The sequence below is a fragment of the Mus musculus genome, chromosome 19 (assembly GCF_000001635.26).
Source record: "Mus musculus strain C57BL/6J chromosome 19, GRCm38.p6 C57BL/6J".
Lineage (NCBI taxonomy): Eukaryota > Metazoa > Chordata > Mammalia > Rodentia > Muridae > Mus > Mus musculus.
The window spans coordinates 5,819,999-5,890,016 of NC_000085.6; the positions used below are offsets into that span (position 1 = coordinate 5,819,999).

The window sequence follows — 70,018 nt, forward strand, 5'->3', positions numbered from 1 at the left end:
ACAGCCAGGACTACACAGAGAAACCCTGTCTCAAAAAACCAAAACAAAAAACAAAAACAAAAAACACTCGTTGCTCTTTCAGAGGATCCAGGTTCAAGTCCCAGTATCTACATGGCAACTCACAACCCTCTGCAACTCTGCTCCAGGGACTCTGAAGCCCTCTCTGACCTTCTCATGTACCAGGTACACACATGGTGTACATACTTACATGCAGGCAAAACAAAATACACATAAAATAACAAGTAATTAAATCTAAATACAAACCCCAGCATTGTGTTGCACACCTTTAATTCTAGTACTGGGGAAGCAGGCCAATCTCTTGTGAGTTTGAGGCCACTGTGGTCTACATAGTGAGTTCCAGACCAATCAGAACTACATTGTGAGACCCTGTCTGAAAACAACAATAGCAAAACAAACCAAACAAACAAAAACAAAAAAAGAAAGAAGGACAAATTTTAAATAACAAGGAGGCTGGAGAAATATTTCCATGGTCAGGAGCCCTGCCAGAGCCAGGCACACACCTTTAATCCCAACACTTGGGAGGCAGGGGCCAACCTTGTTTAACTGAGCAAGTTCCAGGACAGTCAGGATTGTGTACAGAGAAACCATCTTAAAAAAATAAATAGCCGGGCGGTGGTGGCACATGCCTTTAATCCCAGCACTTGGGAGGCAGAGGCAGGCGGATTTCTGAGTTCAAGGTCTGGTCTACAGAGTGAGTTCCAGGACAGCCAGAGAAACCCTGTCTCGAAAAACTAACTAACTAACTAACTAACTAACTAAATTAATTAATTCATTAAAAAAAAAGCCATGGCGACTCACTCCTTTAATCCCAGCACCTGGGAGGCAGTGGCAGGTGATCTATGTGAGTTCGTCTACAGAGTGAGCTCCAGGACAGCCAGGGCTACACAGAGAAACCCTATCGGTGGCTGCTCTTTAGAGGATCGAAGTTCCAGTCCTAGCACCCATATAGTAGCTCACATTGTCTATAACTCTAGTCCGAGGGACCTGATGCTTGTTTGTGCCTCAGGATCTTGCATGCACATGGGGCACATAAGCTTACATAGTCACATACACATTAAAAAATAAAGGAGCAGGATTTTTTTTTTTTTTTTTTAGTATAGAATAGAGTTTATTTGGGGCATAGGGAGGGGAATTAAGAGTGTAGTAGAGGGGCTGGTGAGATGGCTCAGTGGGTAAGAGCACCCGACTGCTCTTCCAAAGGTCCAGAGTTCAAATCCCAGCAACCACATGGTGGCTCACAACCATCCGTAACGAGATCTGACTCCCTCTTCTGGAGTGTCTGAAGACAGCTACAGTGTACTTACATATAATAAATAAATAAATCTTTAAAAAAAAAAAAAAAAAAAAAAGAGTGTAGTAGAGGCAGAGAAAGGCAGAGAGAGGGAGAGAGTAGAGAAGTAGAGGCCGGGCATGACCACATGGGATGGGGGAGGGGATGGGGGAAGGGGAGGCAAGAGTAAGAGAGATAAGAGAGTAAGAGCAAGGAGCAGGATTTTTAAAAATAAAGACTTGCCTGGCATGGTGGATCACACCTTTACTCTTAGCACTAGGGAGGCAAAGGGCAGCAGATCTCTGAGTTTGATGTCAGCCTAGTCTACAGAGCAAGTTCTAAAACACCCAAGGCTACACAGAGAGACCTTGTTTCAAAAAAAGGGGAAAAAAAGTAAATAAAAAGAAAAAAAGTAATTTGGTTTTTAAAATGTGGTTGTTATAGGAGGGCATGATGGTGCCAGCTTCTCCTCTCAGCTACACAAGAAACTGAGGCAGTTGGCTTGTGCTCAAAGTCAGTCAAGCTAGTAGGCCCGATCTCAAGGCAGTAAAAGCTGACGAGAATATAATATAATATATAATAGAATATAATATACAAGGCCCTGGATTGAATTTCCAATATAGCAAAAAATAAATTTAAAAGATGAGCACAACAGGCTTGTATTTAAAACACTCTGACAACTGGTAAATTTTATAAGTAATGAAAGTGTGGGGGTGGGGCTCGAAGTCCAGCCACACTGCCCAAGCAGCCGAGTTCCCAGGAGTGTGCCCAAGCAGCCGAGTTCCCAGGAGTGTGCCCAAGCAGAGTTCCCAGGAGTGTGCCCAAGCAGAGTTCCCAGGAGTGTGCCCAAGCAGAGTTCCCAGGAGTGTACCCAAGCAGCCGAGTTCCCAGGAGTGTGCCCAAGCAGAGTTCCCAGGAGTGTGCCCAAGCCGAGTTCCCAGGAGTGTGCCCAAGCGGAGTTCCCAGGAGTGTGCCTTTGCCAGCTTGGTTCAGGAACACTGCTTCCTTTTCTGGAGTTAGGTACAACTATAAATATCGGTGACGCAGCTAGAGATGACTGTGACTGAGGCTCCCAAGCCTGCGTCAGTGATTGTCACCAGCTGTGGGTGGCTTCCGACAGCGCTAAAATGTGTGGGACTCTAATTAGGTCCAGAAGGAGGAGCTTCTAGGTAAATTGGTTAGGATATTCCAGGCGGGGACTCTGGAGGTAGAGCAGTAGTTCTAACTGACAGGATCTTGACCAGGATTAGACTTGGGGCTCACACAGTGGAGAGATGCCTAAGGCGAGAGGTCAGGGTCAGAGCTGAGCCTCGAGGCTGAAATTCCTGAGGCAGAAAAAAGTCCAGGCTGTGGACCTCATGTGCCCTCCAGGTGGGGACCACAAAGCTGCTCTTTGTTGCAAGAGGCACAGAGCATCCTGACCCGGTCTTTTCAGAAGGTTGGAGCTGGGATCCCACAGGCACAGTGCCAGGCTAAGGCTGGCACTGTGCCCATTGTGCCCCGGAAACCCTACCACTGCTCAGATTGATGCCCCCCAGTCTCTCTCCCGCTTTATTAATTGACAACTGGATGTCCAGAGCCAAGGTATCCTGAGCGCCATGGGTCTAAGTTGTCATTCTAGAATTCCTTCTAGAGTCAGTGGGGAGCTGCAGCAGTGTGGGGTACCTATAGAGAAGACTGTTAGGACATAGGCTCAGGCCAATAGGAAGTCCTTACCAGCTGGTTGGCAACTACACGGGGTGCTCAGGATCCCAGTGTAGGCCCGAGCCTTTCTCAGGTGAAATTTTAAGCACAAACCCCCCGGGTTTCTGGGTTGATGTACTTCGGTTAACGAGATCAGTTACACAGAAGCAAAAAACTACAGAAGCCAAAAAACAAGGTTGGTAGTACATTTAGAGACTTTCCCAAAACTATAGATTTTGATGAGAGAACTGCTGTCTTAAGAGTTACTACTGCTGTGATGAAACATCATGACCACAGCAACTTGGGGAAGAAAGGGTTACGTGTCCTAAGTCAGAGCCTATGGTGGGAAGCCAAGGCTTCAAAGAGCTCAGGAACCAGCTGGGAGGGAGGAGCTGACGTTGAGGCGGCAGTGCGCTGCTTGCTGCTTACCGCTAGCTTGCTCATCAGAGTCAAGGACCACCAGCGCAGGGCCAGCACCACCCACGAGAGGCTGCTGGGCCCTCCCAACTCAGTTCTTACTGAGAAAATGCCCAACATGCCTGCCTATAGTCAGATCTCATGGAGGCCATTTTCTCAACTGTGGCGCCTTCCTCTCAAGTGACTCTAGCTTGTGTGTCAGGTTGACAGACTAGCCGGAGACCTGCCTTCTCCAGCCCAGATCCTCCTGCTTCAGCCTCTAGATGCTGAGATCACAGTTGTTTGCATGACTCAGCTGGCTAGGGAACTGCAAGGCCTGTCTTGCTCACTCCCCTGCACAGTCAGGCCCAGGTGTTCTCTGCTACTCTCTGGCTTAGTTTCCAAACATAGCAAACATGAATGTATCCTCAGAAGTTTCAAGAAGGGTAGCTGGGAGGGAGGCCCAGGTGTTCTCTGCTACTCTCTGGCTTAGTTTCCAAACATAGCAAACATGAATGTATCCTCAGAAGTTTCAAGAAGGGTAGCTGGGAGGGAGGGCCAGCTGTGCTACCTCAGGACCCTGAATTGGGAATCGCTGGAATCTACCTAAATGGTTAGTAGTGGTCCTACATGTCGTAACCTTAAAGCTGAGGGTGCGGAGGCAGGCAAATCCCAGAGCTTGTTGGCCAGCATCTTTGACAACTGCTGAGCTCCTATTTAGTTAGACGTGGAGAGCCTGTCTCCAGAGTCTCATGGACTTTGATAGTAAAAGAGAGCCTCAGGTTCTGGCCTCATGGTGCACTCGGTCCCTGAAGGCATCTCAAGGATTCCAAATGCTGTATCCATCAAACACCAGCAGCCTGGAAGGAAAGCCCAGAAAGAGAGGGTAGAACAGTCAGCCAGCAGAACTATGAAGAGAGACGAGACAACCAAGGAGTCAAAGGACTAGACAGAAACCACAGTTAAGACGCCAGGTGCTGAAGGTCACTGAACTCAGGAACTGGTGATCTGCTGGCGCTTACGAGGGAGAGAAAGACAGTGTAGATTCTGGCCCAGTTCAGCTTTAATGCCACTGTGAGAAAAGCTGTGACCTGGGTTTGTCTCCATACCCTGAACTGGAAGAGATATAAGCTATCATGCGGCTCACAGTGGCCTCCTGCTTTTGCAAAGGACACAGAGGGCCTGGCAGAACCCTGGGCAACTGCCAAACTTTCTCCTAGGAACTGCTAAGTCCTTTGGGGAACAGGAAAGAGGGGCCTGGAGCCAGAGCAGGAAGGAAGCACGGTACTGCAGGGACTCGAACCCTGGCCCGAGGTGCGGGCGTGCCGCCACCAGTGCCTTTTGCTTTTTCCTGCTCACGTTCGTTCTCTCAGACAAAGGTGAAAAGCAAAACCTGAGCGCGGCCATGAGCCGCGGTCAGGAAAAGAAACACCTGCGGCGGCTCCGTGCCCCTCCCAGGCTCACTCCTGCCGGTCCTGATGCCCTGCCAAAGGCTCCAGGGGACTCATGTCCCCCTGCCTCCAAGTGAGTGTTCCCCACCCTACATGAGAAGTGCATGCATGAAATCAGACTCCAAAAAATGAACCACAAGTCACAGCCTAATTGCTCTGAGACAGGGTCTGGTGCAGTAAGCTCTGTGTGTGTAGACACTCCCTAAGCCACCCGAGGGCTGCCTCTGTGTGGTGGGGAGGTAGGAGAGGGGAAGAGGGTTGCTATTCTCATTTTATACTTTTCCCACGGCTTCCAACTTTATGCCAATAACTCACAATTAAACAGGTCTCAGAACTAAGGGAGCTTTCAACACTTGGGCTAACTCAAGTGCAGTGAGCGAACGGGTTCTCCAAACCTGCTGGGTCCTGGCTACCTATGTCACACAGATGAGTGAGTCCACCTGCCTTCCATTCTCTGAGCTTGTGGTCACAGCAGGAGTCTTCCAGGGCACTGCCTTGGCTTGGAAATGTAAGTCCGTCCGGAAATAGTATCCCCATCAGCTCTCTGGTGTTTTTGAGCTCTAGCATGCCATCCAGGTTCCAAGGAGGAGAGTCACGAAGGTCCCAGAGCCGCAAGGTGCACAGAGCACCCTATAAACCCTGCAGTCCTCTTTGAGTCATGGGGAGGACTGTGGATCCCCTTCTTTGAGTCTAAAGAGGCTCAGGAATCCATATTCTCCACAAGGTCCAGGTGGGAAACTGAGGGTCTGAGGCTGTAACGTGCCCAGAGAGCCTGGGTCAGGCCATGCTGAGAAGAGGGTCCTCTCAACTCATAACCAGAAATCTGAGCAGTCTGCTCTACTTTATATCCACACCCACACCACAGGTTCACACACACACACATATGCAAATACACAGTAATTCATATGAACACATATACAAACAAATACTAGGCTCACAGACATACATGTACACACAGTAGATTCATTTACATGTATAAACATGTAGTAGGCTCATATGCACACATTTACATATGGTAGACTCACATGTACACACATACTGGAGTGAGTTCCAGGACAGCCAGGGCTACACTGAGATACATTATCTCAAAAAAACAAAAAACAAACAAACAAAAAACCCAGATCACATACACAAACAGTAGGCACACTCATATCACTTGTACACATTTACAAGCACATAGTAGGCTCATATGTACACATAAACACACCACACACACACACACACACACACACTCTGAGGTTTGTGGACTGCCAGGTAGGCTGGTCCCTGCAGACCCCAGCATTTCCATCCCCGTCTCCCACGCCCCAGCCCTCTGGCTGGTACCCCTTTCTCTCCCAGCCTCCCTTCAGCTCCCCACTGGGTGGAAAGCAGACTTACTCACAGCAGAGGGAATAGGTACGGCCATCTAAGTCCCAGCCTGAGAGGTACTCAGAGAGCTTGGGCCTTACAAGCCCTCAGAAATGGGGGGAGTCAGAACACATCCTGTAAGATGAGCAAAGGATTAATTCAACATGGGGGTGACAGGACCCTCATCTGTGACTGCAGGAACCCCAAGAGTTGAGTCACATAAGGAACAAGACCACTGGTTAAATGGCTTCTAGGTATGTCCTCAACCCAAGGGGCGTCACATGATCTCAGTGTTAGTAGCTAGGCCCCACCATAACACATGGAAGACAACCTTCAACCAACAACCACAACTGGGAAAAAGAAACCAGTTCACTGCAATAAAAACTCTGTGTGTGTGTGTGTGTGAGAGAGTGTGTGTGTGAGAATGTGTGTGTGTGTATGTGTGAGTGTGTGTGTGAGTATGTGTGAGTGTGTGTGTATGTGTGTGAGTGAGTGTGTATGTGTGAGATGTAGGTAAGGCTGTAGAGGACGGGATGGTAACTCAGCCACAGATGCAGTGATGACAGGAAAACGCCATTCAAACCTTTCATTGCTCAAGGATACAATCATGGATTTATTCCCAGAACACTGGAGGGGTTGTTCCAATGTGACAAACATCTCTCATCTGCGATAAAACGTCTATAACCATTAGTGGCTGTGTGTGATGGCATATGCCTGTCCTGTGAGCCCAGTACTTCAGAGGCCAACACATGAAGATCATGAGTTCAAAGCTGGCCAGGGCTACAAAAACAAAAACAACGCCCCAAAAAACAAACAAACAAACAAACAAAAAACAACAACAAAAGAAGAAACCAAAGCAAAAAAACCACAGACAACAACTAAAATCAATAGAGGCAGATACCTGGGGATCTCTGAGTTCTAGGCTGACCTGGTCTATAGAGTGAGTTCCAGGACACTCAGAGCTACACACAGTGAGACCCTGACCCCCCCAAAAAAATAAAATAAAGGAGCTGTACTATACGTCCTGTATATGTTCTGCAGTTCAGACTCCATTCCAACTCCCTCAGATCGCTATGCATTACAGCGCACATGGACCATGGGGGAGGAGAAAGAACAACGGCTAAGCACCTGGAATCTGGAGGGCTAAGTTTAAATAATCCAGCAGAACTAAATTACAAACACAGCAGAGAGAGCAAAGCTACTAAATATATAAGCCTAGGGACCACAGCCAGCCCTGCTCACCTGCCGCCCTCACCGCTGTGGCAGGCCCCCAGCCTCCTGAGCCTCGGAGTGATTTCTATTCTCACTCCTGGCTATGCTACATTCTTCTGTAGTTACCTCCTGGCTTGTGCCATCACCTTCTGAGGCCTGTTCCAGTGAAAAGCAGGACAGGGCCAGTCACTTTGTTTGTTCATGGGTCTGCTTTGAAACCATGGCCAATAGTTCACTGTTTTCCTTTGCTGGAAACCCCACGTGCTTTGCAAAACACTCACTCCTCAGGGGTTTCAAGTGGCCTCCTCAAACACGCTTCGCTATCAGCAACCGAGGACCTTGCCTGTAGCCAAAGGGCAGAAGCAGAGCAAGACTCCAACCGCCACCTCCTGTTCCTGCTGACAGGAGTGGATAACCTGGGTGGGCATAAGTAGGTTGAACATAAGAACACAGAATCCAAGGAGACCAGGGAGAAAGATTCATGAAACTCAGGTGGCACTAACTCTCCACATTAGCAGAGGTGTGGGGACAGAGCTGAGCAGGAGAGGGTCGGCCTTTCGTGTACAGGGTTTCATTCCAGCACCAAAACAAAACAGAACCCAGAGAGAGCTGCTTGCGTCATCTAAAGCTTCTTGTTAAAGGTCAGACTGGATGTCTTCAGAGTCTATTCGAGAGAAAAAAACCAGGAATTAAACCAGGGGAAAGGCAATTCTTAATGAGGATGTCAAGTTATATTAAAACCAAAACAAACAACAAAAAAATAAAATACCCACAAAAAAACAAAAAACAGGAAAGCCTCTACACTAGTAATTTTCCTGAAAAGTCTTAACACATTATGACTTACAGTGAGAGAGAAATATCACACAGTCCAGTAACCCTAGAACAATGACTTCTGAGAGTAACTGAGCCTCCAGTGAGGCGCACCAAACACCCGGGTGTCATGGGACACCATAGCTGTGTACTCTGTAGGATGAAGAGAAGTGTCACAAAGGTGTGGGCAGCCCTCCCCTGCCCCATATCGTGCCCCTCACTTACAATATACTCATCCTCACTTCATTGTTGAGGATTTAAAAAATGCAGCTGGGGTGGTGGTGGTGTGGAGATCATTTAGCTGTTAAGAGCACTAACCACTCACCCAGAGGACCCAGGTTCAAATCCCAGCACCTAGATGGCAGCTCACAACCATTTAACTCCAGGCTCAGGGGATCTGATGCCCTCTTCTGGTCTCTACTGCATGCATGTGGTACACAGAAATATAACACACATACCAAAAATAATTGCAAAGAAAGGTAGCTGGGTCAATGGCACCCTGTGGGTCCAGCCACTTGGAGATTACGGAAGGAAGATCACTTGAGACCAGCTGGTTAACACGCTAAGATTTTTGTCCCTTAAAAAACAAACAAAACTAAACACCAAAAACAAAACGTAAGAAACATCTAGAAAGCTGTGCTCAGACCAGACCTCTTAATCAGCTCTAATAATTAATATCCTGGTCTCGATCTTCCCTGGCAGTATCCTGACATTCAGGTAGGTCTTCACAGTCTATGCCAGCAAAATAAAAGTCAAGGTCCCATGGGGCAGGCAGGCACTGAGGAGGCCAGCCTGGTCTACAAGTTCCATCCCGGCCAGTAGGGGCTGACTAGTAAGAACCTGTCCCAAACAAAAAACCTCTAGGCCTGGGAATGGCTTAGGCTTAGCAATCATAGATGAGGTATTGATATTAATGAAACCATCAGTGTGACGCTGAGACTGGCCTGGGACATACAGCGCGGGTCCCCATGCAGTGGCCCTCTAAGGAAACATCCCTGTACTTACAGCCTTAACGCCCCTGCTCAGCTGTTGCTCTAGAAGGCACATATTTGAAGTGTTGGATGTTAACTCAGCATCTTGTCTGCAGGCTCAAGGCGCACGTCTGCATATGGAAGGATGGACAGTTGCTCTTTGGAGCACTGGTTAAGCTCAGGGGGCAGACATTTGCAGAAAGACAAATCCATCCTACAGCCACAACACCCCAAGTCTCATAGTCAAGGTGCTCGCTCACCCACCTGCCAGAGTGAGCACTGGGTGCCCTGGTGATTACAGCTCAGTGTTAAGGCCCTTGAAGGCCACAGAAACCCTCCAGCATTCTGAGGACCAGCGAGCGACAGGCTCAGTTCAGGGAACCACGGTCTCACACGGAGCCCAGATGACGGGCACGAAATTGAGTGTCTTTGCTCGACTCCAGAAGTGGGGTCTGAAAAGAGGACGAGGGGCATAGCATACAGAAGGGGCCCTTGTCTTCCAGGGCATCAAGACAGTGTGTGATCCTTCCACAACCTAGCTCCTTACGACAGCAGGCCCAGCAACACAGAAGACAGTTACCGCCGCCGCCATTTAACTAATAACCCTTCTTTCAAAAGGAAAGAAAAAAAAAAAAAAGCACAAGAAAGGCTGAATAACTGAATAAATCTAACGTCATGGCTTTTAAAAATTAAAATCTTCTGCTCAATCAAGCAAATAAGTGGATGACTTCACAGAGCCTGCACGTCATGCTCATAGGAGGAACAGTGTCCCCTCACTGGGACAGTCACACAGGTGCTGCTGCCTTTCCTCTACCTAAGACCTGTGGTCTCTGTGGACGCAGCAGCATGGAACCTGAAGCAGCCAGTTGCTGGCTTTCTCTACAGTAGGGTCGCTTTTTCATTCTCGCAGTAGCGGAGAGAAAGCCGTAGGCAAGCTCTATTATATGAGTTACACTCGTAGCCTTCAAACTACCTGTAACACATGGATGTGACCAGTGACAGGGCTCAGTAGGTGACACACCTGCAAAGCCTGACGACCTGTGTTTGATCTCTGGGCCATGTGGCGGAGGAAAATCACTTCCCACAAGTTGTCCTCTGACCCCACACGGGTATACACACAATGTATACATTAATTATTGTCCTCTGCGTCCACACGGGTATACACACAATGTATACATTAATTATGCTGTGGGATGTGTCTCTCTGGCAGAATGCTTGCCTGCCAATCAAGAGGACCTCGGTCAGCTGGGTGGCGGCCGCACGCCTTTGATCCCAGCATCGGGAGGCAAAGGCAGGAGAATGTCTGAGTTCTTGGCCAGCCTGGTTTACAAAGCAAGTTCTAGAACAGCCCGAGGTGTTATACAGAGAAGACCTGTCTTGAAAAAAAACACGCATGCACACTCACTCACTCACTCACTCACGCACCAGTAAGAACCTACTTGAAAAACCAAGGATCAGCTGAGACAGGGCCTCAGGGCAGAGGTAGTCAACAGGGGCTCGGGACACAAAAGCAGCTCCTCAGATCCAGTTAAACTACTGTACCGTCTGGAAGTAGTAGCTCTTCTCTATGTACATAAACTATGTAAAACACTTTCGCATAAAGACTTGAACACACGTGTTCATAGCAGCATTGTTTGCATCACGCAATAAGAAACACTTCAGACCTGCGATGGGATGGAGAAGCGAAACGAGATGTGCTAAGGCAATGCAATGGAATATTATTCAGCCACAGTGAGGAATAAAGATCTTATCATACACTTCCACAGAGACCACACCACGTGAGGTGAGACAGACATGAAGAGACGGATGCATACACTTACATGAGGGACCAAGTACAGGCAGGTTCACAGGTTGGCAAGCATAAAGGCCATGGGGGTGGGAAGGAAGGACAGATAGGAGGCTGTGAGCACAGAGCCTCCACCTGCAGCAATGAACGAGTCAACAGCTCACAACATCACACATACCAACCACAGAACTGCTACCTCAAAGTCACAAATTCTGGAGACATGTTATAAATCAATTTTCCAAAAATTAACATTTAAAAAGGAAACCTAATAGTTTTACCAAAAATAAAAAAGGAACATGGAAATACATAACTATTTAAATTTAAAAACCCTATAAGCAAAACAACAACAACACAACAAACTTATAAGCAGGACACTCCAGCCCATCCTGTGCACCAAACAGCAAGGGCCTCTCAGAGCACAGAGCCAGAGCCTCTCAGAGCAGCGTCAGGTCGGGTGGGGTCGGCACACAGCCTGGCCAGTGCAATCCTGCTTCACCTGCTGATGGATCCCACGGGTGGGCTGTGTGGAACACGGCTATGATGTTCATGGTTTCTCAGTGAATTAAGTGTAGCTAACGCTAACAAAACAGGAGAGATGCATGGGAGATGGATGGGTTCCATGGAACATACCCACCAGAGACAACCGTTCCTGGCTAGAAACCCTACAAGGCCAGGTCTATCCTGGGTCAGGAGTGCCAAGCACAATGTGTTATTTCTTTAGCCCTAACTCAAGTCCAAGGTAGATAATGATTAACCCTTCTTATACACAGGAAAGTCAAGGGAGCAAGAGGGTTATGAAGTAAACAAGAGACAGTCCAGGGTGAGAGCTGGTGTCCTTACACAGTGTCTTTCTGGCCAGTATGCTGTTTGCCTCCCCAACAGCCTTTGTGGGGAAGCCAGTGTCTACATTTAAGACAGAGTACGGGTGGACATGTCTTTTCATGAGCTACCATCATCATACACTTTGACAGAAAACCACAACCAGCCACGCGCCAAAACACGCCACTTCAAGGAACAAATCTTATGAATATACAAAGCCTACATGAAGAAGCCTTGGCTCTGTCCTACTAAAAATGTCTGTTTGCCAAGAGATCTGGGTAGCAATGGGGTGTTGGCTGACCTTCATTTGCTGAGGCAGGAGTGCTGATAAAGAAAACTCCAAGGTCCCTGTCCTGTGCCTGCTCATGTCCCCAGGACCGAAGAACACTGAACATACATGAGCTGAGTCAGTCGTCAGCTGCCTGTGACCTGAACAAGCCGTGTAAGCACAGGTCACTGAGCCCTTCAACAGTCACACTGTTGTCTGTGGAGCACAAATTATCTGTGAGCTGCACACACATGAGACAGGTATCCGTATCATGATGTATTCAAACAGTATGAAGTTAATAGGACGCTGGGATAGCCTAAGGAAAGGCAGCTCCAGACAACTAGGCCAAAGGAATTATTTAGCTAATAATTTATGATGCTAAGGAAAACAGTCATTTAAAAATAGTCATATTACCTCACGCAATACACCAAAGCAACTTCTGGAAGCTGAAAGGGTTAAACGTCAAAATGGATCCAAAGAACGTGTGATATGCATGACACGCTGACAGCAAAGCCTGCCAGGACTGATTCAAAGACTTGCTGAGGTCTTAAAATACAAACTGCAAACCTAAAAACCATTCTGTACAGCAGACGGACAGAAGTGTCCACAGATGAAGCAGAAGGCTGACATGGACAGACATGTAACATGTTCTAGATGTTACAGCTAGTGAGTCCTGGCCCCCACACCAAATAGATACCTCTCTTCCTCTCTTCCTCTCTTCCTCTCTCTCTCTCTCTCTCTCTCTCTCTCTCTCTCTCTCTCTCTCTCTCTCTCTCAAAATCAAAGATGAAACTACCAGGCTGAGGGAGCCATTTGCTGGGTGGGAATGGCTGGACCTCATGGGGAACACATCTGAGAACAATGATTTAACGTTTTTTTCTAATGGTTCCCACTGTGGCCTGAGAAGCTCAGCCAGCATGCAGTCCATTTTGTCCTATGTCACTCAGTAAATGTGTAGCCACATCAGACTTCCTGACCCCAGACATCACACCAACTCCAGATAGAGCCAAAGGAGTCAGGCAAACAAAGCAGTTCACCAAACAGTCTTGAATTAGACCAAGTTTTCTGAGCTCGTTATAAAATGCAAAAAGCAAGAAAAATGCCAATAAACAAGTACATTTGTATATTTAAAATGCTCAATAGCAAAGTGTCATAAATTGTAAAAGTCAGAGAGGACCAGAACTGTTTGCAACACAAATGGTTAGTTTCCTTAAAATGTAAAGAGCACTTTAAATCAATGAACATACCAATCACAACTACAATTAAGTACCATTTTGGTCAAAGTTCTAGCAATCTGGGATCAGGAGAAGGCGGGTCAGGGTGGAGCACAGCAGTCAAGTGCAGGTGCTAAAATCAGACTCCATTTAGACACCGGGGCTAGGTCTACAGAAGTGCACAGGAGGGGCTCAGAGCAGCCATCCTTGCTATGCTTTCTCTGACTGTGACCTTCAGTACAATTCTATTTGTGGGGGAAAGGTGTTGGTGTTCTTTTGCAACTACGCAGCCATGGAACTCACTATGTGGGCCAGGAGGCTCTCAAATTCAGAGAACTACCTGAACTTGCCCCCAAAGTGCTGGAATTAAGGGTACACCACCACACTTGGCTCTTGGGTTCAATTTACTAGATTTGTGTAAACTCATCAACATTTTTATCACAACAGTGTCACAGAGCACGCCAGTGACAAAGGCCACCAAGCTGTACACTGACAATGTGAGAGCAACAAGTAACCACATATAAGTGCTCTGTGGGCCACAGAGATGGCTCAGCCCCAAGATCGATAACCTGATTCAATTCCTACTACCCACACAGTGGGAGGAGAGAAGAGACATCGGCAAGTTGCTCTTTGACCTCCATTTGTGCCTCATGGAACTAGAACTGCTCCCCTCCCCCAAGCAAATTTAAGTTAAAAAAAAAAGTATCCTGTGACAGAAGTGCCTGTTTTGGAAGGGACAGGGCCTGCAGGGGCAGGGTGAGACATCCAGTCGGGTCCCGTGGTCTGGATGTCGGTCAAGGTCCTCTAACTGCACAGGCTAACGCTACTGACCACAGACTTTACATACTTGGTTTTTTCTTTGTTTTTTGTTCTTGTTTTGTTTGTTTGTTTGAGACAGGATTTCTCTGTGTAGCCCTGGCTGTCCTGAAACTCACTTTGTAGACCAGGCTGTCCTCGAACTCAGAAATCCGCCTGCCTCTGTCTCCCAAGTGCTGGGATTAAAGGCGTGTGCCACCACGCCTGGCTTGTTTATTTTTTGAGACAGAGTCTCTTTACATGAACTCAGAGATCTACCTGCCTCTGCCTCCTGAGTACCGGGATGAAAGACTTGCACTACCACACCTGACCCGGTCACACACCATCTCAGGGCACTGACTGATATGGCTCAGCTGGTCAAAGTGCTGGCTGCCAAGCTTGCCAACCTCAGCTCAATAATCCCCAGAGCCGAGTGGTAGAAGGAGACCCAATCCAACAACACTGCCCTCTGCCCCTCCCCTGCGCCGGCACACATGCACAAGTGTAAGAAACATTTCAGTCAGGTTAGGTTAAGCCACTGGTGGAAAACGGAATAAGATACCTTATTGTTGTACAGGAAGAAAATCAAGACGACTTGGGACAGTTGAATACTCACACGAGTAACCAGGAAACTAGAGAAGAGTTGAGGTAGGAGGTAGGACCGCCCTCACCATATAGCAAAGCTCCAACTGCAGCACTTGGCCTGGAACTGACATAGAAACCCACCAGCCGCTGCCTGGTGGCTGTGACATAGAAACCCACCAGCCGCTGCCTGGTGGCTGTGACATAGAAACATACCAGCTGCTGCCTGGTGGCTGTGACTTGAGTTATGTGTAGCAACAAGAGGCTTCCTACCCACACATCACTCCTTACAAAGTCCAGATAGAACCAAAAAAAAAAAAAAAAAAAAGCACGAGATTCAAAGGATAGTGTTGAATTAGACCAAGCTTTCTGAGCTCATCATAAGATGCAGAAAAAAATACCAATAAACAAGTACATCTGTATATTTAAAATGCTCAACAGCAAAGTGTCATAAACTATAAAAGTCAGAGAGGACCAGAAGTGTTTGCAACACAAATGGTTACTTTCCTTAATATGTAAAGAACACTTTAAATCAATAAGCACACCAATTAAAGCTACAATTGAGAATTACCCTTCACCTCTCACATTGATGCATGCCCAAGGTTAGGGACAAGTACTGGTGAAGGTGTGGGGAAGGCCAACTGGAAGCACCTTACAGAAGGCTTAGCTGGTGCATCCTGTGTGCGTCCCCATGCTTCTCCTCGGGCATACTTGTCTCGACACATGAAAACACATGTAAATAGATATTTAAGACTTAGTAAAATACACTCAGTGTTGCTAGAAACAGCTCAGTTGTTCCCCCGAGCAGGACTGGGTAGTCTAAATGTGGCTACAGCTCTGTTGGCCCAACAGTCCCAAGTGCAAGACAAGGTGTGGCAAGTCTGCATGCTACCACACCATGCGCTGTCTGGAAAGCAAGAGGTCACCTACACATTTGCAGTTTTAACATGAACAAGTATCACTTTAAACATTCTGTGTGTATAAGGGGCAAAATCTGGAGGGAACGCGCTGTGGGGTTACACAGTCAGCAGAGGGGACAGTACACTGGTCACCAGAGTGAAAGGAAGCCCAACATAACCTGCTGTGGAGGAAGAGGCTGCCAGACTGAAGCTGGCCCCACCATCCAGTGTCTGACTCTCTGGGACCCTGGGAGGCAAGGACGAGACAGAGGGAGCTCACACCTGTTCCCTGGGCACTTGGTGGCCTTAGAGGACAGAGTACCCTTAATCTAGAGAGTGGTGTAGGAGTACTGAAGGAACAAGCAAGTCTGAATGTAGCTTTCCCAAGCGTCATAACCGTCCTCATGAAGGTTTTTTTATAGTCCAGGCTGCAGAGCAGAGGCTGGCCTCAAACCCTGATCCTCCTGCTTCCACTACTCAGGGCGGCATGGCCGCTGCGTATTATCATGCCTGGTTTGACTTCTGTTTTTAAACTGTTTAAGGTAAGAACCAGAAAGCTGCCTGAGGCTCAAAGTCCATTATCATTCCAATACCACCTGGTAAGTTCTGGTAGGGACATGAAGTGCAGACACTGCCAGCGCTAACGAACCTCATGGCTGGGGGAGACCAGAAGTTGATTTTGGCTGTAGAAATGCTAACCACTGAACAAAACAAACTCAAGAGTGGAGAGTCAGAGCATTCGTGAGAATCTGAAGCTGCAGTCGGGAACCCTCAGCCTCCTTCAGGCCTGGCCTCATCAGTGTCCCAAGGAATAAAAGCTCAGTGGCCATTGCCTGCAACGACCAGAAAACCCTGGAATAGCCTGAAGGCATCAGTAGGAAAAGGGTCAAAATTATTGGGTCTACATGATAAGACAAAATATTATGGAGTTATAAAAACAGTACATATTGCATGATTCCACTTAAAAACAGATTAGTAATATTGGGTGACTTCATGAAAGGGAGATGTCTTAGAATAGAAATTCTGGCACCAGACACAGGAGAGGGACATCAAGATAACACACTGTAGTTTTTAAGTATTTTACTCCCAAGTTCATGACTAGTCATTTATGAAAGTCACTACAATTATAGTATACAGCCCTATCCATTACACAGTACTTACAGAAGCGTCTGCCCAGGCTTACCTTAAATCTGCAGTTTCGCCTCCTTAGAAGAGTCACTCTGATGCAAGGATGGCAGAGGAAAAGTTCAGTTGTCTCAGGACAGAATAACTTAGACCTTTGCAAAGTCACACTCTTTTGTGTCTTAGACCTCAGGTCCCAATCAACTAAGCCATGGATATCAAATTTATACACATAGATGACAAGAATCTCACATACCAAGTAGTCTCCATGGGCCACTGTGAACATGTGACAGAGCCAAGAAAACACCCAACAGAAACGTGAAGTTCCATATGCAAAGTGCCTAAGATATACCAACAAGGACTCTTACACTCACGCCCGAGGGCCTGCTGTCACTGCAGAGGGCAACAGAACACCGCAGTTGTCTGACCCACAACTGCTACCCACCGAGATGGGGAACAGGGGATTGCCAAGAACATGATCTCACAGTACAGCTGTTGATCCCTGACACAGAGGGGACACATCTTCATCACTGGCAGGAAAACTGAAATTTAACGTGCGGGCGACACAGCCAGGGTAAGAAAGGGCAGCTGTGTGCTCAAAGCCCCCACTAAGTGCAGTCCTGTCATCCTGAGACATTCTCAGAAGAAAGGGATGTGGCCTGTCTCAGCAGGACACATCTTATCCTGTGTTGTTGATCACAGTTACCTCTAGATTGTGAGTGCTCAGGCTGCTTCTGTCTGAGTTACTCCTGTAACGAGGCTATAGAAGAGGTGACCTTGTGTCAAGGAGCTCTGTACACAGCAGCAGATAAATTCCATCCACTTAAAACAAATGTTCCAGAAGACCACGAGCAATTTAATTCTTCTACAGAGTTACAAACAGCAAAATATCTACTTTGAAAAATCCACTGGGTAAGGATTTTTTAGCATGATATTGGCCCCGACAGGCGGAGGGCAGTGTGAAAGTCACGGGCAGGAAGCAAGCTACTTTTGCTACTGCCTTGGTTTTCATATTGATGGAAGAGTCAGACATGTTGACAAATGTTTAAAAATAAGGAAGCAATGAAAGCGTCACACTATGAGCCAGAGACTAAGATTCGTCCAGTTTGTGCATTCAAGGTCCAACAAGGACAGGATACTGATGATGTCAGCAGACCTTCCTACCAGATGCTAAACGGGATAGTTAAGATTGTTCTTTTATTTGTAAAAACAAAAACTAGAGCGTGAAATGTCCAATGCTTTAGACACATGATTATGAAAGACTGATATTGGGGAAAGCAGAGCGATAGCTCACCACCATTCCTAGCAGTGGGAGGAAACCGCCTGCGTGAGAATATCTCTGTCCACAGGGCAAGCCCAGACAAGAACAGCTGGAGAAAAAAGAACCAGCTCCAAGCAACTTATCAGCTATGGTCAGATTTAGATGGTTTAAATCCTTGTACATCATATTTATCTTGTTCTTAATAATTGAGAAAATAAGGAGATACGTTTGATAGACCTGGTCCAAGCTAACCCTCCTAAACACAAACACTGCAAGGTCATTATGGTTGAAGATGGAAAATACAGACAGTGGGTTGAACCGTAAAACTCGTGATTGGCCAATAGTTACAGAAAGGTAGATTAAGACGAGGCACTTTTAAGGTCTGAGGATGTAATTTAGTGGTAGAGCACTTGCCGAGTGTTTTTAAAACAAAACAATAACAGAAAACAAAGGAATAATACAGACTTTCTGACGTTGGATCTGGCAATGATTTCTTAGATATGACACCAACAGTTCAGGCAACAAAAGCAAACGCACACTAACAATGCCACAGCGTAAAACTTGGGCTGAGACGAAGGCTTTGTGGGTAAAGGCATTGGCTGCCAAACCTGATGGACAATGATATTTGGTCTCTCAGATGTGTGGGGTGGAAAGTAAGATTGACTCCCACAAGCTGTCCTCTGACCTTCAGGAGTGCTGTGACACAGACTCGATGAGTGGAAGCATGCACACACACACACAAGAAATAATACATGCAACTACAAAGAAAAACAGCTCAGCAGGCACCTTTATGGAGTGGAAGAAAACGTCAGTGAAATCACAGCTGATCACAGAGCTAACACCCAGAAGACAGCCAAATCCTGCAGGTCAACCGTGGTTAACAAATCCATAGCCTTTTAAGCATAAAAAGGACTCCAAGGACATGGCCAATAGGCATACGGAGTGGGAGATCACAGGGAATGTCTGTCACCCTACAACCATCAGGATGCCTGTGCTGTATCCTAAACAGCTGAAGATGCGTTCTCAGAATGATAGCTGCATCCATCCCACAGCAGGGAAGTCACAAGAACAAGAGGCCCACAGGCAGAGGCAATACAAGCATGCTTACCAGCACACACATGCTGAAAAAGGTACAAAATGCCAATGACTTAGCTTGTATGAAAGCAAAGAGAATCATACAACCAAGATGAAAAATCATCAGTCAACAAGATCAACGCTGGATTCCAGTGGATAAAGTTGCCGGCGGCACAAACCTGATGGTTGAGGTTGAGCCCTGGGATCTCTGACCTCCATACACACGCCTAACACCGAAAATAACTAAGACAAGAGAAACACTATTATTCTATATACAAGTTATATTATTCTATATACACTCACAGAAAGGGACTGGGAAACCCACATTTTAAGTTGCCTAATGGGTAATTTCAGATTTTGCAAAGTCTGGAGGCCAGTTGTCCAACTCTAATCTGCTATACCACTAAACTGGACTTATAATGGCTAAAGTTTCTGCGGAGTGTATCTGACCACAAAATGTTACAATGGCAATCAATCAACCAACCAATCAATTGAAATCATGTTAAGGACACTCTGTGAGCAAATGGTATGTATACACACACAGGGAAGCTGGACTCATAACATTGTCCATGTACACTGGCCAGCCACACTACTCTGAGGTCTATGCACACACCAGCTTTACAGAAACGTTTACAGAACAGTAACTCAGAAAAAGCCCTCTGGACAGCAGCTGAGCAATGTGAGCCTAAAGTTAAGAAGATTTGACAGTCATTTTATTCTAGAAACTGATTTTGATATCTCCAGGGAGTAACAGAGGTGAAGGAGCTTGAGCGACAAGTCACTCACTAAACCCTGATTTCCCAAAAGGAAACCAACAGCTGAAGGCGGCTGGCACGCCTGCCCAGCAGTGGACAGCACCTGCTGCGGGAGGAAGTCGTCCTCTCCCTCCACACGAGTTCGTGTGTAAATAGGATTGTTTAATCAGACAGTAATGCAGTAGAGCATTTGGAACTACTAAAAGGATGCTTTGAATGTCAGGACACAGTTCTCACCTTGCATCACAGAGAACCCGCTGCAGACAGAACCAAGGCACAATCCCACTGTTGTACAAGCGTACGTATAGCTGATGCCCAGGAAGAGAAAAGTCTGAGACATTGCCGGCACGCTCGTTAATGGAAAAGAGTGTTTTTCCCCCATTTGCTTTTCTGCAAAACTTAACAGTCCAACCTTTTTTATGCTTGAGAACTCAGTAAGAAACCACTGAGGTGTGGGAAGGACAGAGGCAGGTGACAGTTGCCTTCAGCAGCCTAGCACAGGTGCGAGGAGGGCATCCTGTCCCAGAAGGTCTCAGGATCCCACCTGATACCTTATTTTGGTTTTGTTCTCTTCCTGACAATCCTATTTGCATCCAGATTTTGGGAAGGACATACAAATATTAGCCTGTCAGAAACCCCTTATATTACTTGCTTCAGCAATAGCACCTAAGGCATGGACATGACCTCGGTTAATGCTTTCACAGGCCCTCAGCAATGCAGACATAAGCTCACATTAAAGGTCCTTCTGGTGGCTTGACATCCTAAGATAAACTCAATGGCACATGTCAGGATTGTCAGGATTGGAAACGTCATTCTCTTTTTGTAGCAGGCCAACATCTGAACTTGCCAGTGTTTCCAAGCTGGGAGGAGTCTATGGTTGCTGTCAGAACACGTTTCTAAACATCTCTAAAGACCGTTTGTTGCTCCCTGCCCCACGGCATTCCAGTCACAGGATCAACGTGAGCGCTACAGGACCCCAGCTGCCGCTGGGTGTTCAGAGCATGAACCCAATCCAAGGCTTCTGGTTGAGGAATGGTGATAGGACGGCCATCCGATCACCCCGGGCATAGAGCAGTGTTTGCAGGACCCGTGGCTGATAGGACGGCCATCCGATCACCCCGGGCATAGAGCAGTGTTTGCAGGACCCGTGGCTCACGTCTGTGTTCCCAACACTCGCAAGGCTAAGAGAGGATTATTATGAGCTTCGTACCATCCTGGGCTACAGAGTAAGAATGTCTCAAAACAAGTAAATAAACTCAAGCCAAGTCTTAATTAATAGTCTCCACACAGGAGAGCTCAGCCTTTGATTTGTTAGTGAGCCACCTCTAACATAGCTGGGAATATATTCCTTACCAGACCGCTGACACAACATGGAGAACTTTGTAAGTATAAAACCCAAAAGGTCCGATAAGAGGAAAATGGAGGCACAGAAACTAGGTAAGAAACCAGAATGACGCTGGGATAAACCAGACACGGAGGCAGGTAGACGGCGCACAGGCACACACCTCTAATCCCAGACACATTTGGGAGGCAGTCATTAGTAGATCTTTGAATTCTAGGCCAGTCTGAGCTATACAGTGAAACCTTTTCTCAAAATACCAAAATAAGTAAAAAGAAAAAAAAAAGTGGGTGAAGGGAAACCCCCTCATGTGCTGTAGTAGCACTTAACCCTTGGAGTCCCAGAAGCCTCGACAGCACTCCTGGTACACCCCATTCTGACTTCTCAGCACAAGAGAGAGGTCACTGACAGACTGACCGAGAAAAAGAACAATACAATACACAGGAGCTGAGAACACAGCCAGCCTGGCGGCTCTCAGGGAAGAGTAAGACACTTCCCACCCTCTGCTTGGTCTCCTACCTACTCCAGTTCAAGACAACAGTTCCATACAGAGCCACAGGCTACCCTCTGCTCTCAGCAAGCAGGCTCCAGTCCTAGCAGAGGCTGGCAGAGTTCTAAGCTCACAATCTGTCTAAGTAGTAACATTTCCAGCTTTAATGACACACCACTCAACTAAATTCAGGGCAGGTTGGCTCCTACAATGGATTAGCTACCATTACCCAGGACTGTTTACAAGGCGTGGCCCACTTCCTGGATTCCCAGGGCTTCTGACCACACCCTTCCCATGGTAAAAAACCTTAGTCATGTACCAAAAAAAAAAAAAAAAAACCAAAAATAGCCAAAGCCCAGCTCCTCAGGCAGACAGAATTGCATGTACAGACTGAAATCTCAAGCCCACACCAGCTTTTAAGAGTGAAAATATGAAAAGCTCATACCATATTAAGACATTTTCCCCAAACTAAAAAACCATACTATTTGGAATACAACCTGGGAATGTTCTAGATCATGTTCAGAATACTCCCTTACCTGCAGTGCCATTATCCCATGACTCAGTGTCATGTCTGCAGCCATTGTCAGCTCACAGTGAGCAGCCCTTCCCTCCCAGAGAGTTGACAAGCTGCTCAGACCAGACCTGCTCTAACTGCTTCCATGGTGCAGTGCATCTAGGCCTAACTATATGAAGGCAAAGTGACAGAGGTCGAGAATGTAACAGCCATGACAATTCTAAGAAGCTTCAATCTCAAACCTTTATTTTGCTGTAAAGGGGAGGAAAATGGTTAGTGGGTTTGTACACTGAACACTTTAGTACAGAGAAGCGTGTGCGACCAACCTGCAGTTACAGCTTTCTTCACATTTCCCCATTCCACACAGCTGTTCCAATGAGCGATCTTGCCCTGGTCACACCACTTTTAAGCACACTCACAAAACAACCACATATACAGGGTTTTCACAAATATGCAAATAAACAGGGTTTTCAGAACCAATTTTTACAAAGTGTTATCTAGTAAGATGACCCAGGGCCCAGTCTCTTTTATTTCCCAAACTGCTTTGACTGACAGTTTAACAGCTTCCCCTCTGCTCAGGGATGGTTTTTAAGCACCATTCAAGCCAAACCCACAATGGATGTATTCAGTGGCAAAGCACTCATGAGGTTTCTACAAGCATCACAATGATCTCATAGCAAGCGCAAGACCCTGTCCCCTTGTCACAATGACTGATTTGAAAGGTTAAATAAGCAAACCCTGTTGTCTTCTGGCCAATTCCAGAAATTCAAGATGTGTTTTGAAGGCATGGCTCACACATTAAATTCCTGTATGTGTTGTATAAGGCATGACTCCCATATGAAATTCCTTTAGATAGCAGCATTGGAATTCTTAATCACACAGTATGACAGAATTTCAATAGAGACCCAGAAGAGTCTGCCAACCTCCCCATACTATGGTTTCAGAGCCCACAACGGGAGGCGTTTACAAGCCCCTCCCCAGCTTCACTTCTTGGCAATCAGCTTCCCCCCACCAGGCTCCACCCCTGTGGCCTGCCTAGGTCAGGGTAGTGACAACCATCTATTGAGCAACTAAGAAAAGCTTTTCAATGTCACCCTTCCCCATTCAACAGTGAAGCAAAACAATTTTGCTCTTCCCCTTGTAGGATTTTGGTATTTTCCAAGCAACTGCATCTCAAAGTAGTGCCACCTGCAGGGATTTACCATCAGCCTTTAGATTTTCATGTGAACTATTTAGTTCCCAAACTGTTATTCCCATCAACCCACGGTTCCAGGCACAATCCTCACCCGCACCCCGACTCCTTCAACCCACCAATGCCAAGCTGAGCCCTGCTTTCTCCCACAAGTCCCATATCTGGTGCCAAAAGTATTATTCCCAAGCTTGATCCATAACTCAGGTTTCACCTTGGAAGGCCATTGTTTCAGGACACTGTCATCTGAGCAGGGCTGTGAACCCAGGCCAGCCTGGTATACACAGCCAGGCCCTAAGTCATAAAAGCTAATGAACAAAAGGGGCCAGAACCACTGTTGCCACTCAACCACCCAGTATCAAATCCACACCCTGGGAGAGACCATTCCCAGGGACCACTTCGGGCCCACGGATCCCTTTTAGTCCAGAAGACGTCCCAAAGCCCAAATTAGATACGGCATCTACCAAGTCGGCAGAATTTGTGGCTAACTTGCGCCTTCCCACTGTTAAACCACAAACCCTACCCATTTTACAACCAGCTCCATCTAAGGAAGATTCCTCCACACCAGTCATTTACAACCCAACAGCTTTCCCCAACACCCACAAGTTTTCAGTTAAGAATCCCTCTGACCAATGCAGAGGCAGGCAGGCTGCAGAAGCAGGGAAGGTGGGCGAGGTCACTGGGGTCCCGATCTACAGTGCAGCACGCTGCGCAGACGTTAAAGTGTCCTACACCTTACGCAATCTTCTCGAGGCCAAGTTCGCAGCACAGAACTACAAAGGCTGGATGGAGGCTTGTTTAGAAGATGCAGCAGTCGAACGCCTCTACCCCCATGAAAAAGGGTGCCTGCTGCCATTCATGCATCCGCAAAGAATGATGCTCCCAGAACAAGACATTCATCTGGAACATTCACAGCCGACGGCCCCTCCGGCTGGAAGCACCTGCCCACCCCCTACAAGCTGACTTCAACGATGGCCTCCTGAGCACAGGGCTTCCTGAGAAAGGCCTGGACCCAGGGCAGGGACGCGCTTCCTAAGCCTCTGGAATTCACTGTGTAGGCGTCAACCGAGGCCGCTGTCTCCTCCAGGGTGAGCCCTCCTGCACTGCTACGACTCACACTGGCAGGGGCTCCATATCTCCTGGTGCCATCTGCTTGCCATGGTGAACACTATAGTGATAAACCACGTCCATGAAGCATTTGGGTGACCGGAAACATGGCTGTGAGCCCACCCCAGGGTCCACACTCACGTCCCGCCCTCTGTGAATCAACACCATCCCTCCCCGCCCAGTCAGGGTGTCCTCCACCTTTACCAAAATGCCGTGCCCAAGACTCCAGCACCGACTCTACATCCTCCACAGGCTTACCGGACGACCCAGGGGCAAGGTTTTAAGTGACCCCTTAACCTCAGAGTGAGGGGCAAGAGTAGGGAAGAGTGAGACCACAGAAGAGGAAGCACGGAACCTAGGCAAAGTCCAGAGAGGGCACTGCTATCTGAAAAATAAAGTTGTGATTAATGTGGCCCCAAGACTTGCGCCTTCAATCTCCATGGTCCCCGCCTGGCAGACCTGACAGTAAAAACAACTTGTCTCTGCAGCCTCCTCCGGCCTCCCCTCGCACCCCGAAGTGGGTGCAGACAGGCCACACCCAAATTACATACCACCCTGGGCCAGAGCTGTCCGCCCAGCGAAGCTAAGTCCACCTTCCATAAGACCAGGCCTCATCCCCAGGTGGGTTCACAACCCCTTATCTGGAAAAAAAGGGGTCTGCTGGTTTTGTCAAGATCAAAGGCGACCTCCACTACGCACCTAGTCCTGCCCCACTGCCTGTCCTCTATGATTTCCGGGGCCTTCAAGGGCCCCCAGTCCACCCGTCTCCATCAACTGCTGCTCTGCCACTCAAGTTAGGACACTGCCCCCATGTAGGCCTGTGAAACTTGTGCCCTCCTGGACGTCAAGTGCCAGCAGACAGCAGGGATAGCCTGGTCTTGAAAGCTGCTGGTTCTTTGTGGATTGTTAAAGGCGCTTTGGAAGCTGCCTTCCACACGTCCACTGTCCCAAAATCTAGTCTCCTTTATACTTAGCCCCGCTTCTCCTCGCACCCCCATCCTAGTGGCTGCCTCTAATTCTGCCACCTCTCTCATCTGAGCCCTGAACTGGCCACTGCCTCCCCACCACTAGCCCCAAGAGCGAGCCCTCCTTGTCACTAACTCCTACAGGTGGAGGTTACAACTTTTGCTTTTATACTCTTGTGTCGCGTCACCCAAACACTGCTAAACGGAACGATTCCTCCACGGGCACTTAAAAAAAAGTTCCTCCCCGACCTAGCCACAGAGCCAAAGGAGCCCACGAGGGGCGGGTCATGGCCTCCGTCAACCGCCACTCCCTCAGATTGCTCAATGATCCTTTTCTGCTCCTAGCGGTGCGTCACAGGATGAAGGGCATATCCAAAGATGATATTTGGGCGGTGAACACCACCGGGGATAAGTAAGTCCCCTTTGCTGCTGAAGGGTAGGGTCAGCTGTTGGGGAAGAGGGTCACACCGAATGTCAGCGCTGAAGGAAAAGTACACGGGTCGCCTCAGGTCACCACGCCCCGACGAGGTCCGAAAGTAGGGCCGGCAGAAAGCCTGGAAAATTCCACTCGGTGGCGGAGGGATCTCTGCGGTGGCGCGTCAGGCGGTAGGGGTGGGGGGGTTGGGGCGGGACCGGGCGCGTGACTTCTCGGGCGTTGCCGCCGCCTGCTCGCAGGGTGACGTCAGTGCGGGCAGCAGCAGGGTGGGGGTGGGGAAGAACTATCCCAGCAGCTTGGGTGGAATGCTTAATTGCGTCTAAGGTTAATTAAATTGCGGGAAAGGTGGTTGCAAGCTATGATAAAGCAAGACTTTTGTATGGTACACATGCATATAGAATGAATGTGTGTATGTAATGTTTATGGTTGAAGAGCGCCCAGTACAGTTAAGTGATTTTAGAAAACATTTTTGCTTTTGGGTGTGGTATAGTGAGAAAAAATATTTTTAAGCTGCATTTCTCTGCGACAGTGTATGGTGGAGTTCAAGGCGTGGGTTTAATGACCACTGGGGGAGCCAGGCTGGCTGTCTACTTGGGGTGGGGTCCAGCACAGGTCCAAAAGCAAACGTTGTCCACAAACAAGGGCTTAGTGAGGGTTTTGAAAAGGGGAATTGTCACCGCCCATGTCAGTGAGGAGCTCGGACAGTCTGACAACCCCCCACCCCCACCCCACCCCGCCATGAAGCATCTACTCAGCTCTTCTGCCACCTGCCTCCACATCCCCCCCCCCCCATACTCCCCAAAATAAAAAAGCTGGTTCAAGCACGCAGAATGAAAAAGGCAGCTGGCAGAATTAACTGCCCGGAAGTCTCCTCCCAGGCTCGACACCCACTCTACAAACAAAACCACCCAGTGACAACAGGCTCCCTTAGCAACCCGGAGGAGGGAAGGAGGGGGTTGTTTTCCGGCCTCTAGCATATGGAATCTGCAAGCAAGGCCCGGCCTAGACTGCACCCTCCCGTTCCCGGAAAACTGGTGACTCTCTCTCTCATGTGACCAGCACAGAGGGTGATTATGTGGCAAGTGCTGGCTTGCTCACCGGTTCTTATGCCACGTAGATTCCTGCGCCTCACCCTTCTCCAAGGGCTAACCTAATCAGCCTTTTATTTATCTTTCTTTCTTTTTAATTCCAGAAAGGGTCTCATTTTGTCTCATACTGGCCTGTACTTCTTGGCTCATCCTCCTGCCTCAACCTTTTTAGTGCTGGGATTACATTACCACTATGTCCGCCTGGCATCAGTTCCAAGTGTCGGTGGTGGGTGGCGGTGACTGCCTGCAAGAACAGGGAGTTGCTTGTTAAAATGTTCTAGAATGCCAGGAGGCGGCTATGAAAGCAGGAGGGAGGGAGGGGCTCCCTGTGGCGGGCCTAGCCTGTGGAGTCAGTCTTTTCTGACTTTGAGGTGCTTAGGCAATTGTTCAACCACCTTCAATTTCCCTTCATATTATTCTTCAGTCCCAGGAACAGCTTTTGAGACTTTTTTTTTTTTGAATTAGTAGGAACAGGGTTAATTGGTAACACACCAAGCCTAGGGCTGTGTAAAGCTAGGTCGCCTGGTCACGCACAGATGAAGCATTTGTGTGCTCACAAGTCTGCAGCAGCCCAGGGACTGTCTCCAGTTCTCAAGGGCAAGATGGCAGTGTCAGAGGCTCCTGGCCTTCAAGGACAGTTTTCTTTGGAAACAATGTATTTGAGGGGAGAGGTGAGGAGGCCTTAGGGCCGAGGCTGTGCCCACCCTTCGCTGGTGGACATACCCAGAGTTTCTTCCTTCACACAGAGGACCTCCATCCCACTGAAGGACTAGGGCAGAGCAGCAACTCCCCCAATCAAAAAAGCTGTTCCAGGAGATTGTGGTAAACAGGTCTGTGGGTGGGGCTGAGGGGTGACAGCCAGAGGAGCCTGCCTGGTTTCTAAGGCATGCCCCTTCCCAGCTATGGGATTCTGGGATGGAGGGCAAAGAGCAAAATGGGGTTCTCTTTGTGATGTCCGATTAAAGGGGGAGCACGCTCCAATTTCTTTCTCAGGGACCTGGCAGCCCCCCACTGGCCTCATCTTCTTTGGAAGTCAGCTCAGCCCTGTTGTTTCCAGACCCAGGCAGACTCAGAATTTCCTACAAAATCTCTTGGAATAGAGAGAAGGGACGAAGTGCCCTAAAGGCAGGGCCATGCCAGTATTGCTACCACAAGAGAATATTCTGGAACTCCAGCCCCCATCCTCCATGGATCCAGTTTCTAGGCTGTAGTGTTTTTAGGTTCCCTTGTGCTTCTCCTGGTGCCAGAGGCCCCTCTGCCCGGGCTCCTTCACACTGAGCCCTGAGACATGCGGGTCAGGAAACTGCACAGTCACTGCGCATTGGCAGGAAGCCTTCCCATCCGCACTCACTGCCCTGGCAGGAGCTGGAACCGATAAAGAAGCCCTGCCCCAAATTTGCCAGGCTCTTCTGGTGGGAAGGGGCCCATCTCTCACCCTTCCCCCACTGTTGCAAAAATCTGGAAGTGAACTCTTTTTATGAAAACAGATCTCACCCAGTGGCTCCCTGTCTCCCTACAATCATAAGCTCTTGTAGGCCAGGGCTGCAAAGTCACCTCTCAAGGGAGCTCTAGCAATAAGTCAGTCTGTCCCATCCCTCCCCCAACTTGATTTGTGGGGGCAGGGTTTCTGTCTAGTGTGTCCTAGATCTCTGAGCCCACAGCTCTGGCAAGACGTGGGCACCAGCGTGGATGACTTCAGCTTATATTTTCTAAAGGTCACTCTGAATCCTGCGGGCTCTTGGTAAATATTTGTGGACTGACTCAAACAAGGAGCTCAGCTCTGCTGCAGTGCATGTGAGCCCGAGGACTGGGGTGGTGGCGGCGGCGGCGGGTCGGAGGGTGCTCTGAGGACCAGATGTAAGCAGAAGGGATTTGAGGGGGTGTCCTCAGACAGCAGGAGGGTGCTCAGGTGTGGACCCCTGCCTTTCCTGGGCATTAGGTGGGCTCTGTGTGCTTCTTGTCTCAGAAGCCTTTGGCTGGTGTCCTGGGCGTGTGAAGAACTTCAGCCAGACTTCAGGCCGTGACTTGCAGAATGCAACAGAGATGGTATCAGCCCCCATCCAAAGCTCCCAGGGCTGTGTTTCTGATTTATCCCCGTACTTTGCTGAGCACTTAGCCTGGCCCTGGCCCTAGGGTCTTGGATTCCCGGCTTCTTTGTCCCTCCCCTTCCCGGACCTTTCCCTGAGCTCACCTTTCTGACACCATTTCCTCTTTTCTCAGCCCCCAGTTCTCTGTGCCCAGAGGTGCTCTGGCAGGAGGTAGGAACTGTAGCCCAGCAGACAGGCTTCGTTTACCCTGGGGGTTCAGTAACCTCCATGACCCCTCTGGTGCTTGCTCACAAACGGCCCTGCTTCCTATAGTCCTTGAATTGCATGTCCTTTCCCAGCCTCCCCCCTAGGAACCAGTTCCTGTAGGGCCATCTGCTGGTGTCGTATTTCCCTTCCCCCTCCTCTGGGACCAGCACACAGGTCACTCTTCAATGAGAACATCCTCAGGCTAGGACCTGCTTGCCACCACAGGGACCCCAGCTTGCTCCACACGGGCTCACTAGGCTGTCCTTGAGCCTTCTACAACCTGGCTTTGGTCTGAGTGCCATCCTTGAGCAATCACAGAGGTTGGCCCGGCTTCTGCCAGCTGCACAGTGGGTGGCGTGACACCCCCTTGCTGATCTTGACCTTGTATAGGAGGGCCGTGCTCATTGGCTTAGGGTGTCTGTGACCATTACTGAAACCACCCAAATGCCTGTGACCTGGCAGGTGGCAGGAAACCGAGAGGTCTTAGAGACCTCTTTAGTCTTTCTGTTGTAAATCGTATTTATGTAAAATAATTTAAACTGGGACCAAGCTCCGAGGTATTTAATCCCAGCACTCAGGAGACAGAGGCAGGCAAATCTCTGTGAGTTTGAAGCCAGCCTGGTCTGCAGAACAAGTTCTAAGACAGCAGGGGCTACAAGGAGAACCCCTGTTTTTGTTAAGGGGGAGGGTCAACGGGTTCTCTAGTACTAGGGTGCTTATGCAGCAGTCACGGGGCCCTGGGCTTGCTCCCAGGCATTAAAAGGACAGAAGACTAGGTGAGGGCTCGGTGAGTGGGGAATGAGGGCAGCTGGGAAGAGGAAGGTGCGCAGTGCAAGGCCAGGGGCTGAGACAGCAGCTTCCGTGGGAACCGGGTGGAACACATGAGGTGACTGTCCTCAAGCCCTGCCCACCTCTGGATTTCCCCAAACAGTCCTCCTGGCTTTGAACATTGGGACTGAGTTGACATTTTACAGAAAAACAAACAGTTTCCAAAGCAGAATCCATTTCATGGTCCTGGATCCTGGGGTTCTCATATACCTGGAACCCAGGGGCACGGGGAAGGTTCTGGCCATCAAGAGTGCATGTTCTTGAGTAGGGCTTCTGTCCCTGGAGGTACATTCCGTTCCAGGCGCCACAACTGGGCTGGGCCGGGCCTCAAGTGCTGACTCACGATGCCTGCAGCCCAACAGAAAGAGAGGGCTCAGCTGCCCCCTGCTGGTCACAGCTGGACCTGCTGTTCTGCAGGCTCAGAAATGACTCTCCACCCCTAGGCACTGGACTTGGGGGTGGGGGGAAGGATCTGAACCCAGGTACAGTCCTGGACTGGGTGGAGTGCCAGAGACTTCTGAAGGGCTTCCCAGTCAGGGACAAGGACGGGTAGTGAGAATCTGCCCTGAGATTTACTCTTCCCTCGGGTCCAGGCTGCTCTGGTTTGCAAGGCTCCATCCAGGTCAAACTCAGGCTTTCCTCATGGCCTCTCGGTTCCAGTTACCTTAAAGCTATCACCCCAGAACTCAGGAGGCTGACAGAACCAAGGGTTTAAGGCGAGTATTGGTAACTTATCGAGACCCCCATCTCAAAAGTAAGGGACAGGAGCTGGAGAGATGGCTCAGTGCACTGGCTGCTCTTCCAGAGGTCCTGGATTCAATTCCCAGCAACCTCATGGTGGCTCACAACCATCTGTAATAGAACCGATGCCCTCTTCTGGTGTGTCTAAAGACAGGGACAGTGTACTCACATATATGAAGTAAATAAATAAATCTTAAATAATGAAAAAGACATGTGGCTCCCTTCCTCTGAAAACAGTGAGACTGAACCTGCAACCTCTGGTCTTTATTCCATAGGGCCAAAGCTCCAAACATCGCTGCTGCCACAGCTTGCAGTGGGGGAAGTACAGGTTCCTCCCAGACAGAAGTGAGCCCAAGTCTTCCCAGACCTGGTTCCTATGGAGACCTGGAGACCGGTCCCCAGGAGCTACCAGATGAGATTTTACTGGGGTGAAGACCTGAGGCTATACCATGGGCACACAGGACACGTGTGGTTACCATACTCTGGCTATTCCATATTATAACCATTCCAAAGTGTGCTAGGTGATGATTTTATTAAGTCCAGTGATAGGAAAGACTGGGAACACTCAAGACATTTATTTAGTAAAACAGTGCTCTGTCCTAGAGGGTTAAGGCACATGTGGTAATTAAAAAACTCAAAGGCTCAAATGGAAATGTAGAGTTTGTGTACCTGTGCACACGCATCTGGGCCCCTCACATAATGATCTGAAGCCATCAACAGCAGTCAAGATGACCTAAAGGTTGCCAAGAGTGGGCTGGTAGCTCAGGGAACACACAAGGCTCCTAAAGGGTTAACTACAGTGGCAGGTGACATCATCTTACAGACAATGCCTTATAGTGAGGTCAGCCTTTTCTTTCTCTCTGCTGCCAAAACTTCTGGAGCTCACTGGCAGGCAAACTGGTTTCATTTTCAGAGATGATGGTTTCCATTTCTGTGGCTTTCCACCAAGAAGACAAAGCTAAGCTATGTCTCTGGGATCCAGTGGGGATTCCCAGGGAGTACAAAGGGCTTAAGGGCCAGGACAGCTCCACTCCCAGAACTAGCTCTTCCCAGGAGCAGTCAAGGCTGCCAGGGGTGCAGAGCTGGGGACAGATAGGCCTTTGCGATGTCCTTCGGAGAGAGGTGGCTTGAGCCGCTGTGGCTGGCCTCAGGGAATCCCACAGTGCAGTGCAATTCGGAGTTGCCACGCCCCAGGCTTTATCAGCTCAGAGCACAGGAGACAAGGCAAAATCTAACCCTTAAACCCAGATCACAGGAAAACAAAGGAACTGGTTGGTATGGGACAGCCAATCCAGCCCAGGGACATGTAAGGGCTTTTCCTATGTGCAGCATGGAACCGGTTCCTAGGAGAGCCACCATTCAGCACAGAGACATCAGTAAAGGCCAACAAGAAAGGGGTTAGCCTGCAGAGGTGCCCTCCAGTTCCAACATAACTTAGGGGAAAAGGTGGCAGCCTGGCCGGCCAGCATGGTGGAATGTCAGCAGAAGGAATGCAAGATAAAGTCACCAAGGGCCCATGACCGAAGGCAAACACTGAACTTGCAGGTCCCAAGCTCTGCCTTCAGTCACCTGCCATCGGAACCGCCAGCAGTCCCTCCAGAGGGAAGACCAGTGCACTTGGGGAAGAGCAGGAGGGCAGCAGGGTTTGTCAGCTGCCAGCCTGGAGCAGAGGAAGAGGCAGGCTGTAGAAAGGGCTGGAGCACAGCTCTACCCACACCAGGCTCAGGGAAGGCTTGGATGTCAGTTTTCCATGGTCTGAAACTCCAGCAGACCCTGCACAGCACCCCACCCAGGCCCACAGCATCTGAGACGAGTGTGGCCTGGCCCTGCCTAGGGCTGTGCCTGGTTGTGTCTAGGGCACCCAGATGTCCTCCTGCTGCTGGCCGTGGCTTCCCTCAGCTCTGCTCCAGGCTGTCGTCGGTGGGCTGCACCACGGTGTAGCTTCCCTGGCTGGAGGAGAGCTGTCGGCTGAAGAAGGAGGTGGTTCGCTTTGGTTTCACCCGCTTGATCCCCTTGCCTGTGAGGGTGACAGAGAGGCTGAGAAGAGGCACTGGGTAGGTGGCCCACACCCCAGGAGGCTGGGCTCCACTCTTACTGGGTCAGTTTCTCCTGGAGTCGCTTAAACTGTGCTTCCCCATCAGAACTGTCATCACTGAGCCTGTCCCTGGGCTGTATCATCAGTGGCAGGAGGGCCCCATGGTCACCTCCACCATCCCATCAGAAGCTCCAGAAGACTCCAGACTGACTGCTGGGTGACGACCACTAAGACAGGGATAGCTGAGGATGGGAAGCCAAATAAAAGATGGAGGGCATGTGTGGCTATAGTCGGGGCACAATTACGGCAGTGAGGAGCCACCCTGTTCTGCCGGTTCACATCCCCAAACTCATCAACTCTCGAGGAAAACCAGCCAATTCTAGCAACAGGCCTTTTACAAAATACTCAGGCCAAACCAAGGCCCGACAGCTACACAGCGTGTGGCCAGGAGTCTCTGAGGCGAGAGGACAATGCCATGCTCCAGGTCAGCCTGGGCCACAGTGCACACTGGGTAAGGTACTACAATAAAAAAGAAGTGAATACTGGGGCTGGAGTGATGGCTCAGCCATTCAGAGCTCTGGCTGCTCTTCCAGAGGTCCGAGTTCAGTTCCTAGCACTGGTAGGGCGGCTCACAACCCTCTGTAACTCCAGCTCCAAGCTCCAGTCCCAGCTCCCTCGTCGGCCTCCTTAGTCACTAGAAACTCAAGTGGTACAGACCCACAGGAAGGCAAACACGTATAGACTGTAACTAAGTTTAAATATTAAACCTAAAAGGAGGAGGAGGAGGAGGAGGAGGAGGAGGAGGAGGAGGAGGAGGAGAGAAAGACAAGGAAGGAAGAATCACAATGCTGCCCAAGAGGAAGAGGAGGGACAATTTCATGTCCTCTGGGCCAGGCATGGTGGTGCATGGTGGTGCACACCTTTGTCCCAGCAGAGTAGCAGAGGCAGGCAGTTCTCTAAAAGTTCGAGGCCAGCCTGGTCACCATGCCCGGCAAAACAAAAAAATTTTAATAAATAGTCTACATAGGCTAGCTAGCATAGAACTCACTATTTAGCCCAAGGTGGCTTTGGACTTCTGATCTTGCCTTTACCTCCCAAGTACAAAGCTAACAGCTGTATTTATCATAGCTGGCTTTGAAAATAACATCTCACCCGGGTGGTGGTGGCGCACGCCTTTAATCCCAGCATTTAGGAAGCAGAGGCAGGCGGATTTCTGAGTTCAAGGCCAGCCTAGTCTACAGAGTGAGTTCCAGGGCAGCCAGGACCATACAGAGAAACCCTGTCTTTTTTTTTTTTTTTTTTAAAGATTTATTTAGGGCTGGTGAGATGGCTCAGTTGGTAAGAGCACCCGACTGCTCTTCCAAAGGTCCGAAGTTCAAATCCCAGCAACCACATGGTGGCTCACAACCATCCGTAATGAGATCTGACTTCTGGAGTGTTTGAAGGCAGCTACAGTGTACTTACATATAATAAAAATAAATAAATCTTTAAAAAAAAAAAAAAAAAAAAAAAGATTTATTTATTTATTATATGTAAGTACACTGTAGCTGTCTTCAGACATTCCAGAAGAGGGAGTCAGATCTCATTACAGATGGTTGTGAGCCACCATGTGGTTGCTGGGATTTGAACTCTGGACCTTCGGAAGAGCAGTCTGGTGCTCTTACCCACTGAGCCATCTCACCAGCCCGAGAAACCCTGTCTTGAAAAACCAACCAACCAACCAACCAACCAACCAACCAACCAACCAACCAACCAACTAACTAACTAAACAAACTAACAACACCGCAGGAGCTTGAAAGCTCAGTGCCCACAGTCCCTTGTTCACTTGTTCATTTGTTCTTGCAGGGGACAAGTTTGGTTTGGTTTCCAGCACCCACATGAAGCTCAAAACCATTTGTAATTCCTGTTTGCAGGGGATCTGACTCCCTCTTCTGGCCTCTGTAGGCACTAGGCACACAGGTGGGACGTGTATATACATATATGAAGGCAAATATTCATATATATAAGATAGAATTTTTAAATTATGTACAAAATTCAGGTCATCTTTTTTGTTTTGTTTTGTTTTTTGTTTTTCGACACAGGGTTTCTCTGTGTAGCCCTGGCTGTCCTGGAGCTCACTCTGTAGACCAGGCTGGCCTTGAACTCAGAAATCCGCCTGCCTCTGCCTCCCGAGTGCTGGGACTAAAGGCGTGCACCACCATTGCCCGGCTCAGGTCATCTTTTTAACTTTCTCCCCCCAATATAATATTTTTATTAATTATTTGGAAACATCACACAATATATCCTGATCAAACTTGCTTTCCATTCCTCCCAAGTCCCCCTCCTCCCACCCTTCTTCTATCCCCAGTAAAGAAGGGAAAAGAGAAAAAAAAATCCACTAAGTCCAATTTGTGCTGTCCATATTCTCACTGGAGCAAGGGCAAATTCCCAGTGGGCAGCCCTTAATGAAAACTGTGTCCTTCCCCTATCTCCATCCTCTGCCAGAAGCCATCAGCTGTGATGAGCTACACTTCACATCTTTATCAATATATCATATGAAGTAAATCTTATTTAGGTTTTGTGGCACCAGGGCTAGACTCAGGGCCTTAGGCGTGCCAGGCAAGTGCTCCACCACTGAGCTGCACCCCCAGTTCAAGGTAGTTAAAGCTCTGGGATTAGAGTCATAGGCCTCCACACCTGAGCAAAATACTCCTTTTCAGATTATGAAAATGACCTTAGCTGGCTGTGGTGGTATTTATCTGTAATCCCACCACTTTCCAGGCAGTGGCAGGCAGATCTCTTCTAGTTCAAGGCCAGCCTGGTCTATACGGAGAACTTAGAGCTACACAGGGAAACAGGGAAATCTTGTCTCAACAAACAAACCAAAAATCTTCTTGGGAGAAAGGAGTTTGCGCACCACTGGCAGGCGTGGAGATCAGAGGACAGCCGTGTGGTGTTGACTCTCCTTCCACCAGTGGCCCTGGGGATGGAGCTCGGATCCTGAGCCTTGATGGCAAGTCCCTTACATGCTGAGCCAACTCACCAGTCTCCCCACCATAAAACCCTGTTTATCTTGGAATGAGTCTAAGTGTATAAACTCACCCCGATAATCAAACACACTGGACGGGCGAGATACTCCTCCCCGCTTCCCACTTTCGGGAGCTCTCTCACCCTTCCCTAACACACCTATACTCAGTGCTCAGAAATAAGAGTAGAGCTCAGGAGCAGAGCACTTGCTTAAAGTGGCTGAAGCTCTAGGTTTAACTCTCATTACGCTGAAGTTTTTTGTTTTCTAAGACAGGGCCTCTCAGGCTGCAGGGAAGGCTCACGAGTTAAGAGCACTGACTGCTCTTCCAGGTCCCGAGTTCAATTCCTAGCAACCACTTGGTGGCTCACAACCATATGTAATAGAATCCAATACCCTCTTCTGGTGTGCCTGAAGACAGCTACAGCATACTCATATACATAAAATAAATACATCCAAAAGAGAAAAAAAAGAAGACAGGGCCTTGCTGGGTGGTGGTGACACATACCTTTAATCCCAGCACTCTGGAGGCAGAGGCAGATGGATTCTCTATGAGTTTGAGGCTAGTCTGGTCTACAGAGCTAGTTCTAAGACAGCCAGGGTTACACAGAGGATCCTGTCTCTGAACACCCCATTCCAAAAGAAGTCTCCTTCCTGTTTTCCACATTCTGCAAGATAGATGCTACAGTGGACAAGTGTGTCACTGTAGAAAAGAAGGGACAGACAGGAGATGTCCCGGAGGTACAGGGACACCATCTGGAGTCCCTGTGGCACACATGTGAGCCAGTGTGCTGTATACACACTGTAACCAGCGGCTTACCGTCTTCCACATAGTCAATGGTAGAGAGATGCTGAATCCGGCTACACACCACGCTACCCTGCCTTCGCAGCTTGGGGCGCTGGGTGGGAGGTGGAGAGGGGCTGGGAGCTTCGTGAGGGCCGGATGCACTCTCCTGGGAAAGAGTAGGCTCGGCAGCCTGGCTCAGCTCAATGCAGTACTCAATGAGGCCGCTCATCAGCTCAGCCTAGGGAAGGGAGAGGGGCTGGTATGAGGCCACAGAGCAGCCACTGTTGAGGGATGACAATGAGACACACACAGCTCTAAAGCCTTCGCTTCCTGGTGGGGGGCAGGAGGCAGAGCAGGGAGGAGAGCTTCTGGGCCCAGAGGGCAGGGAAGGTGTCCACCTGAGATGACTTCAGAGGTGAGGTCTAGAAAGGAGGGAGTTCTAGTCAGAGGCACCTCTAAGGAAAGCAGTGGACTGGGCTGCCACAGATGAGGTAAGCTCTGTGTGTGGGGGGGTGCGGGGGGGGGTGCTGAAGGGCGCTGCCTGTGCTGGCTGCAAGAAACTTTGGCCTAAGGAAGAGGGTGAGGTCACTGGGCAGGGTGGCTCCCTCTGAGCAGTTTTCTAATGTGAGTGACACCTCATGGGTCTAGAAACACAACAGGCCAAACACCTGGAAGCACAAGTGGCCAAACAAACATCTGACAGCACAGCTGGGCACCATGACAGCAGCCTAGGGCTCTGCTCAGGCTATGGACGAGGCATCTTTGTGGAGAGTTACAGAGCACCTACTGTGAGTGGCCCCAACAAGGGGCCGGCTATATTAGACCCCTGTGTGCTCACAGGTCAGGAGCCTGGGGATGACGTCATAGACACTGGTCTAGCCTCTGCTGCCTGTCCAGTGTTACCCATGGCCTTGACAGCAGCCTAGCCCAGCCTGGGGAGGAAGAGGAGAGCAGGCGAGCTCCTACACTTTAGGCCTAGTCTCCACATCCAGTCCTGATCTACCTAAAGTGCAGGGTTACCATTCACCGCATCCTCTCCTGAGTCACACCACCAGCCACTGCAGAAAGCCTGACCGGCGGATGCAAGGCATCCAGGAAGCACCCACACTGCTGAGGGGAAGGCCAAAGACACCCTCTATTCAGCATTGTCCTGACTGTCATCCAACTCTCCAAGCACAAAGAGCAAAAGCATGGGGAGCATGCAGGCCGGGAGGTGACAGACCAGACTGTCACCATTCACACAACATAAGCAGCTACACGGAAAACCCTGAACATGGAGGTCAGTCCCCCAGAATGGAGCTCAAGGCAGTTTTGAGCCACTATGTCGAGGGGGCGTCTGCAAACGGACCCCAGTCCTCTCTAAGTCTTATCTTCAGCTGCTTCTCCAGTCTTTTTCTCCTTTTTAACTCTTTCCTTTTTAAAAAACAAATTTGCATGTGTGTGTGCATACATATGTGTTCGTGTTGAAAATGTCTGGGTGTACCTACGTATGGTGTGTGCGCGTGTGTGTGTGCGTGTGTGTGCGCGTGGTGACTGCACAGGTCACGCGCCTGCCTCCCTGCTCTTCCACCTCAGTTGAGACTCAGGGTTTGCTTCCTTAGCTTTGGCAAGTGCCCCATGCTGATCCCTGAGTGTCTAGTGAGTCTCCTGTCTGCACCTCCTGTCTCCCCATGGGAGTGGGGGGATTTTTTTTTTTTCTTTTTTCCAAGACAGGGTTTCTCTGTGTAGCCCTGGCTGTACTGGGACTCACTTTGTAGACCAGGCTGGCCTCAGAAATCCGCCTGCCTCTGCCTCCCGAGTGCTGGGACTAAAGGCGTGCGCCACCACGCTCAGCCGGGAGTCGGGGAATTGCAGTGTGTGTTACATCAGGCATTGGTTTATGTGGGGTCCAGGGATCCAGAATCAGGCCAGTCTTGCGCAGGAAGCAGTTTTACCCAGGAGCCATCATCTCCCTGGCCCAGCTCCTTTCCTTCTCTTCCTGTCTTCCTTCCTTGGGATGTCGTCTGGCTGGATGTACACGCCTGGTCTGTAGTGCACACACCACTGTGCCTAGCACCACGCACACCATTCAGTTAAAGGACTGTGATTACCAGTGAACCACACACACAGACCAATGGCTCAGACCAGCTAGTGAATCCAGAAAACAACAACAGAAAACCCACACGTCGGGGCTGGAGACATCGTTCAGTGGTTAGAGCCCTTGCTGCATTTCCAGAGGACCCAAGTTCTGTACCCAGCACCCACATCAGATGGGTCACAACTTCCTGTAACTCTAGATGGCCTCAAGAGCCCCTGCATACGTATGACATACATATAAATCTTAAAAATGAACAAAAATTAAACCTCACATATACACAAAGTGACTTTGCAAGAACAAGCCCATTGAGAAAGGACAGTTTCAAACAGCAGGCAACGGAACAACTGGCTATGCATAAACGTTAAGTGAACTTTGACCTAGTGTATCAACCACACTTTATGTCTAACCAACGAACCTGGGCTGCATAGTGCACACCAGTAATCCTAGCATTTGGGAGGCTGACTCTGAGGCCAACTTGGCCGATATACTAAATTCCAGGGGTACATATTGGGAACTTGTCTTAAAAAAACAAACAAAACAAACCAGAAGTCTGGCAGTGGTGGCGCACACCTTTAATCCCAGCACTCGGGAGGCTGATCTCTGAGTTTGAGGCCAGCCTTGTCTATAGAGGGAATTCCAGGACATCGAGGGCTATACAGAGAAAGCCTGACTTGAAAACAACAACAAAACAAAACAAAACAAACAGGATAGAGATGTGGCTGAACTCACAGAATATCTGCCTAACACGCACGAAGCCCAGGACTCATTCCTCAACGTCACGCAAGCTGCATGGTGGCTCACGCCTGCAATCCTAGCGCTCAAAACACAGACGCAGAGGGAGGACAGGCATCCTCAGCTACACAGGTCTGAGGCCAGCTAGGGTTCCAGGAGACTCTGCCTACATAGAGGAGGGTGTGTGTGTGTGTGTGTAAGAAGAGTGAAAGAAATAGAGATAGATACATAGATAGATACATAGACAGACAGACAGACAGATAATTTCATTAGAATTAAAACATCTTCCCGGGTAGTGGTGTCTCATGCCTTTAATTCCAGAATTTATGAGGAAGAAGCAGACAACTCTCTGAGTTTGAGGCCAGCCTGGTCTACAGATTGAGTTTTAGAATGGCCAGGGTCCAGCCTGGTCTACAGATTGAGTTTTAGAATGGCCAGGGTTACAGAGAAACCTTGTCTTGAAAAATTCTAAAAGGAATGAAAACATTTCTTCTAGTGGCATTGTTAAGAAAATGAAAAGCCAGGGCTGGAGAGATGGCTCAGTAGTTAGGAGCACTGACTGCTCTTCCAGAGGTCCTGTGTTCAATTCCTAGCACCCACATGGTGGCTCACAACCATTTGTAATGCGGTCTGATGCCCTCTTCTGGTGTGTCTAAAGACAGTTACAGTGTACTCGTCATATATTTAAAATGAATAAATAAATCTTTAAAAAAAGAGAGAGAGAGAGAGAATGAAAAGCCAGCCAGACTCAATGGCATATTCCTTTAATCCCAACACTTGGGAGGCAAAGGCAGGCCCATCTCTGAGTTTGAGGCTAGTTTGGTCTTTGGAGTAAGTTTCAGGACAACCAGACAAAGGCTGTCTCAAAAGTGAATCAATTAAATAAAACAAACCAAAACAAGAAAGAAAACGAAAGGCCAGGGTATACACTGAACGGAAATATCTGCTAATATCTACCAAGAGACCTCGTCTATGGAAGGTAGAATCAGCTCTCACCATCTGTGATGAAATCAACCCACCACTATCACCACCACCAATGAAATAGGCAAAGATGGCCACCGTGTACTGCCAGTAGAGGCGGGTGGATCTCTGTGAGTTCTAGGCCACCAGGGTCTGTATTGGTTCCAGGCCAGTCAGGGCAATATAGTGAGATCTGTTTCAAAACAAAACAAAACAAAACAAAAACACACACAGACACAGACACAGAGGGACTAATCTGAAGCCTGTGTCAGTGAAAAGCAGCTGCTCTCAGCAGCTGCCACACAAGGGCTAAACACAACTTGTATTCCTATCTGCAGGTTAGTGTATTCAATTTTTTTGAAGACCAGAGGGAGAGGACATATGTTTTCAAAGGAGTCCCTGGAATTTGTCTATGTGCTAAAAGGAGGGTGGGGGGTGGGGGGAAGAAGAGTCCCCAGAGAGGCTCAGAGCCCGGTGCGGCTCTGATGCAGGCAGAGGAAGAGGAAGCGAATGGGTAGTGGGCAGAAAGAACGGATCTAAGCAACACAGGCCCTCCCTGCCTCTGTCCTTCTGCCCCAGCTTCTCAGCTGACCTCTCAGGGTCTTTGTAACAGGGCTGGCATGGCATGGCATGGGCAGACCCTCAAGGGACGCCACCCCTGGTGTGTGATCCCAGAGTTGTGCAGAGCTCACCAGGGTCATTCCCCAGACCCACAGCACCCTCCTTTCCGGATACTGGCCTGTCAGTCCAAGTGTGTGTGAACAGCACTACCTGCTTGCCGGCCTGTCAGTCAGTCCGAGTGTGTGTGAACAGCACTACCTGCTTGCCTGTCAAGTCAGTCTGAATGTGTGTGACATAGCACTACCTGCTTGCCGGCCTGTCAGTCAGTCTGAGTGTGTGTGAGCACAGCACTACCTGCTTGCCGGCCTGTCAAGTCAGTCTGAGTGTGTGTGACATAGCACTACCTGCTTGCCGGCCTGTCAGTCAGTCCGAGTGTGTGTGAGCACAGCACTACCTGCTTGCCGGCCTGTCAGTCAGTCCGAGTGTGTGTGAACAGCACTACCTGCTTGCCTGTCAAGTCAGTCTGAATGTGTGTGACATAGCACTACCTGCTTGCCGGCCCATCAGTCAGTCTGAATGTGTGTGACATAGCACTACCTGCTTGCCGGCCTGTCAGTCAGTCCGAGTGTGTGTGAGCACAGCACTACCTGCTTGCCTGTCAGTCAGTCTGAGTGTGTGTGAGCACAGCACTACCTGCTTGCCGGCCTGTCAGTGAGTCCGAGTGTGTGTGAACAGCACTACCTGCTTGCCTGTCAAGTCAGTCTGAATGTGTGTGACATAGCACTACCTGCTTGCCGGCCCGTCAGTCAGTCCGAGTGTGTGTGACATAGCACTACCTGCTTGCCGGCCTGTCAGTCAGTCCGAGTGTGTGTGAGCACAGCACTACCTGCTTGCTGGCCTGTCAGTCAGTCCGAGTGTGTGTGAGCACAGCACTACCTGCTTGCCTGTCAGTCAGTCCGAGTGTGTGTGAGCACAGCACTACCTGCTTGCCGGCCTGTCAGTCAGTCCGAGTGTGTGTGAGCACAGCACTACCTGCTTGCCGGCCTGTCAGTCAGTCCGAGTGTGTGTGAACAGCACTACCTGCTTGCCTGTCAAGTCAGTCTGAATGTGTATGACATAGCACTACCTGCTTGCTGGCCTGTCAGTCAGTCCGAGTGTGTGTGAACAGCACTACCTGCTTGCCTGTCAAGTTAGTCTGAATGTGTGTGACATAGCACTACCTGCTTGCCGGCCTGTCAGTCAGTCCGAGTGTGTGTGAGCACAGCACTACCTGCTTGCCGGCCCGTCAGTCAGTCCGAGTGTGTGTGACATAGCACTACCTGCTTGCCGGCCTATCAGTCAGTCCGAGTGTGTGTGAGCACAGCACTACCTGCTTGGAGTAGATCCTTAGCAGCTTGTTGACAGGCGTGCCCTCACTGTCACCATCGAACTCCAGCCACAGGACAGGCTCTTCCTCCTCAGGGGAAGTGTGATCCCACGACAGCTCCTGAAAGCGCAGGCCCAGCAGCACATGCTGGCCACAGGGAGACAAAGAACAGAGCTGAGGCCTCGCCTTCTCAGCTGATGCAGCGCACCTTCCTCTCCACACTGACTTTCTGAAAGAAGCTCTCACTATGCAGCCCCGGCCAGCCTCAGGCTCACAGACATCTGGCTGCCTCTGCCTCCCTCTGCTGGGAAGAGAGGATATTGATTGTTCTTGTTTGTTTTGTGGCACTGAGAACTGAACAGAGAGCCTTATGTATACAAGGCAGGCATGAACTCTACCAGACCTCCACGCTAAGTCTGCATTTCTTCCTACATGAGGCCAGGAACTGGACTCTTCAATGCTTTCCTCTGACAGTCAGGCCCCCCGACGGTCAGGGAATCGGCCACTGGTTGCTGGCAACTGCTGCACAGGGAGGGCTGGTGACACCACAGCCTATATGGCGAGCCAGAGGTAAGACAGCCACCAATGCGGGGGTGAGCAGGTCTTGGCCAGCACAGGGAGCTCCCAGCAGGAGTCTCTGTGGAAAATGGCCAGCCAGCCTCCATCATTGGCCAGGAGGAAGCAGCAAGGTGCTGGCAGACACAGTCCGCTCAGTCAGGATCCCAGCTGCCACCCCTCTGCCTTAGTCGAGTGCGTGGTTCAGGAAAACAGACCCAGAACAGGCTCAAAGGAGGTTCTAGAGGGCATAAGCAGATGTCAGGGCATGAGGGAGGCAGTCTCCTACAGTCCACTCAATGCTGTTCCTAGGCTGCCATAGTCCTGGGGGAACCAGGAAGGCATGGTCAAGACCCCACTCCCTTCTACCCCACCACAGACCGTTCAGTCCTGCCTAAGGGGCTCAATGGAGCTGTGGTACCTTCTCCCTGTTGTCGATGACGTGCACACCCTCCAGACTGATGGCCACAGTCACTGGTTTGCGCCCACCTCGATGCAAGAAGCCCTGGGCTGGCTTGTCAACCTCGCCATGGAAGAAGGCACACCTGGAAAGGGGACTGGTGTCAGCTGCTCCCTCCAGCACCTAGCACACGAGGGAAGTCTACTCTGGCTACCCTAGAAGCTTAAGCTGTTTGGGTGACTGACGGGCAAGTAGAAAATAGCCACCAGGCAGTGGTGGCGCACGCCGTTAGCACTTGGGAGGCAGAAGCAGACAGACTTCTGAGTTCAAGGCCAGCTTGGTCTACAGAGTGAGTTCCAGGACAGCCAGAGCTACACAGAGAAACCATCTCGAAAAACCAAAAAGAAAAAGAAAAAAAAGGAAGAAGAAAGAAAGAAAAAAATCCTGCCCCGAGGATTGGGGGGGGACAGAGGCGGAAAGAGGGAGTAATGTGGGCAGCTGGGGATGATAACACCCGATTGGCCATACAGAACTAGACGGAGCCGGTGGAAGGACCTAGGTAATGGCTGGACACCGTGGGCAGAGGAGAGCACAGACCCAAGGAAGGGGACAGAGCAAGCTGCATGGGGAACCTGAGGCTCCGTAAGAGGTAAGGTTGAGCCTGCAGCACTGTCCACAGCAGAAGTCCTTCAGCAGCAGGGACCAAGGTCATTCTGCCTAGGAGAGTGGCTTCTGGGCCAAGGCTAAAGGGGAAAGTGAGGTGGTTTAAGTGTGGTGGCAAGGCACTCGCTGCTGCCTCCCTCATGGCCGGTCATGATGTCACTCATGCCAAGGCTCACCCTTGCCTACATCACAGCCCAGGTCAAAGCCAGCTCTCTCTGTACAGGAGGGTACTAGAGGTGAGTATACTTCCCTCCTGGGAAATTCTACGCCCTCCTCAGCTCTGAGGTGCAGGAGATGAGGAAAGAGAAGCTGTCGTAAGACCCACCCACTTCTATCAACTTTTTACTCACTCCTGGAGTGCCCAGCACTCGCTGTTCCTAGCCTTCTTCTCTCTCATGCTATCCTCCTCTCCCACCTCCAGCAGGCTGAGGCCAGTGCACAGCACAAACCTGGGCTCCATAGGGCACAGTGAACATGACTTTTAAGAGGAACTGGAACATGTGGTGCTGGCCTGGAGGGACGCTCCTGCCTGGAAGGTGTTGTTGTCCCATCCCAGTCCCCATCACATACACACCCCGGTCCCTCCCCGTCCATCACCCCCACTTCTCCTCTACTCATCTCCCTGGCCATTCATTCCGCAGGGCTCCAGATTTGAAACCATTCACCCATCATTTTTTTAGCCCCAGACCAGGAGCCCAAATGCTCATGTAGAATCAGCATTCATCTAATGGGCTTTTTCAGCTGTCACATGCAAGGCCAGGTTCCCACCTTAACAAACCTGCAGCCTGCATCCCAGCAAATGCAACTGGACAACACAGCAAGCTCCGAGTCTGGGAACTCACCCCGTCTAGGCTGCTGCTCCCACCACTTCTGCTCTCCTCACTGCTATTTACCGGGGTTCTCTAACTCTGACTTCCCATTCAAAGGAAAGCTCCTGCACTGTGCGGGACATACCCACCAGGAAACAACTATTCGTTATACAGCATGTGTGTGAGCACGAGCCAGGCCAGGGAGTGGCTGTAGCTGGTAGGAAGAGAGGACAGATGAAGGACTCCTAGTCAGAGATGGGACCCCTGCCAGGACAGCTCTTTAAGAGGACAGAGCCACTGGAGCACAGGTGGGCCGCGGGCTGCCACGTGTCGGGGACAGGGCAGTCTGGAGGGTACTGAGAGGGGGCAGGAGCTCCCGAGATGCATCACTTACCCGTAGAAGGGCAGCTCGTGGCACTTGAGGAGGTATGCGCGGTAGTGGGAGCCCAAGGTGGCCTCACGTTCACTGTTGTTGCCTGTCACTTCCTTTACCTGGCGGTAGGCATTCAGCAGGCCTTGCTCACCTGGCCCAGTCTTGGCCCCACGGCCCCGGAAGGCAGCAAAGAGGCCATGCCCTCGCTTGCAGAGGTGGGCAGGGAGGAAGGAGTCCAGCTTCTCTCTGAAGGGGAGGAAAATAGTGGTGGCCCTCTGGGGTACTGAAGTCTTCAGGGTGTGAGTACTATGCTCATAGGGTAGGCAAGGATTGGCAGGTGGCAGGCCGTAGGGACCTTCAAGGCTTCAAGGCTCGACTGCACCAAGGCCCACTGCTGGGCAGTGTGTGAGTGTGTGTGTGTATGCGCTGGAGGGTGACAGGGGTCCTAAACACAGACTGCAGACAAATTTCCACTGCCCCCAAGCAGCTGTGGCTTGCTCGGCTCAGCGCCAACCCTGCCTGATATGCAAGGCCCACTACTGAGCTGGGGGTGGGGTGTTCTTCCTCTTAAGAGAAAAATGAGGTTCCCAGAGGAGGCAGGGACAGGTGATCTCTGAGGGTTCAAGGCCAGCCTGGTCAACAGAGCGAGTTCCAGCACAGGCAGGACTTTTACACAGAGAAACCCTGTCTCGCAAAAAAGAAAGAGGGCTGGAGAGATGGCTCAGCAGTTAAGAGCATTGATTGTTCTTCAAGAGGTCCTGTGTTCAATTCCCAGCTACTACGTGGTGGCTCACAACCATCTGTAATGGTATCAGATGGTGTGTCTGAAGACAGCTACAGTGTACTCATATACATAAAAAAAATAAATCTTGAAAGAGAGAGAGAGACCCTAGAGTATACATGGGGGAGCAGAGGGGAGAAGGCCCGGGTGTGGTCAGATCAGAGCCCTTCTGCGGGCCTTCTGTCTGTCATAGCCAGCCGTGAGACCAGCAAGGGGCACCTACCTATCTGCAGAGCAGGGACAGATCACCCTGACACTAAGACACAGTAAAGCTCTGCAAGCCTAGGACGGGAAGGACACCTCGCACATAAAGGCCAAATAGGGTTCCCACTGAAGGCGCACTCGGATCCTGCTCTCTCCTGCTGCACCACACACAAAACCTCCCTCCCTGCAGAGAGTGCTCCACGCGGGCAGAGGGCAGACAGTGTCATCAAGACCAATCTTCACCACCATGGTGCATGCGAGGCACTATGGAGAACCCCTTTCCCATCAGATGAGGTCTGGCCGACACTCAGGACCCGGGGATGGCAGAGGGGCCTGGGATGTGCTTGGGTCGGGATGGGAAGCCAGAAAAAGGCGGCAGAGGAAGAGCCTGGCTGGAGCGGGTATCAGAGCAGCACCCCTGAGGCTGGACAGCTGAGCTTTCTAAATGAATGCAACTTTCTCCATCCAAAATAATACAAATGGTGCGACTCTACGTTCTGGCTAGTTTTATGTCAACACACAAGCTGGAATCACCTGAGAGGAGGGAACCTCAACTGAGACAATACCTCCCTAAGATGCAACTATAGTTAAGCCTGTAGGGCATTTTCTTATTAGTGACTGATGTGGGAGGGCCCGGTCCACTGTGGGTAGTGCCATGCTTGGGCTGGTGGTCTTGGGTTCTATAAGAAAGCAGGCTGAGCAAGCCATGGGGAACAAGCCAGTAAGCAGCATCCTCCATGGCCTCTGCATCAGCTCCTGCCTCCAGGTTCCCACCTGGTTTGAGTCCCTCCCTGCCTTGGCTTCCCTCAGTGGATGGTGACTGAGGATGTGTGATCCACATAAACCCTTTCCTGCCCAGGCTGCTATCGGTCATGGTGTTTCATCACAGCAACAGTGACTGCGGCTAAGGCAGCTCTCAGTGCTCTACTCAGCAAGGGAGGGATGACTGAACACCAACGAGATCATCACAGGTTCATGGGAAATAGGGTGTCTTCCTTACACAGCTAGGGCCTGAGGCTCACTCAGTGGCTCAGAGCTTGGACCCAGATCTACTCTACAGACCTGACAGCCTGACCATCTGGAAGCATTTTCTCCATTCAGGTTTCCTCCTCTCAGACGAGAGCTAGTGTCAAGTAGACATAAGAATAGCCAGCACTGGTGGGAGTGGGGAGATGGTTCAGCGGTTAAGTACACTGGCTGTTCTCCCAAAGGACCCAGGTTCAATTCTCAGCACTCGCATGGCAGCTCACAACTGTCTTTAATTCTAGTTGCAGGGGATCTGACACCCTCACACAGACATACACGCAGGCAGAACACCAACGCACATAAAATATTTTTAAAAACCCTAAAAAAAAGTAGCTCACACGGAGTATCATGCCATTTTTGAGTGGGAAAAGGCCCATTCACTCGGAGAACAGGGGGGCTCTCAGCTAAAACATGACTGCTTTCTACCTTAGGCCACCTGGGCTTCTGCTGGCAGGGATTCAACCACTCCAACAGACAACATCAGGAGTTCTGGGTCTGAGGCCTCAAAGTCAGTGTCTATATCCAGGCCCTGTCTACAAGAGGACCACAAGTCCCAAGGGCACAGAGAGAGAGAGAGAGAGAGAGAGAGAGAGAGAGAGAGACCCCAACACGGCCCTTGGCTTCGGGTTAACTTGGTAAACCTTCATGGTGCCACCTTTTCCAGAGAGGAGTCCTGCTAGGGTGTCTGGAGCCTAAACAACCAGGCTGCTGGGAGAGGCAGCAAGGGGAGAGAAGGCGAAGGGCAGGAAGTTGTCAGCCTGAGTCACAGGGTGCAGGAGGGGTCTTGGAGGGCTGGCTGCCCTCCCTTCTCAGGGCAGCTGTGCCCATTTCACCGTCTGTGTCCCACCCCTACCCAAGTCCTGTGTTTGACAGCAGTTTCCACTTGTCATGGAAAAGCCTGTCTCGGCTTTGGGTGTGTGCAGATTCGGTGTCCCTGAGACTGAGCTGCAGCCCATCAAGGGCAGAGCCACTGGACTTCCAACCTCTGGATGGACCTGGGGACTAAGCTATGTGCCATGAGAGCAAGCCTGCAAGGTAAGAGGGGACTCTCCTCTGCAACAGACAGTTGCTGCAGACACCGGCCACTGGGCTTCCATGTCTGACCTTGTGCTGGCCAACGAGACAAGGGCTGACTAAGAAGGAGAACAGGGTCTGGGACACAGCTGAGTGCAGTCCAAGGCACCCTGACTGTCTGGCCTTGCATGTCACATGAGTGAGCAAGGGGACCTCCTGTGCAAACGAGCTGAGCTTGTCAGGCCCAAGAAAACCAGACACGCCCATCCTGAGGTCCGGGATACCATGGCCATGGCCACCAGCCTTAGAGAGCTCAGCTATAAGCCTTCGGGGGACTTTGAACCCAGGGCAGTCCTTGCTGGGCTCCAAACAGTCATTAGCACCAAGTCTCTGGCCCCATAAACTGCTTTGCAGGTTGGAGAAACAAGGAGCCCAGGTTAGAAACAGGTCACAGTCAAGGTTTACGGTCACCTGACTCTATTACAAGTTTTGTTTATGACAGGGTTTCATGTAGTACAGGCTAGCCTCAAACTCACTCTAGTAGTTAAGAATGACCTCGAAAGCCTGACATTCCAGCTTCCACACCCCACTGTGAGATATGCCTGGCTCACAACTCTTTAGCCCAGGCTGGCTTGGAATTCATGATAATCCTGTCTCAGTCTCAGTGCTGGGATTACAGTGTGTGTCACACCTGGCCCCTGGAATTATTTCTAAACCTCAGGGTCACATCAACCCAGGCAGAGCCCAACCTGCTCTGTTATTATGACAGACTCAATTCTCTTCTTTTCAAGGCAGGGTTTCTCTGTGTAGCCCTGGCTGTTCTGGGACTCCCTCTATAGACCAGGCTGCCCTTGAACTCACAGACATCCACCTGCCTCTGCCTCCTATCCTGACCCTGAGTGCTTGGATTAAGGGTGCACGCCACCTCTGCCCTCCAACTCTCATCTTTCTAGATGGACCAGCAGCAGCTAGCAGGGCTTGGTAAGCGCCTGGGGAAAAGGATTCTGTTCTTGGGGTTTGGAGTTGAGCTGTTTGTGGTTACTGGGGGGTCAACACATGGTTAGTTTCTGGCTGTTCCTCCAGACTCCAGCTAGAGCTGGGGGATCCATCCGAGTATCTTGTACCCTTGTGCTGAGGTCACCTCTTAGACAGCACCTAATGTGTATATCCACTGGGAAGAAGGAAAAGGAGGCTCAGAGAAGTGGAGAACTCACTAAGGGCATCCAGTGAGCATGCGTGCATCAGAGGCCTGACTTCAGGACTGTCCACCTTGCAGGCCCTAGACCTACATGTAGGTAGGTAGACTCGACTCTTGCACGGCAACTTTCCCACTGGGTGCCCATCTCAAGTCTCACTGTCCTTACCTCAGAGTGCAGGCGGCAGGCTGGCCAGGCTGGTAGGGCCCAAGCTGCACACGGCACACAAGGCCACCCAGCACCTCGCAGTCCTCCAAGTCACAAGGGTACCGAGCGGTCAGCACATTGCCCTTGGCTTCCTCATAGAGCAGCCGCAAGACCTCCTCATCATGGATCTGCAAACCAGTATGGCACGGAGACACTGGCTCAGAGGAGCTAGGCAAGCATGACTGCCTAAGTGTCTAGGGGTCAGGGGACTGGGCACTGGCATGCAGGAACCCTGTGGCACTACCTGGGCTCTGCCTTACCTGGAGCTCTCGGCGCCTTGGGAAAAAAACATTCCTTCGGAACTGAAGGGAAGGCTCATCTGGAGAGAGGGGATAGAGTCATTTTCTGGTCCCCTTGCTTAAGGCAGCCCCAACCTGCCCTACCCTGCACGGCCCACACCCCAGCTCTTCTCCATGGAGAGCTCTCCTGAGTGGGGGCTTCTGACCAGACAGCACACAGTACATCTCTGTTCACAGCCCCTTCCAGCCCACCCTTCCCAAGGCTCCCTTCAGACACCCCGGCCCCAGACACTGACCCATGGCGACATCATCATCGGAGGCGTTGGTGAAGCGCAGCAGCAGCTCCGGCCACTGGCGGCCCAGTTTATAGGGCTGGTGCTTGGGTTTCAATTGCACCTCTGCAGGGCAAGAGAGGATATGGCCATGAAGCCGTTGGCCAGGCCAGTCGTGCCAAGCCACCTAGTATACTGTCCACCAACAGTGAGGACGGCCATGACCAACAGTCACTGAGCAGGTCCAGAGCCACTCCAAAGGGCTCAAGGGACTTCACCCTGGAATAACCCTGAGAGAACCAGGCTCAGGGTGGTTAGGTCAATTATCCCAAGTCAGGGTATGCGATTGATTCAACGTGTCCACTAGGGCCCTAGGAAGTAGGTAATGGGCCCCCCGAGAGTGGAGATGTTGTCGAACTCACAGAGGGATGTACAGAGATGTGTGGTGAGGATGCTACCATGTGCTTGCCAGTCTTCCGACACAAATGTCCTCCCTCTTGCTGTCCCTTTCCCTGCTAATGGCAGGGCACCTTGTCCTGCCAGCCAGATGCCAATGATTCTCTGGACACTTGGACCTTCCTTCTGGACCCTGAGCTTGACCAGACAGCAGCCCAGCCTCCAGGTGGCCTTCTTGCCTTGTCACCTCCACCCAACTGCATCAGCTCCAGTCCTTTCTTGTCGTATTTCTGTCCACAGCCATCATTTCTGTCACGCTTCCCGCTGCCCCTATCCCTAGGCTCACAGGACGGGGCTATGGGACAACAGCATCACTCCCTTCACCTGATGCCCACAAGGGATGGCAGCTTCCCAGGCCCACACAGAAGTGAGTGGCCACACAGGTCCAGGGCCAAGGCTCCCAAGCGTTTCTTCAGTAAACATGCATCGGTCCTCTGTCAGAGGGTCCCAGGGTCTGAGTCCCTATCTGTATTAACATTCACGGCGTGGGACAACAGACCTGCAGACAGGCATGTGCTCCTCCTGCCTTCATTCCCAAGTCCCAGAGATCCTGCCATCAGAATAGGGCTCTCCCACCACAGCCTCAGACTTCTGGGTGGGAACGTCTTCCCTTGCCACCACCATCCAGGTAAAGCTAACATGTGGAACCCGATGCATGCAGAGGATGGGGAGAAGGCCAACACTCAATCCAAATGAGGAACATGAAAGCCCCTGCTTCTTCACCGGCATTCACGCTGGCACGGCAAGCCAGGGCTCTGCTTAGTCTGTGTGTGTGTGTGTGTGTGTGTGTGTGTGTCCTGGGATCTGAAGTAGCCTTTCAGACCCCACCCCAGCCTGGGAAGAACAGGGGTGTTGAGTGCACTGCAGCTTCAGGCACTCCTGGCCCGGCCTGGCCACACAGGCAACTTATTCAGCACTAGTCACTGGCAGGCTGTGGAATGTGAAGGAGTGGGATGGAGGAGGGGGAGGAAGAGAGGGGGAGGGGAAGCAGGCTGCCCAGCAGCAGCGCTGGGAGCCTCCTGGGGCAGAGAGTGGCAACCCACTAGGGCCTGCTATCCCCAGCTTTCCACACAGCCAAGGGGCCTACAGCCCTGAGAGGCGCAGAGGGCAGAGGAGGGGCTGGGCCAGCAGGAAGAGTGTGGGCGCGAGCATGGGAACAACAACTGTGCAGGAAGTGGGGGGGGGGGCAGGGGGACAGGGAGGAACAACGATGTCGGTGGGGGTGAGGGGCTGGAGCTCCTACCACAAGACAGAGGCAGAAACCTTAGGGGTCTCAGGCACACACACCCCGACCTCCCCACCCTTTGGGGCCCGACCCAGGCTGCCTCGATCAAATTATTGAGACCAAGTGTGCTCCTTCCTCCACAGCAAAGGGAACGGTCACTATCTGTTGTTTCCTTCACCCCCCCAACTCCCCCAAGACAGGGTTTCTCTGCAGAGCCCTAGTCATCCTGGAACTCACTGTGTAAACCAAACTGACCTTGAACCCAGAGATTCGCCTGCCTCCGCCTCCCTCTGCCTCTCTGCCTTATATGCTGGACTTAAAAGTGTGCACCACCACTGTCTAGCCTATTGTTTTCAACACTGGGGACTGAACCCTGGGCTTTGCACAGGCTAGGCAACTACTCTAATGAGTTGTATTCTTGATCCTCAAAGGGAATTTTTATTTATTTATTATTTATTTATTTATTTATTTATTTATTTGGTTTTTCAAGACAGGGTTTCTCTGTATAGCCCTGGTTGTCCTAGAACTCACTCTGTACACCAGGCTGGCCTCGAACTCAGAAATCTGCCTGCCTCTGCCTTCCAAGTGCTGGGATTACAAGCGTGTGCCACCACTGCCTGGCTGGGAATCATTACTATCTTTACTATTGTGTATGCATGTGTGCTCATGAGTGTGGACATCAACAGAACACTTGTAGGAATTGGTTCTTTCCTTCCACCATACAGGCCCCAGAGACAGGACCCTGGTCCTAGGGTCCCCAGGCTTAGGGGCAAGCACCTTTACCCACTGAGCCCTCTTGCTGGCCCCTAAAGGAAAATTTAAGTTCAGAAAACACTCCCAGTGCCAGCGCTGATGCAGTTCCCCAAATGATGACACTGAGCCTCCAAAAGTCTCTACTTCCATGTCAACAGACTCAGGGACCACAATGAGGGACTTTATTCACTGGCCCTAGAGTCTATCACACCCTGTCTTCACTCCCATTCCGTGGTGGGGCCCTAGTCTACAGGGGCAGGAAGCGTGTAGCCATAGTGCCAGACACCAGGTAGGGTGGAGGCCCCATACAGAAAAACCATGTTCCTCTTCTCCCTGCAGCCCACACCCAAGCAGAGGAGTCCCTGTACAGGACCACTTCTGGGGCTCTATCCACCCTCCTCCCTACTGCCGGCAACCCCACAGTCCTGACACTCACCCGCCCACTGTTCCAGATCTTAGGACTTCACAGGTAGGTAGGATGGACCTGAGCCATGGGAAACACTGAAGCTATACTCCCCAGGTGAGGCCCAAGCTGCATGCCCTGTGAGCAGAGGACCCTTCTGCTCTTCTGAAGGTCAGGGCTCCAGCAGCATCAAATCAGCACAAGAAAAAGGCAGGGGCAAAGGATCTCGACACCTCCTCCCAGAGACTCTGGGACACACCAGGTCCCATCCTCCCTGACAGGAAGCGGCCACAGGTTGTGGTGTCCTCACCTCCCCAGGATGTTTGCCCTGCTGCCAGACCTTACCCAAGAGAGGGGAGACGAGCCAGAGTGCAAAGGCCTCCAAAGCCACGTCTGGGAGCTGCAGGACTTCACGGACTGCGCGGTGCAGCTCATGGGCACTGATTGAGGACAAATTCTCCACGGCCAGGGGCACTACTGTATCATCCGCCAGGTACACCAGGACATCGGCTGCTGGAATACGGGTCGGGCAGGGTCGGGTGAGGTCCAATCAGCATTTCCCACCACCCCTTTGCTCCTTATCACGAGCCAGGCCACACTGACACATCGTGACGCTACGGCTTACGGTGACATACATCTGCAGTCCAAGACAGGACGCAGGAGGCTAAAGCTGGAGGATTCCAAGTCCCAGGTCAGCCTGGGCTACATAGCAAGACCCAGTATTTTAAAAATAAACAAATAAAAAATGCTGCCTTCAAGGACCTCAAACCATCCAGAAACTCGGGCCAGGTACCAGCCCCATTTCACCCCTGAGGCTCAAAGTAGGGTGATAAAAACCACCCCCCTTCCTCTGCAGCACCAAAATATTGTTGTTTCCAATATTTCTCAGGTGGAGAAACAACACGGGGTAACCCATCCTGAGGTGACAGTTCCCTATCAGGCTGGGAACAAGGCCAACTAGTGACCTGACTCTGACTGGGTCTGACTAGGAGGACAATGAGGATTTCTAAGGCCACCTTGGGTTACAGCAGGTTCCAGGTCTCGGCTTCACTGGGACTCTTCAAAACTTTAAGAATCAATGCTGTGGCTTCTGCAGATAGCTTTAAGCAGTCCAGGAAAGAATAAACAACTCAAACAGCCAGTGTTCCCTTATAACAAGCTGGATTCCCATTTGAAGCCAGAGCCAAAGATGCTTGGCAGGTTGGCCAGACTCAAATTCCCCATCCCTGAACTACAGGCGCAGTAAAGGAGCATGGAGTGTGGAGGCCTCGTTCTCAGCCTGCATCCTTTTCTGACTCTGTGATCCAGCTGTAAATCTGTAAAAACAGTTAATAGCGCTTCTTCAAAAGGTCACCGCCAATCCAGTACGGCTGGTGAGAGTGGACATCATAATGAAGGAGCTTTTGAGATTCTGGTCTTTTCTGCTCCAACAGCTACTTGGAGAGACCAGGAGACTGGCTCAGATCCACTTTACAGGCAGAAAAACCAGCCCTGAAGGGTCAAGTTCATGATCAACCTTGGTCTGCTCCAGTAGTCTGAGACCTAACAACCTCTCTAGGTCCTAATTTCCTCCCAATAAAATGAAGAGGTGGAGAATCCCTGCTTTCAAAGAGCTGTCTGCAAAAAAAGAAATGGGACAAAGGAAGTGGTGCCCTTTTCCAATCATGTGTCTTCATTTGAAAACAAGAGAAAGTTCAGGAGTGTGGCTCAGTCACTAAGCTAGAGACAGATCTCAGCTAAGTCCTTTGATTTCTGAGTCCGCCACATCTAAACAAATCTTATTATTTACTACATGATTAACTTACTGAAAAAGACAAACTGGAGTCACGTCCCCAGGCTGGAACCAAAGAGTTCAAAAGAGATGAAAGAAGAAAGTAGAGACCTACCTCGGGCACCCACTGAAGAGACGCTACTTCGGTGGGACCGCTCCGCAGGGCCGGGCTGCCCCGCGTTGCCTTCTGCCCCCTCCATCTGCAAAAAGAACTCTAGACAATTAATGGGGGGGGGGTCTTAAGGAGATGGTCTCCTCAAGCTCTCAACCAAGAAGCAAAGGGGTCTCGGTCTACAATTCTTAACCTATGTTCAGGGATCAAATGTGTAGGGTGAAAGTAGAGAGTGACCCTCAGCCGAGTGCAGATCGGGTGGGCTGAGTCAGGGAAGTGACCGTCAGGTGCAGGGGTCTCAAGTTTCTCAAGAAATGGCCAAACAAGTCGGGACGCGCCCCTGTCCAGGGCGGGGACACGGGCAGGGTGTGGCTACGCTCTCACCTTGCAGGGTCGCAGAGCCCACTGCCTCACTCCAGAATGCCACCCGACTCAGGCCTCCAGTTCTGGACCCACCACCACACCGGCCGGCGGGGTCTCCGGTCCTGCCCAGGGTCGATTCGCAGGCGTTACGCCGCAGAAGCTGCCGCGGGAGGAAGCACAAACCCGAGGCCCCGCCTCTCCGACTGAAGGAGCCAATCGGAGCCAGAAGCCTCGGCGCACGCGTACTCCCGCATTTCGATCTTTGGTCCTTCCTACCCACCCTGGTTCCCAGCTTACTTAGATCACGCAAGTCTCAAAGACCCGGTCTAGCCACGCCCCCGAGTCCTGTATTGTCCCTCTCCCGTCGCCCTCACTCCCCGCACAGCCAACTACATGAGTAGTGTTGCTTCATGCATAAGACCCTTGGTCTGTAATAGGATGTGGGGAAGATTCATTAGAACCAAGGATGAGGGCAAGAGCTGTGCAGCTACCGCTCCGTGTGACTTGACTGGGCCCCTCTCTAAAATGACCCACCTTGTGGGTGGATGGTGCCGCAGTCCTCTCAGGCCTGTTCTGAAGGCCTGAAGGGGTACTGGCTCTTGGCCTTGGGTAGGAATCGGGGCCCTGGACAAGTCCCTTCCCAGCTAGATCTGTTTTTCACCTGTAGCATGAGATTGGACTGAATGACTCCCAACAATCCCTTTCACTCTCATTACGAATGTAGGTTGGAAACATGGGACTTGCTGTGCTTCCAGGGTGCAGTCACATAAGCCTGGCTGTCTTAGAGACATAGCCTCCAAGATCCCGAAGTGCCAGGCATTGTGCTTCCCAAAATCTTATCACCAAATTGTTCTGACAAACCATCACGTGTGTGCCTAAGGCCTGGAATGTATGGAGAAAAACAAGTCCATATACATGCCACTTGAGCCAGAAATTGTTCCTGGTGCCAGCAGTCACTTGGGATCTGGTGCAGGGACGTGAGTTCTCCTTGCCACTTGGTTTCTTTGCTGGAAAGCAGATGAAAGCTCCTGCCTTCAGTATTTGTTTTTGTTTTGTAGAGTTTTCAATTTAGTTCATTTAGGGACAAACTTAATGGCACACAAGCCTTTAATCCTAGCAGAGAGAGGCAGAGACAGGCAGATCTCTGATTTCCAGAGCACACAGAGCTATACAGTGAGACCCTGTATGGGGGGCAGGAGGGTGGGGACAAGCAAAACTGTAGTAGGCAGGCCAACCATGGAAGCAAATAATCCTACCACTTGGATGCTGGAGACAGGAGGATCAGCACGAGTCAAGGCCAAACTTGGTCACACAGCTAGTCCAAAGTTAGCCTCGGATATGTGAGGCTCTATCTCTAAAACAAACAAACAAACAAACAAACAAACAAAAACTACCAAGACAAAAACAAAACAACAAAAGAACAAATATTACAGAAGGCCTCAGCATTGCTATAGAAGACATAAACCACTATAGGCGGAGAGGAGGAATCTTCAGTTCCTTCTTATCCACCATGTGCTGCACATGGGCCAAGCCCTTTTCTCTCTGTCACTTGCCATCTTATGGGCTCTGTAAATGGAACCAAGAGGATTAGTAGCTACCATTTATGTGTTGGATACTTAAAAAAAATCTCTCTCTCTCTCTCTCTCTCTCTCTCTCTCTCTCTCCGTCTCTGTGTGTGTCTGTGTGTGTTCAACCCAGGCCTTGTACATGTAAACTGAGCACTCTACTCCTGAGCTACACCTGAAAGAAACAGGTAGGGAAAACACTCAGCCACACAAATCTTACAAGATTGAAAGTGTGTGTATGTGTGTGTGTGTGCATGTGTGTGTGTGTGTGTGTGTGTGTGTGTGTGTGTAATTTTAGAGTCTACCCATGAGAAAGTGTGATGCTGGTGGTCTTTCTGAGGTCAGCTTACTTTGTTTCCCATAATAATCTTCTACTTCTGCCCAGTTGCTTGCAAGTGACACCATGTTAGTGTCCTTTACACCCTAAAACTGCGTTGTGTATGTGTACCACATGGTCTTTGCCCATTCCAACGTTGGACTTTTCATTCTTCTGGCCACTGATGCTGCTCCTGACCTTTCTATTCATTCATCCATTCGTCATTCATTAGCATGTGTTCTGTCTACCCTGTGCCACGTTCTCTAATCCTTTAAACATGTAAACGGATCAAGCAGTCACAGGTCCTTGACTGCATAGACAACCAGTTAGCTGCTCATAATAGATCAGCGACAAGAGCAAGGGCAAGGGACTTGTCCAGAGACCGACTTCTGTCCAAGACCAAGAGCCTTCAGAACAGGCCTGGGAAGACAGCACTGCGACACCATCCACTGCCCAGACCCTCTCGGGTCCCCAGGAAAGTTTCTCCATCTCAGAAAGAGGCCCAGTCAAGTCGCATGGAACAGTAGCAGCTCTCGCCCTCATCCTTGGTTTTCACGAATCTTCACCACGTCCTATTACATATATATTACATATAAAGGTCCTTATGCATGTAGGTGGCTGTGCAGAGGCAGGGGCACCGGGGGCCAGGGGTCATTACAATTGTCCCTGAGATGACTTGTGGAGTGGTCTCACTAAAAAGGGGAGTTTTCAGCCCTAGCTTGAAGGAGGTCCGAGAGAGTAGGTCCAAGAAGAGGAAGCAATGCCGGCATTAGGGCCTCACGGCTGAGAGCCCTTTTCAGTGGAGCAGGAAGCAGAACATGAGGTCAGAGGAGAAGGGCGGTACATGAGCCTCTTCCGACTCGGCCTCTTCCTTCTTAGTTTTTAAAGAAAGGAACTGCAACTGTTGCAGTTTAGAAACAGGGAAATCTAAATCTAAGCCCTGGTATCTGCTGAGGACCATCTTGCCCCATCATCGTGAGGCAGAGAGGCAGGAGAGCGGAATTTTGGTTTTGATGTAGCGCAGCAGTGGGCCACTGCACAGTCAAAAGCCCATTGTTTCTTCCCCTGGGCAAAAGGAGGCTGCGGTTCTGATTCATGGCTGTAAACAACTCTGGAGAGAGCAGACAAACAGGCTTCAGGGCCTGGTGAGTCACTTCTGGGGGCCGGGGCCTCCCTCTTTTTGGGTTATTCTTATTCTGACTAGGCATAGGTGGCTGCTGCAGGCCACTGTAGCCTGGGACTGCCACCTCGTGGCCACGTTCTGACTTCACATAGCCCCACAGCTTGTCAGGGTAGGTGGGAATGAATGGGAATTTGCTATGAACTGGCTGGTCAAGCAGGGCCCAGGTCCTTGCTCACTAAGGCAGCCTTCGAGAGGCTCGCCAAACTAGGACTCAGTTGGCATCCTCTGTGAGCCAGCATGGCTGTCACTGTCTAGGCACAGAACCCTGGATCTCTGTGGCTGTCAACCTGCCTCTAGAGATTCCATTACTTCTCAGGCCTCTTCCAGTCTCAGGGTCACAGACGTTGGCTCACTCTCGCTAATGGTTGCCTGAGGTCTGGGCACTGGGCCACCACGCACACTCCAGCCAGGGTTAAACATTAGTGGGAGGTTATCGGGTTTGGAAAGGGGGTGGGGAATCTCACTTGCAACAGTCTCCAGCGGGCCTGCTCGGAGTACCAGTTCCCACAGGAGCCCAGAAAATGCCCGTGGAAGAGTTTGTGGCTGGCTGGATCTCTGGTGAGACATTTTTCTTCTTTTTGTCCTATCATCCCTAAGGGTGGGTGGCTTCCCTGGGAGGATGGGTTGTTGAGAGAAGTTGTTCCCTCTGGAGCACCCGCACCCAGCTGTCCCCAGAGCCTTCTGGGAATGGCCAAGGAGGCCGAGAGGAAAGAAGCAAGCAGGAACTGCTTCTCTATCCGAAGGCCATACTGTCGGGGGGCGGTGGGGATCTGACAGCCAAGGTACAACCTCACCCAAGCCCTTCTCCCAGACCAGTGTGAGGGGACCAGAACACATTTACCTTTGATCTCTCCGGCTGTCCTGTCCTTATTTTACCTTTGGAAATCTGCCCTACCTGTCAATGGGTGCACTCCTGAGCCTTGAGAAAGGACACTGTGAACGCACCCCTGGTGAGGGCCACCCCAAGCCCCAGAAACAGCATCTTCTGCAGAGACTAAGACTAGCCAGTGTGTGGCTTTCTCCCCTGGGTCCAGCAGGACGCTAAGAAGGGCTCCCCACTCTGTACTGATAATTGTGACAAGGCAGAAGGCAGGAGGAGGTGGCCAGCAGGGCCTGTTCTCATTCAAGGCCACAGAACTCTGCAAGGAAGGCTGAAGTACTGCTGACACAGTTAGAAACAGTAGCTACTCCTTCTAGAGCAGTGGTTCTCACCCTTCTTAATGCTGTGACCCTTTAATACAGTTCCTCATGTTATGGTGAGCTCCAACCATAAAATTATTTTACTGTTACTTTATAACTAATTTTGTTACTGTTATGATTCATAACATAAATATCTGATACACAGAATATCTGATCTGTAACCCCCAATGGGGTCACCAGCCACAGGTTAAGAACGACCAGTCTGGAGCCTCATCTTCCACGGTCAGAGCTGGGGATAGTGTAACACCTGGTTCTTTCCTATTGTGTGTGTGGCCTCAAGTGAGGCCATGGGTCTCCCTCCTTTGTCCCAGCGTCTTTGTGACCCAGTACCAGGTATGGTAGGGGAGCAGAGTAGGGCAGCAGGAATGTCTGTGGAGCCCCAAGAATGTAGGTGGTGGGTGTCTGAGTACACGCAGCCTTCCTGCTCCAGCCTGCATCCTTCTTTCCTCTAGCATAGACTTGCTTCCTAGACTTGGCACACAGGCCTCACTCATACCACCTTCTTGCCACCGCAGGAGCTGTGGGCCTGGTCCTGGGGCACCCATTCGACACTGTAAAGGTGAGTGTAGCAAAGGCACCAGAGGAATAGATGGTCTGGCTGGAACCTGGGTGAGAGACTGGGCCTGGCTGGCTGGGCTGGCTCACTGGTGTGCCTGCCTGCCAGCGTCTGCTGCATGGGTGACCTGGCTGCCATTGTAGGAGCAGCCCTGGCTTGCCCATCTGCCTCACATAACCAGTACTTTCTATCCAGGTGCGGTTACAGACCCAAAGCACGTACCAGGGCATTGTGGACTGCGTAGTCAAGACTTACCGCCATGAGTCAGTAGGTAGCCCACTTGTTGGCGGTAAAGAATCATCGGGGCAGGTGGGGTCTGTTTCCTTTGCTTGCTGCTTGCTAACAGCTTCTAAGTCTTCACCCTTGAGGGTATCCGAGAGTCCTCTAGTGCCTCAAAAGTGGTGACGGGGTTCTCACAGCCTCCTTCACATGCTGTCTGCCTGACACAGTGCTTGGGAGGAAGTGCTCTACAGCTCAGAGGCCTGGCCAGAGCTGGATGTGGGACACGGAAGCCCACCATGAGTAACGGTGCTACCATGTTGCTCTGCAGGTCCTGGGTTTCTTCAAGGGAATGAGTTTCCCCATCGCCAGTGTAGCCCTGGTCAACTCCGTCCTGTTCGGAGTGTACAGCAACACGCTCCTGGCGCTAACAGCCACCTCCCATCAGGAGCGACGGGCCCAGCCACCCAGCTACACAAACATCTTTATAGCAGGTTGTACTGGGGGCCTCCTGCAGGTGAGAGCGTCGTTCATGGGCACACATGCAGGTGGCACAGTGATGGATCTGAGTCCCCCACCCCCAGGGACTCCCAGCCGTGCATAAGAAGGTCTTCCTAAGGGGTGCTTGTAGACGTTGCTCCCATTGACCTAGCCATGGTGTGCCTGGTCAGGCTGGAGGTGAAAGGTCATGGAGACCAGAAGTTGGGAGGTAGGGCAAAAAGCAGAGAGTTGGGGGTCAGTGTGAAGAAGATGCCAGGCAGAAGCAGTCAATGCCTGCTGTCAGGGTTGTCTACCTTCAGAGGCTCTACCAGCCCCAAAGTTGTGGGGAGACTATACAGCATGGTGACCTTTGACCCTGAGGAGCTGTCATACTCAGTAGAATTGAGTTTTGTCCTGAAGTGATCCTAAAGGGGTCCTAGAGATCATGCCACCTGCTCAACCAGGCCTTTGCCTGCAGTACAGGGTAACCGCAATCTCTGAGCCTTGCCTGAGGCCAGAGGTCACAGATGCTGCGATTTGGCCAATCAGTGCATGAGTCGCTCCCATCATTTATTTTGGTCTTTGTTCTCAGCACTGAAGTAACCAGGTTTTTATGGGGTGTGGTGAAGACTAGAAGAGTTTCTAGGCCCCAGATGGGACCTGAGCTAAAGGGAGTGTCTGAGAAGAACCAAACAAAGGGGCAGGTGCCAGCTCAGCCCTCACCCCAGATGGGTTCCTGGGTGACCCTTTAATGGGTACCTGCCCTGATGCCACTGATACTTCATGGGGCAGAGAGCAAGCTCAGAGGACAAAGTCAGGATGTGCACGTCAGTGGTTAATGATTACGGAGGCTGCGGAGAGCGAGCGCTGCCTTGTCTTCCCTTCCCTCTTCCTCTCCCACCTCCTTCTAGTTTTCAAAAATTATTTACTTACGTTTTTTATTGTATGTGTATGAGTGCTTTGCCTACATATATACACACATGTACAACAAGTGCGTGCACTGCCTACAGAGGCCTGAAGGTGTTGGATCTCCTGGAACAAAAGTTACTACAGATGGTTTTGAGCTGCCATGTGGGTGCTGGGAATTGAACTCCAGTCCTCTGCAAGAGCAGCCCGTGTGCCTAACACTGCCCTCCCTCCAACCCCCTTTCCTTTAGTGTTATCTTTTTTTTTTAAGATTTATTTATTTATTATATGTAAGTACACTGTAGCTGTCTTCAGACACCCCAGAAAAGGGCATCAGATCTCATTACAGATGGTTGTGAGCCACTATGTGGTTGCTGGGATCTGAACTCAGGACCTCTGGAAGAGCAGTCAGTGCTCTTAAGTTCTGAGCCATCTCTCCAGCCCCCTTTAGTGTTTTCAAAACAGGATCTTGTAAGTAGCCCTGGTTGGTCTGTAGTTTACTATGTAGATCAGGCTAACCTAAAACTTACGACAAAATCCTCTTGCCTTTTCCTCAGATTCTGGGATTAGAGTTATATACTACCCAACCAAGCTTCATGTTCCTTATTAGATACACATTTCTAAACTCAGAGGCCTGCACCCTTCAAAAACAGGAAGACTCTCCGTAAAGCGGCCTGACTTAGGGCCAGCCAGGCTCCACTTCTCAGTTTCCTTCCCTCATTTCTCTGAAAAGCATAGCGAGGAACTGTTAGGGCCTCAAGTGGTGCCCGGGTTCAGGAACCTGCTAAATCCAGGCTGTGCTAGGACATCTGCCAACAGGGGTTTGGAGCCAACTGTGTTTCTTTTTTTTCTTTTTCTCTTTTTGGTTTTTCGAGACAGGGTTTCTCTGTGTAGCCCTGGCTGTCCTGGAACTCACTCTGCAGACCAGGCTGGCCTGGAACTCAGAAATCTGCCTGCCTCTGCCCCCCCAAGTGCTGGGATTAAAGGTGTGCGCTACCATGCCTGGCTGCCAATTGTGTTTCAATGAGGACTTGAGAGGAAGGGGCAAGAGCTGAAGGCTTCTGTTGCTACAGACTTTACTTGTGGCCTTGGTTGGGGTTAAGTAACCCTTTAGGCTCCACAGTTCCCAACCCATGAGATGCCCCTGCTTCAGCCCTGGAACTCCAGGTCAGGAGCCCACTCCTAAATGTCTCAGCTCAGCCCTGCTGGCAGGCTCTGGGAGAAACATCAGCCCCATTTTACAAAGGGGCTCCACCCTCTGCTGTAGTAGAAGCATGAAATGTGGCCTGCATCTGCCAGAACCCAGCACCAGTCAGCTGCCAGCCCCTCCACTACCAACCAGGCCTCGAGCTGCACAAGGGTTCACGTGTTTCTAGCCAGACCCAGACACAAGTCAGCTTCAGCCAGGACCCTGCCTCTGCCTCCGCTAAGGCGACAGTATGTGACACTGCCAGCAGCTTTCCTTGATTAAAAAAAAAAAAAAAGTTCATTTTAATTCTAAAATCAAATTTAAATTCTGCCTGTGGAAGCCAGAAAAGGGTGGTGATACCCTGAAACTGGAGTTACAGGCAGTTGGGAGCGATCCCAGATGGGTGCCGGTATCCAGACTCAGGTCCGCTAGACAGTAGTATAAACTCTTATCCACTGAGTCATCTTTTTTCCTTTTGTAGTAAATGTTTTAAAATTAATTATTATTTTATGTGTGTGGACGCTTTGCCTGCATGCATGCATGTGGATCATGTGCATGCCTGGTGCCTACCGGAGTCAGAAGAGGGTGTTGGATCTCCTGCAACTGGAGATACAGATGGCTATACAGAGCCACCATGTAGATGCTGGGAATTGAGTCTAGGTCCTCTGGAGCCTTAGCCAGTGTTCTTAACTGTTGAGCCCCCATCTCTCAGCCCCAGTAGCTGGGCTATTGAGATACTTTCAGTCTGCCGTAGCCCACATTGGCCTGGAGCTCACTGTGTAGCTTTGGCTGGCCTTGAACTCTTTGTAGTTCTTTCTTTGAAGCTTTTAGATTACAGACATGAGACTAGCACACCCAGCCAGAACACCAGTTACAGGCAGGAGCCCCACACATCCAGGTAGAACCTCATTTGAGCTTCAGTAGCCTCTCTTGCTTTGTCTGGAAACAGGGCCTCACTCTGTAGCACTGGCTGGCCTAGAATTTGCTCTGTAGACCAAGCTGGCTTTGAATTCACAGAGATCTGCCTGCCTCTGCCTTCCTAGTGCCGAGATTAAAGATCACCCTGAACAGCTAGCTGCTTGACCTAGTTACATCCCTGACTCCAGCCTCACTGGTATGGTGACCCCCTCTTCTCCACATCCTCTCAGCTCAGTCCAGAGCCACCTCAGATCTCTGTCCTGGCTGCCTATTGCCTACCAAATCCCACCTGTTACCACCATCTCACCCCATCAGCCCTTTGGACAGAGGCGGGGAGGGTGTCCTGGGCTTCAGAGAGGTGTAATGCAGAAGGAAGAGCAACTCTATGATGTTGGGTCTGTTCTGCAGCTTCAGGTCCTCAGTTTCCTGCTGCTGAACCTTTACTGAGCCCCAGCCCCTGCAAACATGTGGTCCTCCCTGCAATCAGGAAGCCCAGGAGCCTAGTCCCACACGTCCTTGAGTGCTTGTGCCTGCTATCTCAGGAGGAGAGTCCAGTGCTGAGCCTATCAGACCTGATAACAAGGGAGGCAGCCTGTTCTCAACTGCACCCAGACAGTTGGCCAAACCCAGCCATGTGGGAGGCTAGGAGCTGATGGCAGGAGTCTCTCTGCCCTGTTGTGATGAAAAGCTGACATTTTTCAAGCCTAAGCCCCACCCAGTCTCCTCCATGTCTTTCTCCACAGGCCTACTGCCTGGCTCCTTTTGACCTCATCAAAGTCCGTCTACAAAACCAGACAGAGCCAAGGATGCAGATATCGAGTTCTATGCCCCGGTACCGGGGGCCTGTGCACTGTGCAGCCTCCATCTTGAGAGAAGAAGGACCCCAGGGACTGTTCAGAGGATCCTGGGCCCTGGTGTTGAGAGACACTCCTACGTTAGGAATGTACTTTGTCACCTATGAAGGGCTATGTCGCCAGTACACACCAGAAGGCCAGAATCCCAGTAAGTGGGGTGAGGTGGGGTGGGGCGGGGGGACAGCATAGGCGACGGAGGGAACTAAAGGAGGGGACTGGAAGATGCTCTGTTCTAGTCTGACTCAACCCTGGCTCCCTCTGTCCCAGGTTCAGCCACAGTTCTGGTGGCAGGGGGCTTTGCAGGCATAGCCTCCTGGATCACAGCCACTCCTTTTGATGTGATCAAGTCCCGGATGCAGATGGATGGGCTGAAGGGAAGAAAGTATGGAGGGATGCTGGACTGCATGGCAAGCAGCTTCCGGCAGGAGGGAATAGGGGTCTTTTTCAAGGGCATGACACTCAACAGCGCCCGTGCCTTTCCGGTCAATGCTGCCACCTTCCTTAGCTATGAATACCTGCTACGCCTGTGGAGATGAGCCTGGCCAGGCGATACTGGCAACTCCACAGCAGAATCATGGCTAATAGCAGCTTGGAAAACCAAGCTAAAGCACCCAGTTTTCCGGTGCAAAAGCACGAGGCACCTTTTATCATCAAGAGAGTTAAGGAGCCAATGTGCAAGAAACCAATGAACAAGAAACCCTGTGCAGACTCCAAGACACACCCCACCTCACCAGACACTTCTGTCCAGGCAGCAGGGGCACGAAGTCCATAAAAATCACCAAGGCCACCATGCCATAGCCACCCCTCTGAAGGAGCACTCAGAGACCAGCCACTGTGCTGGCATCACCCAGCTCTTGAGTTCAAACCACTCCCTGAACAGGAGGATGACTTCTGTCTTCTTCATGTCCAGAATCCTTCAGGGGTTTCCATTACCTTCAGGGAAACCCAGGTCCTAGGCTCCTGGCTGGCCTGCCCCACCAGGTGGCCTTCTCTTGGTTACTTCCTGGTGTAGGCCCTCAAGTCCCAGGAATGCCATGGGTGGTGTCATTGTCCTCCAGTGGCCCACTCTCCTCAAGATCCAGGCAGAGCTCTTCATTTAGGGGTCCTTCCAACCTCATCTGTGCTGATTATGGGGTACCCAAGCACCCCAGCCCTCCTGCCTACCTCAGTCATACCTCTGTGTGCAGTGCTTCATGGTTAGTTTTGTTTTGTTTTTCCTCCTTTGAGTAGTTAGTTTGTGCCAGTCTTGTGCTCAAGGCTGTACTTCTGTCCCTTGAACAGATACATGAAATAAAGTTTCATCTGATGCAGTACTGATGATCCCTTTCTGTCTCTGTTCCCATCCATCACACACAGCTGTGAGCCTTCCAACCCCCATGTCCATGCCCTGGCCCCTCTCCAAGTTGTCTCTTCCTCGATCACATCTTTCCTTACATTTGTCTGATTATCTATCTCAATTGCTAAATTAGATTTTAAAACTGCCTGAGGGGCTGGAGAGATAGCTCAGTGATTAAGATCACTGACTGCTCTTCCAGAGGAACCAGGTTCAAATCCCAACATCCACACGGCAGCCCACTCATCTGTAACTCTGAGGGATCTGATGCCATCTTCTGGCTTATATGGGAATTGCATGCACGTGGAGGCAAAAATACCCATACACACAAAATAATTTAAAAAAATATTTTGAGGGAGGGTTCAAGACAGGATTTCTCCATGAAATCCTGTAGCCATGGCTGTCCTGGAACTCACTCTGTAGTTCAGGCTGGCCTTGCGAGGGAGACCCACCAGACTATGCCTCTTGAGTACTGGAATTAAAGGCATTAACCCAGCATAAAAATATTAAAAACAAAAACCAACAACAATAGGGCTGGAGAGATGGCTCAGCAGGTAAGAGCACTGACTGCTCTTCCAAAGGTCCTGAATTCAAATCCCAGCAACCACATGGTGGCTCACAATCACCCGTAATGAGATCTGATGCCCTCTTCTGGAGTGTCTGAAGACAGCTACAGTGTACTTACATATAATAAATAAATATTTGCCAGCTTATGCCTCCTGAGTGCTGGATCAAATGTGTGTTCCTCCATTGCCTGGGTCTTAGCCAGTTTGGTGTGGTGGTGGTAGTTTGTTTGTTTTTTTTTTAATACTTTTTTTTTTCAAAGATTTATTTAAGTTCAAGGTCAGCCTGGTCTACAGAGTGAGTTCCAGGACAGGACAGTCAGGGCTACACAGAGAAACCCTGTCTCGAAAAACCATAAATAGCTAGCTAGCTAGACTGTATTCTTCCACAGCCTCTTGTTACTTTGAGCTCCTTCCCCACAGCAGAGGATGCCATAGACTTTTGCTCTTGATGATCGCCTTAGCCTACTTCTGCTGAACACATCCGGGTCTGCTGCAAGGATCTGCTCACGCTCTTCTCCCCGAGTTTGTAACTCCCCATCTTTCAGTTCTTGGCTCCTTCAAGACATCTGTTTCCCCCAGCTATGCCAACCAATGGTTCCAAAGCACCTGGAGGGTTTGTTCAAGTATTTTGCTGAGTCAAACCTTAGGGTTTGGGGAGGTTTGGGAGGGTAGGAGGATGTATATTTCCTTAAGGTTCCAGCTGCAGCTGTAGGCCACACACGGAGAACCACTAGACATGTTTTTCATGTCACCCCTCTTTCTTGGTCTGTAATTACACACTCCAAGTGTCTTTTCTGTATGATTCTGAGTATATCTGCCTCTCTAAACCAAGAACTCTGCCTTTAATCTTTAAAATGCCTATAAGCACTTAGGAGGCAGAGGAGGAGAATCTATGTGAGTTCCAGGCTAGCCTGGCCTACAAAAACCCTAAACCATGCATGGAGTAGACTTTACTCCTAGCTCCTTATCATCAAAGCTTAGTGGGCTGTCCAAGAAACAGTTCTGAGAGTCCAGGGACGCAGCTCAGGGGTAGAGTGCTTGTCACACAGAAAGCTCTGGATTGGTCCCCTTATCATGTACACGGGGCATGGTGACACACACCTATAATCCTAGCACTAGGTAGGTGGGGGCAAAAGGTCAGGTCAAGGTTTGTTAGATATCAAGTTCAAAGCCAGAATGGGTTACAAGAGACCATGACTCAGAAAAATAAAGTTTTACAAACATGCTTTAGGCTTGCTAACTGAGCAGGATGTGAGGTAACTTCCTAAAGTCTGAGAAATAGGGGACACGAGGCAAGGCTGTGGGGGTCAGGGCTGCCTCCTGGAGTTTAGCATACTAAACCTTGAATTCTTAGGCCTTGGGGAAACAACTTCTTCTTCTTCTTCTTCTTCTTCTTCTTCTTCTTCTTCTTCTTCTTCTTCTTCTTCTTCTTCTTCTTCTTCTTCTTCTTCTTCTTCTCCCTTTTTTGTTTTTTAAGATTTACTTATTTTATGAATGTGAGTACACTGTTGCTGTCTTCAGACACACCAGAAGAGGGCATCAGATCTCATTACAGATGGTTGTGACCCACCATGTGGTTGCTGGGATTTGAACTCAGGACCTCTGGAAGAAAAGTCAGTGCTCTTACCCACTGAGCCAACTCTCCAGCCTCCCAGCCTCCTCCTCCTTGTTTTTTTTTTGTTTTGTTTTGTTTTGTTTTGTTTTGTTTTTTTGAGACGTGGTTTCTCTGTGTAGCCCTGGCTGTCCAGAGACACTCTGTCACTCTGTCATTCTGTAGACCAGGCTGGCCTCGAACTCAGAAATCCGCCTGCCTCTGCCTCCCGAGTGCCTGGCATATTGCATCATCTTTATGTGCCCCCTTCTATTCAGAAGAAACAATTACACATTTTTCTAGAGATGAGCCACTGAGTGTTCCACAGGTTTAAGTTGGAAAGGTGAAGAATTCCCCAATACCCATGATGAAATGAGCAGAGTACCTAAACATATAGCCCCCTCTCTCCTTTCTTGCTGAGACAGAGTGTTACACCCAGCTCTGAGTAGACATCTTTCATGAAAAAGATACAGATAGCCAGCAAGAGCTGGACAAGGGGCTGGGCCAGGTGTTATGTGCCTTTAATCCCAGTTGGAGGCAAGGGCAGATCTGTGAGTCAAAGGCCAGCCTGGTTTACACAGTGAGTCCCAGGTCAGCAGCGGTACATGATGAGACTCTGCCTCAAAACAAGCACTAAAACCAACCAACCAACAAAAGAGCTGGGCAAGCCTGTACACATCTGTAATCCACCCTTCTGGATACACATCTGTAATCCACCCTTCTGGATACACATCTGTAATCCACCCTTCTGGATACACATCTGTAATCCACCCTTCTGGATACACATCTGTAATCCACCATTCTGGACACTGTCGGCAGACAAAAGTTGAAGGCTAAGGTGGGTTAAACACAAAGACGCAGGAATGTTAAATGACTTTGAGCATTATTAAGAGAAATGAGATGAAAAGTGCGATGGTACATTAATTATGTCACCTCTATTAGAACGGCTGTAATACAAAAGGCAAAAGATGAGCCGTGGAGAGGACCCAATGCTAAGAACACTGCTGCACACCCCTAACTCCATCCCTGGAAACCACAGAGAAATCCTGATGTGCTGGTGTGGATCTATGAACCAGCACTCCTACAGAGAGATGGGGAGCTGTGCTACAGAGACAGTTCATTGTTAGGAGCCTTTGTTGTGCCGGGCATGGTGGTGCATGCCATTAAGCCCAGCACTTGGGAGGGAGAGGCAGGCAGATTTCTAAAACCTTCCAAATCTTAAAAAAAAAAAAAATAAAAAATAAAAAAATAAAAAAAAGATAGAAGACAAAAGCAAAAGAATTTAGTGGTGTTGGTTTCATTGCCAACTGAATGAGTGACTAGCTGATCTGCACCTTATTCTCCTACACGGCACACTTGCATCTGTCCTCTGAGACTTCTCTCTCCACTCACCGGGAGAACACAGTTCAGCAGTTCAGCTCCGAGTGCCACCATAACACTGGCCATGAAACAGACAAGAGCTACAGGGTATCTGCCAATATAAACAAGTTTCCCGTGTAATGAATGACCTGGTCATAGGTCAAAATACTAGACCTCAAATGGCTCCCAGGTAAGTGTTCCATACAGTGTGTGTAATATACCCATACTGCAAACACCTACAGCTAACCACTGCTAACACAGGGTTACTATGTCCAATTTACTGGGGGGATCTCAGAACATCTCACCTCCACATATGCCACACCCAGGGGTGCTCCCTCACCCCCAGTTGGCCCATGCTTACTTCCTTTGGTTTGCTATCCTTTCCACTTTTCTCTCTATTCAGGGCTCCAATATCAAAACTCATCACAGGCTGGTGAGACAGCTCAGCAGGTAAAAGCGCTTCCCACAAAAACCTGGAGACCTGAGTTTGATTCCCAGAACCCACATAGAGGAGAAAGGAGAGAGCCAAGTCCACAAAGCTGTCTTCTGACCTACATTTGTGCATGGTAGCAAGTGTGCACGTGTGTGTGCTTCCCCCACCCCACATAAATAATAAATAAAAATTAAAAAGAAAACCAAGGTTGGGCATGGTGGCATACACAATTTTTTTTTTAAGGATTTATTTATTATATGTAAGTACACTGTAGCTGTC

The 70,018-nt window shown here is 50.2% G+C and overlaps 2 protein-coding genes and 1 long non-coding RNA gene across 9 annotated transcripts; 1 reads left to right on the forward strand and 2 right to left on the reverse strand.

Moving 5' to 3' along the window:
- Nucleotides 1-4,709: 4,709 nt before the first annotated feature.
- Nucleotides 4,710-25,482, reverse strand: Neat1 (nuclear paraspeckle assembly transcript 1 (non-protein coding)). Of its 2 annotated transcripts, none has more exons than NR_131212.1 (1): nt 4,710-25,480. It is a non-coding gene; the product is annotated as a nuclear paraspeckle assembly transcript 1 (non-protein coding) (long non-coding RNA). The 2 variants fall into 2 exon arrangements; NR_003513.3 differs by having other exon boundaries at nt 22,298-25,482.
- Nucleotides 25,483-30,975: 5,493 nt separating this feature from the next.
- On the reverse strand, nt 30,976-55,271 carry Frmd8 (FERM domain containing 8). 3 transcript variants are annotated; one of them, NM_026169.4, is made up of 11 exons: nt 55,093-55,210; nt 54,712-54,796; nt 53,171-53,338; nt 50,013-50,114; nt 49,738-49,796; nt 49,439-49,605; nt 45,071-45,295; nt 43,226-43,349; nt 42,253-42,396; nt 36,587-36,791; nt 30,976-32,744 (listed from the first exon to the last, which is right to left on the reverse strand). In NM_026169.4, the coding sequence occupies exons 2-11, from the start codon at nt 54,794-54,796 to the stop codon at nt 32,623-32,625; spliced, it is 1,401 nt and encodes a 466-aa protein (NP_080445.1). In that variant the 5' UTR covers nt 55,093-55,210; the 3' UTR covers nt 30,976-32,622. The 3 variants fall into 3 exon arrangements, with proteins under 3 accessions (NP_080445.1, XP_006531891.1, XP_006531892.1); XM_006531828.3 differs by having other exon boundaries at nt 31,241-32,744; nt 54,712-54,810; nt 55,093-55,268; XM_006531829.4 differs by lacking the exon at nt 36,587-36,791 and having other exon boundaries at nt 31,241-32,744; nt 55,093-55,271.
- A 2,531-nt stretch (nt 55,272-57,802) lies between these two features.
- On the forward strand, nt 57,803-65,770 carry Slc25a45 (solute carrier family 25, member 45). 4 transcript variants are annotated; one of them, NM_001361973.1, is made up of 7 exons: nt 57,824-58,097; nt 58,609-58,693; nt 59,851-59,894; nt 60,087-60,158; nt 60,442-60,627; nt 64,347-64,605; nt 64,725-65,770. In NM_001361973.1, the coding sequence occupies exons 2-7, from the start codon at nt 58,657-58,659 to the stop codon at nt 64,991-64,993; spliced, it is 867 nt and encodes a 288-aa protein (NP_001348902.1). In that variant the 5' UTR covers nt 57,824-58,097; nt 58,609-58,656; the 3' UTR covers nt 64,994-65,770. The 4 variants fall into 4 exon arrangements, with proteins under 4 accessions (XP_006531685.1, NP_001348902.1, NP_598915.1 ...); XM_006531622.4 differs by having other exon boundaries at nt 57,803-58,693; nt 59,788-59,894; NM_134154.4 differs by having other exon boundaries at nt 57,824-58,693.
- The last annotated feature ends 4,248 nt before the right edge of the window (nt 65,771-70,018 follow it).

What these genes read in the sequence shown, in the direction of transcription:
- Frmd8 (NM_026169.4), bottom strand. Translation starts at nt 54,796, where the DNA reads ATGGAGGGGGCAGAAGGCAACGCGGGGCAGCCCGGCCCTGCGGAGCGG. An exon ending in CAAGGCGCCGAGAGCTCCAG is followed by an intron (nt 49,606 to 49,737) that starts GTAAGGCAGAGC and finishes ACTGGTTTGCAG; the next exon opens with ATCCATGATGAGGAGGTCTT. An exon ending in CATTGACTATGTGGAAGACG is followed by an intron (nt 32,745 to 36,586) that starts GTAAGCCGCTGG and finishes TCACCCTCACAG; the next exon opens with GCAAGGGGATCAAGCGGGTG.
- Slc25a45 (NM_134154.4), top strand. Translation starts at nt 58,657, where the DNA reads ATGCCCGTGGAAGAGTTTGTGGCTGGCTGGATCTCTG. An exon ending in TGTGGCTGGCTGGATCTCTG is followed by an intron (nt 58,694 to 59,850) that starts GTGAGACATTTT and finishes TTGCCACCGCAG; the next exon opens with GAGCTGTGGGCCTGGTCCTG. An exon ending in ACCAGAAGGCCAGAATCCCA is followed by an intron (nt 64,606 to 64,724) that starts GTAAGTGGGGTG and finishes CCTCTGTCCCAG; the next exon opens with GTTCAGCCACAGTTCTGGTG.